This window comes from Quercus robur, chromosome 5 (genome assembly GCF_932294415.1).
Source record: "Quercus robur chromosome 5, dhQueRobu3.1, whole genome shotgun sequence".
Taxonomy (NCBI): Eukaryota; Viridiplantae; Streptophyta; class Magnoliopsida; order Fagales; family Fagaceae; genus Quercus; species Quercus robur.
In genome coordinates, this window is record NC_065538.1 from 63,845,214 (window position 1) to 63,917,302 (window position 72,089).

At 34.3% G+C, this 72,089-nt stretch overlaps 2 protein-coding genes and 1 long non-coding RNA gene across 4 annotated transcripts; 1 reads left to right on the forward strand and 2 right to left on the reverse strand.

Moving 5' to 3' along the window:
* Window positions 1-17,564: 17,564 nt before the first annotated feature.
* Window positions 17,565-19,416, forward strand: LOC126729137 (cationic amino acid transporter 1-like). Its single transcript, XM_050434834.1, has one exon. It carries the CDS (start codon window positions 17,565-17,567, stop codon window positions 19,350-19,352), a length of 1,788 nt encoding a protein of 595 aa, XP_050290791.1. The 3' UTR covers window positions 19,353-19,416.
* A 1,034-nt stretch (window positions 19,417-20,450) lies between these two features.
* On the reverse strand, window positions 20,451-54,381 carry LOC126726643 (187-kDa microtubule-associated protein AIR9). 2 transcript variants are annotated; one of them, XM_050431953.1, is made up of 39 exons: window positions 54,129-54,381; window positions 53,900-53,978; window positions 52,690-53,581; window positions 48,638-48,709; window positions 47,764-47,829; window positions 47,547-47,618; window positions 47,382-47,447; window positions 47,215-47,277; window positions 47,070-47,135; window positions 45,213-45,312; window positions 44,612-44,713; window positions 43,601-43,833; window positions 43,388-43,502; window positions 42,661-42,781; window positions 42,347-42,522; window positions 38,112-38,244; window positions 37,641-37,741; window positions 37,490-37,537; window positions 35,553-35,737; window positions 35,321-35,438; window positions 35,056-35,183; window positions 33,050-33,218; window positions 32,184-32,302; window positions 31,786-31,954; window positions 31,508-31,592; window positions 31,329-31,402; window positions 31,110-31,232; window positions 30,515-30,710; window positions 30,299-30,420; window positions 29,600-29,807; window positions 29,150-29,223; window positions 28,788-28,926; window positions 28,331-28,512; window positions 27,259-27,414; window positions 25,121-25,252; window positions 23,175-23,233; window positions 21,494-21,523; window positions 21,259-21,390; window positions 20,451-20,893 (listed from the first exon to the last, which is right to left on the reverse strand). In XM_050431953.1, the coding sequence occupies exons 3-39, from the start codon at window positions 53,557-53,559 to the stop codon at window positions 20,717-20,719; spliced, it is 5,181 nt and encodes a 1,726-aa protein (XP_050287910.1). In that variant the 5' UTR covers window positions 53,560-53,581; window positions 53,900-53,978; window positions 54,129-54,381; the 3' UTR covers window positions 20,451-20,716. The 2 variants fall into 2 exon arrangements, with proteins under 2 accessions (XP_050287910.1, XP_050287911.1); XM_050431954.1 differs by having other exon boundaries at window positions 31,110-31,229; window positions 54,129-54,380.
* A 16,248-nt stretch (window positions 54,382-70,629) lies between these two features.
* LOC126726644 (uncharacterized) lies at window positions 70,630-71,843 on the reverse strand. Its single transcript, XR_007656020.1, has 2 exons — window positions 71,601-71,843; window positions 70,630-71,078 (listed from the first exon to the last, which is right to left on the reverse strand). It is a non-coding gene; the product is annotated as an uncharacterized LOC126726644 (long non-coding RNA).
* Window positions 71,844-72,089: the final 246 nt, after the last annotated feature.

Here is a 72,089-nt window from a genome sequence, read left to right on the forward strand (position 1 = left end):
AAAATATATAACTACCAAGCAATAGCAATATTATGGAAACAAAAAAAAACAAAAAAAAAACAAAAAAAAAACAAAAAAAAAACAAAAAAAAAAAACAAAAAAAAAAAAACTGCAAGTATCACATAAACACAACCACACAAGAACACCAAATCTTACATGGAAAACCCTCCACTGTAAAGGGAAAAACCACGGGGCAACTCCGAAAAATATCCACTATGAAATAAAGATTACAACTATCAAGTTTATGCTAAACTTGAGTCCACAATAAATTGGATATACAACAAATAAATCTCAATGAGTAAATATAATCTCACCACAAAGATAGTAGCAAAATCTTCCTCTGAATACTCAAACTCTCCATGGTTGTAGTACTCAAAAACTCCATGAGAATTCCGCCAATTTATCTTCCTTGTGTGTAACTTGAGCAAAGAAAAAATGTCTCATTTTTCTTTTTCACTCTCTCACACTCTCACTGTGGTTCTCTCTATCTCTTCACATGGACTACACCTCTCAAGCGGCTGAATATCTTTTTGTGTTTTTGTTCACTCTAGAACTCACACAAAATAGCCGAATATGGCTCTCTGTTTCATCCCTCCACAAGGCCTAATGGCCTTAGCCTTTTTTTTCTTCTTTTCTTTTCCTCCAGGGTGTCCCACATGCCTTGCATCACTTCTCATCAAGAGAAGTCAGACCACTCCCATGCTTTGGTCATTTCTCAATAAATGAAAGGCGTAAATGCACTTTTAGTCCCTACATTTTGGCTTTTCTCCATTTTGGTCCCTAAATTTTAATTTTACCACTTTTTGTCCCTAAACCAATTAACGAGTGTTATTTTCGTCCTTTTCGTCAGTCAACCGACGAAAATAGTTGAGGTGGCAGCCGGAGGAATTAAAATATTGTAAAAAATGCCATATTAGCATCTAATTTTTTTTTAAATAATTTGTCAATTTTAACTAAATAAAAAAAGAAAAAAACAAGATTAAAAACAATAAAATCAAATGCCTATGAACACGAGAACACAAACCCAGAAAATCAAACCCAAGAACACGAATTCAAAATTAGACCCATTGAATCAACTTCCTTTCCTAATTAAAATCAAATCAATAGTACAATAAAATCTAAGAAGAGAACAAAGACCAATGCTGAAAGACCCATGCTGAAAACCCATCAGTTTTTCTCCTTCTTCCCCAAAATCATAGAATCAAAGAAAACCCAGAAATCTCAAACACTTAGAGGCTGTTTGGATTGAGTTTTTTGATAACTCAATTCTCTGTTTCTATAACTTATAACTCAAAAATGGTGGGACCCATAGTAAAAAGGTTGTTTGGCCAAACGATAACTCTGTTTCCATAACTCTGTTTCCATCACTCAATTCTCTAATTTTTGAGTTATGAGTTATGGAAACTGAAAACAACAAAAAATTGTTTTCATTTTCCATAACTCATAACTCAATGGCATTTCCGTAAATAAACACACATGAGGGACCCACAGCCGCAACTTTTGACCACCTTTTGACTTTTTTTTTTCTGGGTTGGCGTTAGCTGTTTGTTTGTTTTTTTTTTTTTTTTTTCTTTTCCTGGGTTGGCCGTTCAATTTTTTTTTTTTCTTTTTTCTTTTTTCTGGGTTGGCGTTGTTCTTTTTTTTTTTTTTCTTTTTCTTTTTCTTTTCCTGGGTTGGCTGTTCAGTTTGGTTTTTTTTTTTTTTTTATATATTAGTTTCGGTGAGTTGGGTACTAAAAAAAAAAGAAACTGTACTGGCTGACAGGTGTGGGACCCATGAATAGTATGAAAAAATTGAGTGATGAAAATAAAAGTGATGTTGCCAAATGAGTGTGAAAAAATGAGTGATGAGTGATAAGTGATGGAAATTGAGTGACGGAAATTGAGTGATAAAAAATCCTTACCCAAACAGGCTCTTAAAAACCCAAAAACTCAAACAAAACCCAGTTTATTTCAAAGATATTATAAAAAGGAAAGTTTAGTATATTATATATTAATCTCATCTCATCTTCCAACGTCAACGTCATTGAACTCACTCTCTCCCTTCAATCTTCATCTATCCCTTTTACAAGGGTCAACGGGGTGTTCACTACTACTTGCGAATTGCGATCCCATCTCAAATGTGGTGGTACAAAGATTATTATGACCCTTGTTCACAATTACAACACAGCAGAAGCAATAGCAGTAGCCGATCCAGACCCAGAAAACCCAAATCTACCCAGAAAACCACCACCACAAACCCACCAACCACACCACCGTCGACCACCACCACATCATTACCCAGCAACCCAAATCAGCCAAAAGTCATGAACCCAGCCAAAACTAGATTCATAGCAGCCCATGACCTGACCCACCAAGCCCACGATAGCCCATCGCCGCTACATGTCCTTAACCCACAGTTCACAACCACCAAACCCAACCCACCACCAACATCAAGAGTAAGGGCCATTGAAGATGAAGCCCAGAATGACTTGAACAATCGCCAGTCCACTCATCGGCGATGGAAGTACCATTAAGGCACTCGATGGAGAGGACCATCGGAGAAAAAGAAATAAGAGAAAGCCAAGAGAGGAGTTTGACCCAAGAGGGAGAGGGAGAGAGAGATCTAGGAAAATGAAAAATGATTTTGGCACTGTGTCTGAGTTTAGTGTTTATTGATGATTTTGTGTTTGGTTGACAAGAAAATTTAAGAAAAATTGAGAAAGTTACTACAAGTTTTTTTTTTTTCTTAATCTTTAAATCTTAATTCCAGTGAATTTTAATTTTTAATTATGTTTTGGTTTTTTTATTTAGTTAAAATTAATTTTTAAAATTTTTATGCTGATTTGTCATGGCTGATGTGGCATTTTTATAATATTTTAATTCCTCCAGTTGCCACCTCAGCTATTTCTGTCGGTTGACTAACGGAAAGGTCGAAAATAACACGTGTTAATTGGTTTAGGGACTAAAGTGGTAAAATTAAAATGTAGGGACCAAAATGGAAAAAAGTCAAAATGTATGGACTAAAAGTGCATTTACACCTAAATGAAAAAGTTGCTTTGAAGACTTTTGGAACAAGCTTGACAAAATGTGTGTGCTAGAATCCAAAGAGTGTCACGTGCACCCAACACCATCCCCAATGTCCTAGTTCTAGGCTATAGAACTAACAAAGGGCTGTGTTTACACCTTGCTCTTCCTTAATGAAATATTCCTTTACCATTTATTCCCGCTAGAACAAAGGAATAGGTAGTACGTAAGTTGATTTTAATTTCCAAGTGAAGCTACAATCTGTTCTGCGGCTAGATCAATATAATTGTTTAAGCTACAATCTGCCTATACCTAATGTTGATATTGTTAAGAGAGCTCTGGTGATGTAATTGAGGAAATCTTCTATTAGATCATTACTTGAGTGTCTATCTAGGAAACATGGACACGGGTATGGATACGGACACAAATACGACATGGTGACACAAGTAATTCTGAAAAATTATAACATAAAATGACCAGTATGACATGGGTACGACATAAATATGACATAGGTACTACACTCTAAATAAAGTGTCCATTCTTCCTAAGTGTCTATTGTGTTGGGTCTTAGTGAAATTAGTTCCATTGTAGAGTTCATTCAGTCTATTTCGTTTGCTTGTAATTCTTTAGACTATCTCTTGTATTTACTATTGCACATAATCCATAAGGTACTCTTTTCTGCAATATATTATATTACTACCCATCTACTTATGATCAATTAGAAATAACCTCATAATAACATGTCAATTAAATGTTATGAGCCGCATTCTTTCTACTTATCTCTCCATTTATATGTTGTTTCTTTTTCTCAACTGCCCATATATTTCTCTTTTCTCCATTACTACCTATCGTTTACTCTCTTTGTCATTGTCTAAAATATCTCTTCCTTTATCTTCCTTTTGTGTCTCGTTTGAATCTTCAAGTTTATTGCATGAGTGATTTCTTTTTGATTCGTTGTTGCAGGGCTGGAGGGGGAGAGAGAATTAAGGAGTGGACAGAATAAGAAAACCAGAAGGGTAAGTTAAAATAATGGCCGTTTAGACCTTCATTAATTCTTCAATATGAATTCAAGCCTTAAAAGAAAATTTTATTTTCTATTGTTTAAATTTCTTACATTCCTTCATTCAGTGTCTAGGAATTTTTTTTAGGATGATCACTAAGAAACTTAAATTATACAAAATTTAATAAAGAGACAATTTGAATATATCAAAGTCACACAAAAAAAAATAAAATAAAATAAAACACACATGCAAATACATGAAATATTACAATTTTTTTGTACCAACAAAGAGAATAAGAAAAAATAGAGAGTAATAAAAGATAAAATGCAAATTGCAAATACTGATATGAGAATAATAAAGTGACCATAACAATTTCATAACAAATCTTATGCAACAAGTTGTAAGCCTATTATTGGTGGGTAAAACATGTTAATATTGAACCCGAATTAGAGTAATTAACAGCTTACCACATAAGATTTATTGTAAAAATGTTGTAGTAGCATTACTCTTATATTTATTGAACTCAAATTCTTATGAGTCTCAAGTAAAAATGTTCAAAATTTTTATTAGGGTGGTCAAAATAGGTTAATTTAGTAAATAATATATATTTTTTAAAGTATATATATACAATTTTTTGAAGTCAAGGTGGTCACAGAACATATTAGTTTAAAATAATTATTTATATAAATTTTTTTTTATGTATAAATATTTTTTTTGACAAGTGAGGGTGGTCACCCTCACATACAAGTAGAACCGCCGGTGCCTTCATCCGCAATGGACTTGGAATTGGATTATTGTAATAGCTTCTCTCACTGCATGGCATTTTGTGTCCACACCAATATGTTCCAGCTTGAATCGTTTCCAAAAGCACAAATAAGTTTACTATTAATTACTTGAAAATTTTCTTGAGTAAATGAGTAAATAAATATATCAGACTAGAAAATTTTATGTACTTATAAGAAAATGAAAAGTAAAATACTCACTCGATTCAGACTTTTTTGCTAGATCCAGAGTCATATATATTCAAATGTTAAAAGACAAAAATATTAATATTAAGTAAGGACCATTGAGGTGAAAATGAACCTTGTTTACTCAATTGCCTATGGAATATGGCAGTAAACATAAACAACAACTTAATTAATAGGCAAAAGGGAGGGAGAGTTCTAAAATTTTGGATCCTTAAGAGATAAGCAAATAGTAAGAAACGTCCAATTATATGTTCCTCTTGTGAGAATACAAGTAGTTCGTCCATACAAGTACAACAGCAGCGTTGCTGAATGAAAAACAAGTCAATATATATGATACATTGATACTGCCTCAAAAAGAAACTAAATACCACATAGACTCCCATATCGTACTATCATCACGGATCAAGCAAAATTCAGAAATTTTAAAACTGTTACTTGAACAGAATTTACATCGATCATACAATCAAGCACTTGATATACTTTTCATCAGAGTGTAATTAGGGTTTTCAATGTAATATAAATAAAAAATAAATAAAAATAAAAAAAAGATTATGAAACATCAAAACAACTTTTAATTCATGATAAAAATGAATTTATGGTGTTATTTCTCAACAATGTTACATTCACCAACAAACACATCCACAATGTTACAAAAAGTTGAGGGAAAAATCTCAATCAACTTCTATCACGGCATTTGCTTGGAAATGTGCAGGCCCTTGTCTAAGATTTTCCTTAAAAACTCTCATATGTGATGCTATATATACACAGAGATAATGACTCACTTGAGAATGCAACAATAATTCACAAATTCACGGCATTTGCTCTGTGAGTGCACACAACAAAAGCTTGCCATTTGATGATGTCGAAAAAATCACCAGTAAGCCACACAGTCCTTGCACGCTCGAAATAACACCTGCACAGCAAAAAGAGAAGACCTAACAGAGAGCACCGGTGTGGTGCCGGCCAAATACCCTCCGAAAGTCAAGTTAGAACTATTCTCACAACTCTAGAGTGCTAGAGAAGGTAAATTATGCGTATCTTGGTTTGCTAGGGTGCTTGGGTTTTTATAGTAGTAGAGGGTTGACCTCTTTTCCTTGGAATAGAAGTCTTTTTCTTATAGGAGTCTTCTTGGGCGTATTTCGTGGGATCCTTTCCATACAAGAATCCCTTTGGGTATCACAAAGCGTGGAGAGCAAGATATTTCCTTATATACGCAATCGTGGATGGCAAGCAATCCCTTACTAAGGTCGTCAGCTTACCCTATGCCTTCAACCTTGATTCCGTCAGCTTCATGATCCCGTCAGCCCTTGGGCATTTCTTGCCGATGCCTCTTTTTGAATATCCCTTTCGTCGATACCTTCGAATGAAGGCTGACGGGTTTGATTGTATCCGTCCGCTTATAACCGTTGGCTTGTCTTATTGTGAGTAATCTCTATTTTTATCCACATCACCATTGAATCCTCGGGGTTGATTGCCAGATCCAAACTGCACCAAGGATTAATCACTTAATGTGAGGGAGAAATCACTTCTATCTTAAGACAGTGAGTTGATTTCCACACCTCGGCTCTCAATCAATCAATAAGTTACCTCTCATCTCTTTACTCTACTGATTTTGTTAATTAGTCTCATATTTCCCTACAAACAGAGACAGTATGTTGAAGAATTGTTCCAAAAGAATCCGATACCAACTGTACTTCTTCTCCCATAGCCAATAATCATCCAAGGGAAGCATTTTCCATCTCCAGTGTGTTCCAGCTGGGACCATGCATATAGGAGGAATTTTGTAGTTGGGTATATTAAGTCTTAAGATAAGCATCCAAAAGAATTCTATTACTTACAAGGTCCAGGACATGCATGCTCGTCTACATACAACATACTTAAGCAGCTGGCGTCAACATGAAACCTTTCTCTAAAACATAAAGGAACACATTTATCGCCAAGTCCGGCCGGTTTCCCTTCTTGGCAGAGAAAACGAATATATATCAACTTCGGACAACGACCTTGCACTCCTCAAGAACAGAAGATATTCCTTTCAACTTGTGGATGAGTACACTTTACAGCTGCTTAAATATGTTTTTTGTTTTTTTTTTTTTTTTTTTTGTACGCAAACGATCATGTTCTGGAGAAATTATTAGGTCTACTTGGAGGTCAACAACTAGGAGGACTACTGACGTGGTCCTCCCTAACCTCTTAACCAATAAAATATTGTTATTTATACAAATGTAACATTAACTTGTAATTTTTATTATTCCTTGGACTAAATAGGAAGCCCACTCACACATTTGCATAGATGGTTTTGTCTCATTGGTTGGGAAGATCACGTCAACAGTCCTCTTAGTGGACCTAATAATTTCTCCATGTCCTAGACCTTGGAAGTCATATGATGTCTTATTATACTTAATGTTGATTTGGTTGGATTACTATTAATCTATACTTTTTTTTTTAAATGCTAAAATTACTGCAAATTTTACTATAAAAAACTTACCCCTGATGTAAAGAAAAAAAAATTTGGTTGGTGGCATTTCAACAACTACAAGATAATAAATAAGTATTTGAATTATTTAGTGTGATTGGTGACACAACAATTTGTAAGGCCTATGTAATAAATTTTGTAGTATTTCTAATATCACTCAATATTTTGGAATTTCTTAAAACTTAAGGAAAAAATTTACAAATCACAATTTTTTTATATTAAAAAAAACCAATGAATTTTTTGGGGGCCTTTCTTTATTTAGGGGGACCCTAGGCCTAGGGTTGGCCTTATATCCTCATAGTAATGGCATCCTTTATGGTGTCTATATTTGTGATTTGAACTCCGACATTATCTACTTATCTCAAAATGAAAGGACAAAGAAAAAAAAAATGTTGTTTTATATGTTAATATATGGTATAGGCAAGGAAGGCCAATTGAGGCCTAACTATAAGGTCTAGTAACTTGAGTCAAAATTTCTCAATTAATTTCTTCACTTTTTCTCATGCTAAACATCAACTCACACATGGTACTCAACAATTATTATAAGGACAAAATTTACCTACAAAATTAGTTATAGCTTAAAACTACAACCTTACTCAATATCTTTTTATTAGAGATGAATTTTGACAAATCCACCTTTAGATTACATCTTCTTCTTATATTCTCCATACTTGCAAAATTTCTAAAAAATTAAAGATTAATAGTTATGTCATCAATAAATTATTTAAATTATAAGTTTTAGTAGTTTAAAATTATACATAAAATATAAACTTATAAATCACATAGTAAATAATATCCGATTGACATAAAATTTGACATGTATATTAAGAGTATAAAGAACACGTAATTCAACAGTTAGATTTTTGAAATATGTAGTAATATTTATTTTATTAAGTAATGTTGTAGCCTTAAGCTACAACTAATTTTGTAGCTAAACTTTGTCCTTATTATAAATCAAACACAATTTGTCAAAGGTTCATTAACTTATTTAGATTTTATTTTTTTGAAGTGTACCTAATTTATATTAGTGAAGTAGAAGAATACAATAAATTTGACAAAAGGATTTTGGAGATTAAAATCTAAATATCTTTTTTGGTTAGATTAAAAATGTCAAGAATTTAGATTTGGTCAAATCCAACAAGAATTTTAAAACTTGAAATCCTTGTATTTGAAATAATCCAACCCCATTAAATTTTAGAAATCCTTAGTCATACTTCAATAGATTTAAAATTTTATAGTTCCAAATCCTTTTATTTATAAAACGGATCCAAACAATGAATTTTAAAATTTATAAATTTCAAATCAAGGAATTTTAAATCCGTTAATTTAAAATTCAAATTCAAATCCAATTCTAAATTCAAGTTCAAGTATTCAAACGCATCATTGGTGCACTTTAATGGTGAGCCTCATTTGAAAAGTGAAAGAAATCCGCAAATGGACTTATAATTCTTCATAAGATAAGGGTCATCATTTGAATGGAGAGAGTTCTTATATTCAATGCTTATAAATAAAGCTAACTAATAGTTCAATTCTTTTTTTTTTGAACCAATTTCATTCATTAACTAAGACCAAGAGAGTCAAAGTACAAAGCTTCTGAAGCTGGCTGTGGACAATCTTCCAGCCAAACAAGTTCATCATCTACTTGACTAGCATGTTTAGCCAATGCATGGGCCACTGAGTTAGCGCTACATTTAACAAAACTAACCACGAAACTTCAAAGCCCTGCCAATATACATTGTATGTCTTCATATATATGACCCAAGCGAGACCTGTTAGGCTTTAGAGAAATGAGAGACTTCATGACTGTCACGTTGTCCCCTTCCAGTATCACCTCCAAGAAGCCAACTTCCACAGCAAACTCCATTGCTCTCCGGCATGCTAGCGCCTCCGCTTCCTCACTATCTTGCACCGGTGGTCCTTTGGTTGACAGAGATGCCATGACTTCTCCCTTATCGTTCCGCACTACCACCCCAACACCTAAAGCGTCTAAGTCTGCAAATACCGCCGCATCGAAATTTACTTTGTAAATTAAGCCCACTGAAGGTTCCCATTTCTGCACCAACCCGATATTGCTATGAATAGCCAATAGCTCCTGTGCTCTTCTATACTCCTCCAACAAGTCTGTTGCTCGATTAACAAGCCGAGATGGTTCTTGAAGAACGCCACCATGTATAACAGAGTTTCTTTGGCTCCATATAACCCAACACTGCACCAGAAAAAGTTCAAGCTCCTCCACCGCTAATTTGTCCATCAGCTCCTCAATCAATTGTACAAAATCAACATGGCCTCCCCCACACTTTTGTATCCATCTGTGACTGTTAGCCCACACATCCCGAGCCACCCCACAACACCACAAAGCGTGCAGCACCATTTCTGTTTCTTGCTTACAAAATTCGCATATCCCATCTTCAATGATTCGTTGGTGAGCCAAGTTTTCTTTCGTAGGCAAAATATCCTAGCAAGCCCTCCATCCAAATACCTTTATTTTACTTGTAAATGGAGCTTCCACAACCTTGGCCATGTCAGTCCTCCATTCCTCACACCCGAGCTCTCCTCCCTTCCATCCATCTCACTAGCTAGCTCCCTTGCAATGAAGTAACCCGACTTTACCGTATACACCCCATCTTTATTAGGCAGCCACATAAGCGAATCTGGTATGTTCCTACAACTCAAGGGAATACAAAGTATAGCCTCTACATCCTCCCTATGGAATTTCACTCCAATCAATCCTCAGTCCCATCCATGTCCATCCCAATCCATCAGCTCACTCACACGCCAATCCTCCTCTACATCCAAAGGCCGATGAAGTACCTGATTAGTATGATAATTTGGGATCCACTTATCTTGTGTGACCCAAATGGAGCGGCCATCTCCTACCCTCCAATAACACCCCTTCCTCAATATATGTTTGGCTACAAGTAGGTCCTTCCACACATAGGAACTCTTGGGAATGTCAGCCGCTTCCAAGAAACAACAATGAGGGAAATACTTAGCCTTGAAACATCCACACAGCAAGGAATCTTTCTCATGTAATAACCTTCATCCCTGTTTGGCTAGCATTGCAAGGTTGAAATTTCTTAAGTCATGAAATCCCATACCACCTTCATTCTTAGATTGAGTTAACACCTTCCAATTCTTCCAATGATCTTCCTTTCATTGCCAATTTGCCCCCACCAAAACCTTGCACACATTGCATTAAGCTCATCACAAAGCTTCACTAGCAACTGGAACACCCCCATAGTATTGCGCCACTGCTTTGATAAGAATTTCCTTCCCTACTCGAGACAATAATTTTCCCTTCCAACCTTGAATTTTCTTCCATACTCTGTCTTTAATAATAATAAAAAGTCCAGTACTTGGCCTAGCCAACCAAAGGGCGTAATCCCAAGTAGGCATCAAACCGCTCCACCTCCCTCACCCCCAAAGTCTCCTTAATTTTCTCCCTAGATTCCGTTGTTGTGTTGCTGATAAAGTAAACTGAGGATTTCTCAAAATTAATACACTGGCCTGACGCGGCTGCATATGTCTGCAAAACATCTGAAATAACCTGCACCTCCTCTTGATTAGCCCCACAGAATAAGAGCGAATCATCTGCAAATAATAAGTGGGATATGCATGGTGCTCTTCTGCATATAACAACCCCATGGACCCTCCCTTCATCTTGTGCTTTGGCTAGCATAGAAGAGAACCCTTCTGCACATAAAAGAAACAGATAAGATAATAGTGGATCTCCTTGACGGAGCCCATGAGAGGGTCGAATATTATCATAAGCCTTTCCATTAATACGAACAGAGAAAGAGGTGGAAGTCACATAGCTCATAACTCTATCAATCTATCTCTCAGGCAAACCCAATTTAGACATAATACCCTTCAAGAAGTTCCATTCAACCCTGTCATAAGCTTTACTAATATCCAACTTCAATGCCAGAGAACCCCTTTTACCAGATCTCCTACTATGCATAGCATGCAAAGTTTCATTTGCAACCAACACATTATCTGTAATCAAACGGCCAGGTACAAAGGCACTTTGTGATGGGGAAATCAGCTTGGGAAGGATCAGTTTTAATCTGTTGGCCAACACCTTTGAGATAATTTTATAGATTACATTGCAAAGACTAATAGGTCTATAATCTAAGATTCTCTCCAGTGACTTAATTTTTGATATAAGGACTATATAAGTATAGTTTATTTCAGGCAACATTATACCGGAATTCAAAAAATCTAGCACAGTAGCAATCACATCATTCCCAACAATATGCCAAAATTTTTTATAAAAAAGAACATTCATATCATCAGGTCCAGGCGCCTTTGTTGGTCCCATTTGAAACAAAGCTGCTTTGATCTATTTCGCACTAAACTCATTGGACAACGTTTCCACCATATCAGCGGTCACTTTGCATGGCACTGTGTCAATACATTCCTCCAACTAGTTGCTGCCACATGAGCTATAAATAGATTCAAAGTATGAAGTTGCCACCCCAGCTATGTCTTTTATCTCCTCCACCCAATTTTGCTGCTGATCTCTTAGACCATGAATAAAGTTTCTCTGTCGTCTCTGTGAGGCCTTGGAATGAAAAAACTTGGTGTTTTTGCCACCATGTTTAAGCCAAGAAATCCAGGAACGTTGATGCCAATAAACTCTTAAGGAGCAAAGCATCTAGTTTCCTGCTTGCTTCCAAAAACTCTGCCTTTGTCTCTTTAGTAGGCTCACATATACTTAAGTTCTCTACTAGCCTTTGTAGTCTTTTAATTTCTTCAGTCTCCGGATTTGTTCTTGCGGAGCCCCACGCAAGGAGTTCTTCCCCACAAGTCAATATCCTCTCCGTAACTCTAGCCATGGCCGAACATGCTTCCTCCCCCTTAGCCTTCCACGCTTCATCAACCCTCTTCTCACAGTCATCACTCAAAAGCCAAGCCTCCTCAAACTTAAATCCACGTACACCTTTGACATGCAAACCACTGTTAGTCTTGGTTTGTAACACAATGGGGCGGTAATCTGATGCATGAGAAAACAAGTGAACTATTGTACTTGCCGGATATTTTTCTCTCCAAGCCGAGTTTGTAACAGCCCTATCAAGTCGTTCCTTTGTGTTGGCCTTCCCTGGACGTTTATTGTTCCATGTGAATGGATAACCACCAACACCCATGTCAATCAGATTACATGAGCTTAAAGCCAAGCCAAACTCTTCCATTTGTTTGTATGATGGTGGGTGCATGCTTTGCTTTTCAGAGGATAGTAATATTGCATTAAAATCCCCTATACAACACCAAGGCCCATCAACCAGACTTGATAAGTGAGACAAGAGAGCCCATGATTTTGGTTTTTGGCTTGCCTCGGCCCACCCATAAAAGCCCGTAAGGTACCACTCAAACCCTTCCTCTTCCACAACTTTAGCCAAAATATGGTGCTCAATATAGTTGACTACATCTAAGTGCACTTCTGGCTTCCAAAGTAGCGCCAATCCCCCTCCTGAATTTGGTTTCTTGACTATTAGTTTATTCTTAAAATGTAGCTTTTTACAATGCTTATCAAACCCTTCCCTGTCCAAACGAGTTTCCATCAAAAAACACACCATGGGAGCTTGATCTCTCACAATTTTGCGAAAGCTTCGAACTATCCAAGGGTTCTCAAGCCCTTGGCAGTTCTAACTCAACATCCTCATTGTGCTCGGCAAGGGTGTTCATGCACCCCCGCCGCTTTGCATTCATGTCCATCCAAGTTACTTTCGATAATAATTCATATGAAGGTAAATTTATGTTGAGAAGATTAAGATCATTTATACATAATATTGTCCTATCATAATATATATTAAAAAAATTACATAATATTGTCTTCTTGATAACTTTTTTTTTTTTTAATATCTCAACTCGCTCTCTTGCTCGAGTCTTGACATAGGCGGGTCAAATCTAAACCTCAATACACTATGGAGGGAACGGGTCATTTAATTTATAAATTGATTAGAATTTTTTTTCTTTTTTAAAAAGAGTTTCAACTTATGGCGTCTGCTCCTAATAATAGCTCTTATCATCAGACCAAGACATCAATCGGTTTTTGGTATAGGCGGGGATTGAACTCCAAATTTCTTATTCAACTATCAAAAACTTTACCAATTGAGTTAACTGGAATCCAAAAAAATTCTAGAGTTATAAGTTAGTTTGTAAATTGTTTTACAAACGGCTATGATTCATATTAAAATATTTTTCTCTCTAAAAATAAAAAATAAATAAACAAGCAAACAAACAAATAAACTGTGAATCACTTGGGCATTCTTTTAGAAGTTAATTAATTCCCTACTTATATGGGGCAAGAAAACCATTTTAGGTCATTGTTTGTTAGCAAAAGATAGTCAAAACTTCACGTCTTTACATGTCATTAATTTGCTTCCAGCAGATGGTCCTGATAAATGACAATTCAGCAATTGTATTTATTTTGCTTGTCTTATTAGTATTACTTCACTGCCAACTGATTACTTCTATTTTTTACTATAAAAATAAAATAAAATAAAAACACTGGTTACTACTAGTTCTGCGATTTTATCTAGCTGTGGACAGTTCAGCAATTTGGTTTAAGCCGTCAAACTTTTTTTTTTTTTAAGGAAAAACAGAATAAATAGAAGGTACTAGGTGCAGTTTAATTATTAGGTGTTATTTCCCAAAAAAAAAATCAATTATAAATAATAAAAAACTTGTTGCATGCAAACCTAGCTCCAGAAGAGTCCTATTAATTATGAAACAGTAGGTATCCTTTACTCCCGGAGAAATTATAGCCTTTTGGTGGATCAGTTACTTGTTCACTATTCAACTAAAAGACTTTTATTTGTTTAAAATTATTGAGTCAATAATCAACTTCTATTTAAAAAAGTTTTTTAATTCAGTAATTTTAAACAAGTAGGAGTCTTTTAGTAGAATGGTACACCACATTACTTGTCCATCAAGAACACCTTATAATAATTTCTCTAGTGCCCAACCTCAAAGCTAGGACCAACACCCCCTCTCTCTCTCTCTCTCTCTCTGCGATATAAGAAATACCTAGAAAGTCTAGTCTTTTCAAAAAGCTTTTATCTGCCTCAACTCACCTCGCTCTTGCTGGTCTCCTTCAAAGGTATGCATGCCTAGCTTTAAATTATTTATTTTTAACTATTTTCATAAATATGCAGTCATTCGTTCATTCATTGTCAATCTTTTTCTTTGTTGGCTTAGAGTGCTTGTACTGCTTTCTTTTCTTGTCTTCACTGTAAGTTATTGGACCCTCTATAATTTCAATGTAAAGTACAAAAATATTCACACTTACAGCTATAATAATATTGTAAAACAACTGGGTATGGTATTAGTATATGTGATATATCTGCCTTTGCAATGCTGCTAAAGGTTTTTTAGTTGACTAATATGAAGGCAGTACTCGAATTTTGAAGAATTGAAGTATTTATATAAGCAGTCAATTCAAACATGTGAATGGCATATGGGTTTCTTTGATTTATATTAGATTGGATTAGACAGATAATGTGCAAAAACTTTAAAAAGAACTGATAACTGCATGTAGCCCTCTGTTTCTATTTCTTTTTCCTTTTCTTTTTTCTTTTTTTGCTAGAAGATAGGAAGCAAATTTCGCCTTTGATCTTCTCCATTAATTTTTTTTTTTTTTTTTTTTAAATGTCAAAGATTAAGGATATTGTAGATATGAAAACTAGGAATAAATATCATTCGGTCACAGCTTTAGTACCCTACTTTATACTTATACTCAACTAACAACTTGTGGGTTCCAGTTAACTCAACTGGTGAAATCTTTGATAGTTGAATAAAAAATCTAAGATTCAATCCCCACCTATACCAAAAACTTATTGGTGTCTTAGTCTGATAATAAAGAGTTATTATCAGAAACGGACGTCATAGGTTGAAACTTCCTAAAAAAAAAAAAAAAAAAACTCGACTAACGGCAATATGATAGGAATCTTTTTTTTTTTTAAGTCCTTTGATTACTTTATTTGAAAATAATAATAATGTGGTTACCCGTTACTTTTTTATTATTTTAAGTATAGAGTAGATCACTCAAAGTTGGACAACACTATACTAGTTTAAAATTCTCTAATCATTATAATAATTTAATTAATGGTTTATATTTTGTCCGGTTTCAGGCTTTAAGAATTTGAAACCAGTATGAAAAGAACCTTATATTTATTACTGCAAAATAAAAATGTGAACTCGAATCTTCAAAATAGAAGATAAAAATAATAAACTCTTAATGTTTGTGGATCTAGCCCAAGATCCATCACCCAACCCAACAAAAAGAATATTATGTTACGGATGTATAAAAAACTATAACCACTCTACTCCCTCCCTAACATAGACTCTAGTGATGGGCAAGATTTAATTAAGTAATTAAACCCCTTTTTACTCTACCTAAGCTTTTAATTCTTTTGGTTGATAATAAAAGTATAATTTTTTTAGCCGAAAAGTAAAAAATTCTTAAGTACTTCTAGAGTATAAAGAAATTATGCTCTCTCTTCTCACATTCATGATGGGCCCCACCATGAATTTAATAAGTAGACCCCATAATGAATATGAAAGGAGTGAGCACCATTTTCCGTGTTCTGTGAGTACCAAAGAATTACTTCCCAAAAGTAGAATTTTTTAGGTGTTATATTTGGGTATTTTTCTTTTTCTTTTTTTTTTTTCTTTTTTTTTTTTTGATAGAGTTTGAAACCTATGATGGATGTATATTGAATATGTATTACAACGGATAAATGCATCAAGGGGTAAGACAATAGGTAAAGTAAAATTATTTCATTCCCTTGATTCGTTTATGTTTTCAAAATAATTTATACTTATACATTATTTATTTAAAAATGAAAATAAAAGGATGAATGACTTTTGGAATTGTAGCTTCCTTTCAACAAAAGAAGCCTAAAATTACTTCAATTACAAAAATATACTATCTGATATAACAATAAATGTGATTAATGTCACTTTAACAACATAATAAATATCAATTTTACTACAAAAATCTACCATCTAATATAACAATAAATGATTAATGTCACTTTAACAACATAATAAATAAAAATCTAGTTACTTATTTAGGATGACTTCAATTCGTAAAGCTTATTTAATAAAATTTATGGGTCATGTTAACGAGTGCTTTTAGGACAATGATTAACAATCTATTTTAGGAAAGTTTTGACACCACTTTTATAGGAAATGAAAAAAACTATCAAAACATTAATTTTTTTTTCTTTTCCCATAAAAACTTTCTTTAAATAAATTGTTAACTATTGTTCTAAGCGCATCCGTTAGCATTTCTTGAAATTTATAGTATCTCAAAAATTAAAAAGAGAAAAATGGGTCATCAAAATATTTTGTAAACAATAAATAAAAATGAAAATGAACCGTTATTTACCATTTTCCAGTCATGAAGTGAAGAGGTAAAAGACCAGAAGATGGAGAAATTATAAGGTCCTCGTGGTGGACAAAATTGTTTAAAATTGCTGAATTAAAAAAAAAATTTTAACAGAAACTAATTACTGACTCAACAATTTTAAACAAGTGGGGGTTATTCTATGAAATAGTGGACAAATGTTTTAAAACTTCCTCTTTTTTCTTTCCTTTCTTCTTTTTTTTTTTTTTTTTTTTTTTTTTTTTTTTTTTTTTTTTTTTTTTTTTTGAATGTAATGCAAAAACCGGTGGAGGAGTCTGATCCTTATCCTGGTTCAACATAATCCCGTCTATTTTGGCATTAGGGATCTGATCTTTACCCTAGAATTTTTCCCATGTTGACTTCCTTTATTGTTTCAAAAGCAGAGAGGATTATGCTAAAAGTTCCATCTGGCTTATCTTAACTTACTCAACCAGTTCCACAGAGTTGTTTGTGCAGAATAATACTTATTGCAATCGGAATGTAAGTGTATTTTTACCATTACCACTGAGCTGACATAGTAAGTTTCTTGTGAGTCAGAGGTCCCAACTCCCATGTTTTAGGCATATTTGAAATATGTTATGCCTTAAATCCAAATTTTTTTAGTTATTTTTTCATAGCTTCTCCATGTTCAATAAAAGCAGTATTTAATACTACAGGTGCATGATTTATCTAATCTTCTTTCTGTAATTCTTTTTAAGAAAAACAATGGCGAGTGGCACAGAAAATGGTATTGGTGCACTTGGCATTGATGGGCTCAAGAAGAGAAGCTCTTTTTGGAAAAAAGAGGATTTCTTGCCAGAGGAGTCATTCCAGAACTGGGGAAACTATGTCAAGGCATTGAGTAGTATAAAAACCAGGCTCAAAGATCGCCTACTGACACGCTCCCAAGACTGCATTGAACTACATGAAATGCGTGCCCAGAGCGAGCATGAGATGAAGAAAAATCTGAATTGGTGGGATCTACTTTGGTTTGGCATTGGAGCTGTCATGGGCGCCGGAATCTTTGTCCTCACTGGTCAGGCTGCCAGAAATAATGCAGGTCCTGCAGTTGTAATTTCATACCTCATAGCAGGTATATCTGCGTTGCTCTCTGTGCTGTGCTACACTGAATTTGCAGTTGAACTCCCTGTGGCAGGAGGATCATTTGCCTATCTTAGAGTGGAGCTTGGTGACTTTATGGCTTACATTGCAGCTGGAAACATTCTTTTCCAGTATATAGTATCTGGTGCTAGTGTGGCACGATCCTGGACTTCATATTTTGCTACCTTGTGCAACCACAAACCTGATGATTTTCGCATAAATGTGTCATCCATAGCTGAAGGCTACAACCATTTAGACCCAATTGCCATTGGTATCTCAATTGCAGTTGCTATTGGTGCATGCCTAAGCATTAAGGGGTCCTCGAGATTCAATTCTATTGCTACCATCCTCCACATTATAGTCATGATTTTCATCGTGGTTGCAGGTCTTACTAAAGCTAACCCTGCTAATTATGAAACCTTTGTGCCTCATGGTATTCCTGGTGTTTTTACAGCTTCTGCAGTGCTCTTCTTCGCTTACGTTGGGTTCGATGGAGTGGCAACCTTGGGTGAAGAGACCAAGAACCCAGGTAGAGACATCCCAATTGGGCTAATTGGTTCCATGGCAATTACCATAGTAACTTATTGCCTTCTAGCAGCAACATTGTGCTTAATGCAGCCATACACACAAATTGATGCTGATGCACCATTCACCATTGCATTCGAAGCAGTGGGGATGAAATGGGCCAAGTACTTTGTTGCATTCGGAGCATTAAAGGGCATGACCACAGTTCTGCTAGCTAATGTTATTGGTCAAGCTCGATATTTCACTCATATTGCACGTACCCACATGGCACCACCACTTCTTGCAGTTATTAATGAGAAAACTGGGACACCAATGAATGCCACAATCATTATGACTGTTGCAAACTCCATTGTAGCATTCTTCACAAGCCTTGATGTGTTGGCAAACCTTCTTTCCATAGCTACCCTATTCATCTTTACCCTTGTTGCAATTGCTCTAATTGTGAGACGATACTACGCTACGGGTGTGACATCAAATGCCGACCGAAACAAGCTGATTGGGTTCTTGGTGTTGATTATTGGATCCTCAATTGCTACAGCTGCATATTGGGCAGCTAGCAAGGATCATTGGATAGGGTACATAGTGACAGTAACAGTTTGGTTTTCGGCCACACTAGGGCTAAATTTCACAGTGAAGCAAGCAAAGAAACCTCAATTGTGGGGAGTGCCATTAGTTCCTTGGTTGCCATCTGCTAGCATTGCTATCAATGTCTTCATCATGGGTTCCATTGATGGACCATCATTTGTTAGATTCAGTGTATGGACATTATTTTTGCTCATCTACTATTTGCTTGTGGCGCTACATGCTTCTTATGATGCAGCTAAGGAGATTGAAAGGAAAGCTGAGGCAACTCAAGCAACAAACATTGAGGCTGGGACTACCAAATAGCAGAAACATAATTAGTAGAAATGCATGAGTTGATATGAATACTAGTTGTTTTGCTTGAATTTTAGTTCATATTTCTTTTCCTTTTATTGGAGTTATTTCATATTCATTATTTGTCATACAAATGCAGTAGTGGAGAAACGTAGTGGTTCAACCTGTTTAAGTGCAATTTTATCCTCTAGTTCGATAAAAGAAAATACAAAGTTACAAACTGTTAGTTAATGCCTTAAATTGGTGCTCATTGGTTGGCATCACATAGGAATATAACCCAATTAATGATGATTTTGTCTCATGCCGCTAGCAAACCTCTTCTTACTAGAGGTTGAGAATTACATCGGGCACAATTGGTTTTAAGGGCTGATATTAAACGTTAAAAATTATACTTTTAATCTTAAACCTTGAATCAAAAAAAAGTTCATAACTAAAAACTTTTTTGATTCAATGACTAAAATTAAAAGTTTAACTTTTTATAAGGACCACTGCCCGAATAATAGTACATATGCCTTTTTTTTTTTTTTTTTTTTTTTTTTATAAACGAATAGTACATACGCTTTGGAATCTAAAGAAAGATGCACGAAGTATACCATAGTGCAATTATATGGATTATAATTTATATGCCATACCCATATAATTTATATTATATCCCATACCCGAATGGTACATGTGCGGCACAATTTTGTTTTGACCTAGCCACCTTAGTTAGGTGGACGAGAAAATTAGAGAACTCAATTAGAGGATATTCTTCCCCTGTATCTAAATATATAAATATATATATATATATATATATATATATAGAGTAGTGTGTTTTATTAATACATGCAACTTTAACTAATCTATTGATGTAACCAACTTTAACTAATCTGTTGATGATCCATAGTGACCCTATAAATTTGGGTTTAAAGCTTCTTGTTGTTGTGTATATTTGATGCAAAGAATTAATAACTTTCTTTTCATTTGTCAGTTATTGTGGTATAAAGTTTAAAGCCAATCCATCAAACTTGCCCAAGCCATATAAATGTGCTGATCCTATTAAGCCTCTACACCCTACCACGTAAAACATGTGCACTGGTGCGCGCACACAACAGAAAAAGTTGAAACATCTAGTACAACTAGCTTGAAAATATTATCATTAATACAATAATATACAATGATTGTGACCTCACCTATAGTTTGACCACTGCACAACATTTCTTACACAAAAAAAAATAATAATAATAATAATAATAAACATTGCAATGAAACCAACACTGATGATGGTGCTAAAAGCACAATGGGAAAAAAATGGAGAGAGGTGATGACAAGCATGCCTCAACACCTATAAGATGATATATTTTAAAATGAATTTACTTTACACTTCTTAAACAGACTTATGTTTCTATTTTGAGGAGAGAATTGAGTGATGTACTATTGAATCGCTGGGCAAGGCCTCGGATCACAAGCACGGTAACGTCACGCAGGTGCCGGGACTGCACCATCAAGTCAACCTCATTCTCGCTGTCCACCACAATTCTAAGCCGATGTTGGTCATTTCGGAAAAGCTCCACCTGTTTCATAGTTTACCCATAGATTTCCCGACTAATTAGATTAATGCTCCAAAACACATTATGCAAAAAGTATTGAGTCCCTACAACTAAAGTCAATTAAGCCTTAATCCCAATTTTAAATTGGGGTTAACATTATGGCTCCTTTCTCAATTAATTGAGGTTTGGCCAAATGCCCCCTTCTTCTTTTTTAATAACTTTTCTACCCTACATAATATCCTATGTCAGACATTTTTTTAATAAAAATATTAGATTTAATGCCTAAAGTAAGGTTATCAAACAAAAAAAGAGAATTAAACAAATGTCTTCCACAATTGACAAACACAGGATGAGAAATTTAAAAACCTAGGGTAAATGCAGAAACTTACATGAAAAGGAGGTGCATAACTTCCTCGAATTTCAGTAGTTGGAAATGAAGTTTTAGAACCCGGCTTTACAACCTTGACTCTTTTTCTATTAACTTCTAGGACTCTTTTTTCAAGACTCCCCATTGAAGGATCCTGCAAAATTACAACAAAATGAGTTGATTTATTTCCTATATCAATCTTCTCAGTATAGTACATTAACAGAAAAGAAATGTACAAACAGAATATCAAAGGTAACCTTTTTAGATCGGTCCTTGTCACATAGTGCCTGTTTCAAATAGGTAACAGTTAGATTACGGAGCACAATGCTGGCAATCTTAATATATAGGAAATACTGCTTCCAAAGACAAACGAGTTTCCACTAGCTATAGACAAAGGTTTCATAGGCATATTAGTTTAAACTGGTAACAACATGAAAAGGCCCAAGAAATTTTGTTTGAATTTCTTTGAACTCTCCTGAAATTCTTTAAACAACTTGCTTTCAGTGAATTTATATAAAAACATGTTCTGTTTCCAGAATTGGAAAAAAAATATTTAATTTTTTTAAAGGACAAGATTGTAAAAATGTTTTCCAAACATATTACCAATACAGGGAAAATGTTTCTTGAAATATTACTAGACAAGAAATCAATGTGCCCCCATGTTTTAATCATAGACTCGTGTCTGCTTTATAACCTAGTTGATTTTAGTACCCAATTTGCATTGGTTTAATTAAAAACAAAGATTACAGAACAAATACGGGGCATGAAATCTCTTTTACTCTTCATTAGATGGATAAACCTTACACCAAAGAAGATAAGGAATGAAATTATTTGTAAGCGTAAGCAGGTGCAAGTGGCACCAAGGATAGAATTTGGGAGTCAATTGAGCTGGCTTAGACATGCAACAGACTCAAAAGGTGAGTTTATTAATGTGGAAGGATCCAAAGGATGAAAGGGAGGCTAATGTTAGAATTATGGTTAAGTGATTCACCATTTTTCCTAATAGCTTAAGCTTTGAAACAATCGGTAATATTATCATGGTATCAAAGTAGAAGATCCTAAGTTCGATCCATGTCTCTACTCTACCTCCCGTTTAAATGTTAAAAATCTCACATGTTGGGCCCCACTTATTAAAGGGAAGTTTGGGCCCACATGAAGAGGGATTAAAATTCACCATTTCCTAATAATTTAAACTTTTGGAACAATCAATAATATTATAATATCATCAGCTAAAATTTACATGGGTCGAAGTAATAAAGAAAAATATGGTTGACTACATGGACCCTTTTACGCCACTCCACTCAACCAATATAGGGCCATGTCTTTGTTTTGTCATTGGATTTTAAAATGAAACAAATGAGAAATCAATTGCAAGCAATATTAATTTTGCACGAGGAAAACAAGGTCACAGGAAAACAAAGATTACTATTAGGCTCTACTTCCAAATCAAAGAGATTATTTTTCTAACTTTTAGTTTATGGTAAATCCATCTACTTCTTTGCCACCAAATGCACCACATTTGACAGAGGAGAACAACATTCCTAATCACTGATGTTACTTGGGTTCTGTCTGTCCCCTTCTTTAGAAAGTCTTCACAAAGTATTTTGAGTATCAACTTCTATTGATAAAGGGGAAAAAAAGAAAAAAGAAATGGAGCAAAATGTTCAAAGATTCATACAAAAACCTCACAAAAAACACCTTCCATCCTCTCTTCTTTTTTAAAGCCGTATTTAAAAAAATAAATAAATAAATAAAACTTTGGGAATGTGTGTTATGTATATCTGCATTCTTTATTATTATTATTATAATAATAAAAGGTAGAAAAAGATCACGTAATGCAACGATATGTATATTCCATAACTGCAACAAACATTTCAGTATATATGAGCAAGTTGATAGGAAAATAACGCCAACAAAAGAGTTGAATTATAGCCACACCTCAAACTTCACAGATCCAAGATCAAGCTTCTGCTTCACTTCTTTATAAACATCAGGCTCTGCAAGAAAATCAATGCTATACAAAATGAAAACACAAATAGGAGGAAGATAAGATCTGATAATTTCCTATAGAATTCTTTATAGAAACCAACAAACATAGATCAAAATTGGTAGAAGAGATCCACCCCCCCAAAAGTTAGACACCAGAGGAATTTATGAAAATAAAAAATAAAAAAAATTTCAAGAACCGGAGAATACAATAAAGATACAATGAGAACCAAAATCAGAACCTTGCAATAATGATCTTTGCTCCAAGAGTAAATGGTTTTAAGCCCTCATGAATTGATTAACCAGCATTTCTGATATTAGTGATTACCATTGCAACAAATATCTTTCTTTTTTTTAAATAAGTAAATATTTCAAAAAAAAAAAAAAAAAAAAACGAAAATGAAATTATTCATTAACCAACAAGTACATGAGTGAAATTTTCATTCGCCATCAGGTACATGAGTAAACTATTTCATTAACCAACAAGAACACACTTTCTAAATGCTTTTCCACCGAAACTTCGTCTGCCCTCCTCAACACGATGTAATAACTCTTCACTAGAAAGTCCCGTTGAGAGAGAGAGAGTTGCAATTCTCAACCTCAGGGCTCAGGCACTCGAAGTTGTACTAAGGTTTCTTTTTTTTCTTTTTTTTCCCTTTAATAATAAGTGACAGATTTACTAATAAGGTACAAAATGGGGCATCCAAGTACAATGAGAATACAGAATGCAGCCCTCAAAAAAAGAAAAAAGAGTAAAAATCAAATCCTGCTTATCATTAATTTTTTAATATCTTTGTGTCATATAATTTTATGTTAAAATGTTAATTTAAAAATAAAAAATCTGTTATAATAGATGAACAGAGGACAAAAGTTATTGCACGTGAATTTTGACAAATCCACCATTAGATTACATTTTCTTCTTATATCCTCCATTAGATTACATTTTCTTCTTATATCCTCCATGTTTACAAAATTTCCAAAAAAATCAAAGATCAATGTTATGGCATCAATCAAATATTTAAATTTCAAGTTTTTGTAGTGTTAAATTACTGATTCTCCCAAAAGCTTAAGCTATTGGGATATGATAAATTTAATCATTTAACTACATACTTCTAACATGTAGTATAAAATAATGAATAAAAAATAAGTCTATGGATCGAATAGTAAACATCCTATTGACACAAAATTGACGCACGTGTTAAAAACATAAAGAATAGGCAATCCAACGGTTAGATTTTCAAAATATGTTGCATAGTTAATTTTTTTTTGTGGGAGTTGTAGGCATTAGCTACAACCAAGTTTGTAACCAAACTTTGTCCATTAACAAATCAAGTGATATATATCCAAATGGATTTTTCTTATTTACAAAACAACACATAGTTCAAGTTCCTTGAACAACGACAAGAACATATAAGTGTATCATTGCGAAACATAAACATATAATCTCACTTGGGTAAAGATACCTTGCAAAGCTTCAGTTGCGAAATTGAATGCTACAAATCAAGGAATGTATAGCAAAAGATGGCAACATTGAATCACGGCAGGTAACAACATTACAAGAAAAAGGTTCAGTTCAATAAACTCTTTCAAAACCTAATAAAGTTCAACTTTTTAAAAGCAATCAGCATGTAACAAGGTAGCTTATAAACTTTTATTGATAAAGGTGAAAAATAAATAAATAAAAAAAGAGCACCATGTTCAAATATTCATACAAAAAGCTCACAAAGTAGGGTACATACTTGCACTACAAGAGGACACCCAAAAAGAAGACAGCTTCAACTAACATCAGTAAATATAAAATGCAAAAAAAAAACTAAAAAAGGAAGAGTGTAATAGCAAAGTTATTTGCAAAATCATTGAACTTGAATAGCCATGAAAGATGGGATTCCAAAAATTACCAACTGCAATCGGATCAGTTGATGCAGAAACAGGCTGCCCCTCAACTCCATCCTCTCTAACAGGAGTATAAATGGCCACTAACCTGTAGCTCACGTCATCAACATTAGCTTCATACATCCTTCCTATTTCTCCTGCAATTAATCTTTAGCAATCAGAATTTGGAAGAAGGGAAACTTAGATTATCTAAAAATGTATCTGGCAAAGCAGAAATGAAAGGGAAGCCAAAACAAAAAACTGCACTGTTTACCATCACATAATAATAATAATAATAATAATAATAATAATAATAAAACAATGCTAGTTTTTAAGATCAATTTAGATCTAGAAAGAGAGATCATTGAGAGCACACAATGATAGGTTTTAACAATCAAAATTTGTTTAGAATTTTTATTAAAAAAAAAAAAAAAAAATCATTTCCAAAACATTTAAGAAACCTCGAGCTCTTAACATTGGAACCTTAGGCATTCCTAAGACATTCTAGTTGTGTACAGATGATTTATGAGAAAAATTCTACATAAAGCAACCACCAGGGCGGCCTGGAGAGGTATGCAGGCTATGCAAAGCAATCTCCTAAGGTTTGGTTTGGTAAATTCAATGAAGCAGTTGTCAAATTTGGGATGTGTCATCGCCACCTGACCACTCTATTTTCAATTATACTTTGATAGAGAGGAAATTCTCTTAATAGTTTACATTGATGACATCATTATTCTTGGTGATCACAAAAAAAGGGCATTGCTAAGTTGAAGCTGTTACTTCAAAACTTGTTACAGACTAAGGATTTGGGAAAGCTATGTTACTTTTTGGGTATTGAGATAGCATGATCCAAGGAGCTCTTCTGTTGCAGAGGAAATATGTGTTGGATATTTTGAATGAAATGGGTCCGGTTTGTTAGGTTCAAAACCTATAACGACCCCTATAAAACCCAATGACAAACTTTATACAAATGAAGGGGAATCATTATTAAATCCTGAAAGATACTTGTCTCTTGGTTGGTAAGTTGAATTACTTCACCATTACTTCCCCAAATGTATATTTCACAGTTAGTGTTGTGAGCCCTGGTTGGTAAGTTGAATTACTTCACCATTACTCCCCCAAATGTATATTTTGCAATTAGTGTTGTGTGCCCATACATGGCAACACAATTTATCTACATAAATGGATTGTCATCGTGTCCAAGAAAGAGGAAAGTAGTGTAATTGCTACCCATATTTCTCAACAGAAGTCCAAGTTGTTGATATGTTCACATACCACTGGACAAGGCTCATTGGGATCTGTCATAACAATCTGGTGTTAAATGATACAGATGCTCCAGCGAGTGTTACGAGTAAAATAGTATGAGTGAATTGATGAGTAATTCAGTGTATTTCTGTGCTTAACTTAAAAATATTCCGTGTATTATGGTTAATTAATTTAGGTAAAAACACTTTTCAATTTATCTTATTTACAGATGCCATAAAATAATCAACACAGATTACAAAAAAAAAAAAAAAAAAACCAAAATTGAAGTTATTAATTTTGGATGTCAAACGATTAAACTGTCTAGCCAGTACAGCAAAAAGCACATCTCTCTCTAGCCGGATGAAATAATAATAATAACAATAACAAAATTCAATAATTAATAAAAAATTTCAAATTTATGACTGACTTGCATTTATCGTGACCAAAGGAACAACTGCTCATGGATTTAAGCTCAACACAGGTGGCCAAATATCAGGTTTTTAGACAGGCTATTTACTTTTAAAATATTCCTATCTAACAATGAGCTGCAATGACAAAGACTTGTACAGAGATCCAAATGAATTACAATCAATCCAATGATGATTTTTCTCATGTTATTCCTCAACCAAACATTTCCTTGTCTCCTCTCTTACCTATTGCTAATGTGACTCAAGAAGGGATAAATAGTCAAGAAAATCCAATGCATGCAATTGAGAAATTCACATGGAGTCCCCTAATTTATATAAAACACAAGCTTTTCACACATTTTCAACTAAAAGTTGTTTTCAGCTTTTCCACTCATTATCCCTTTTTTTCTTTTCAAAAAGATAAAAGTATAAATAAATAAACAAACAACACACATTATCTCAAAAGACACGAGATCTGAACTTCTTAATTGTAACTTAAAATTTTAGCATACCTGGAATAGAGATGAGATCAGGACTTCCAACCATTGATCTAAGCCATTGAATTCTACTTTTGCCTTCCTTTCCTCCGCTATAAATGCCACGAACAGCATATAAGTTGGTGTGGAAACCTCTCCCCTCAATCTCCAGCTTATCTATTTTAGGCATCCCTACGGATAAACAAATAATTTTGAGGGGAAAGAAAGAAGATGAAGGACAAGAGGAAAGATGCTTCCTAATACACAAAATTAACAATAATATTGACACTGATTATTAATAAAAGCAATTTAGTTGGAAGCAGTCAAATCAAATCAATACAAAACGTTCACACTCCCACATTAATTCAGCAGAAGTTGGTTCAAATACTTCCAACACAACATCCAATTTATATGTTTTATACCTATGCCCCTCCTAAAGACTATGTAGACACCAATATTTCAGGAAAAAAATTGTAAAATGGTGATCAATCTTCCTAAAAGAGCTAATGTACTCCACAAAGAAAGAAATATTCCCATGTTTTAAATATCCAGATATCTTCAAACAAGAACATATCATAATAAAAAACAACGAGCAGGGAATTGACCATGTCACCATTTTCAAAGTTAATGAAAATTTTAAAATTAATTCTTGAAGCACCCAGATACGGTCCAAAGCAATACAATAATAGTATATAAACAGAGAAAAACTGAAATCATTACAAGATATTAGAAGCAAGAAATGAAGTGGCAGCATTGTTATAGAATGTTTAAGGAAGAAAGTGTTCAAAAAAATTTCCCCAAAGGAGTTCTATCAGGAACAACCAAGGCAATAAGCCACACTTCAATTAAATAACGTTAAGATTACTACTGCAAATGAGCTGAGCTAAAACCTTCTTAAATCATCATTGACCTTAGCTCAAGAAGCTCAAAAGCTCAGCTTTTTCCAGCCCTACTGTATTTAACTCGTAAATCATATTACTAAGTACTAACCTCACCACCTTACAATATTTTTCTAAAAAGGGTGAAAGAGAGAAAAATGACCATATGCCACTAATTGAGTAAGAAAGAAGTTCATGAGTCAATTTACAGCCCCCGTATAGAAAAAAACCTGGCAATATAGGTGCAGTCTCAGCATATACTGGCTCAGTTGATCTTCCAAACACATCAGTCACAATGCACTCACATCTCAGACATCGACCAATGTCCTCAAGCCGCACCTTGTAGGAGCAAGACCGTTGTGTAGGTAATGGTTCATAGGACTTTCTATCTTCCATTTCTGATGAACAGAACCTGCAGTATCCCTTGTGTCATATATGGAGAACACAATGCTATTTCAAAAGTTAATAAACCAGTGTAAAAGACAACTTTCTAAAGAATATATTTAAATAAATCGGGAAAATGAAAACAACAAAATGCAATCCAGATAATGTGATTCCAGTGTCTCATTTCCCTTCAATAAAATGCAATTTCTTATTGCTACTGAAAGGCAAACAATTTAGTGAATGCCTAAGAGACCTACAACTACAATTTAATATGCTTTGTGGTAGTCGAAAGTAGCACTATACCATTGGTATCTGACATCTTTCTTGTACTTGCTCCAAACACGTTGTTGAGTCTCACTCTTTGGAATCACTTCAATGGCAGTGAGTACATCACCTTCAACTGCCTTTCCAGTGAGAGCAAGCATCTCCACTTTTGGAAGCTCTGTAGGGAAATGCAACACCCACATTTGAATTAAATAGTTCAAGTTCACTATATATACAAAAGGTTAAACTAAATAGTCTTCTTATTCTATTAAATACATATACCAGCTAAGGATTGCACTGATGCAAGTCCAACATCATGAATGACAAATTTTCATGTTATTTATGAAATAATTGCCATATCAAAGGGCCCAAGCTTCATTATAACAAAATGTAAATTTTACCTGGGAGAATAATATCAGTCGGCTCAGACAATCTGAGTTCTCCCACAACTGAATCTGAACGGACTGGAGTATAGCTGTAAAATGCATTAAAAAAAGTTCATTACAACAGGCTTCCCAAATAGGAAAAAAAAAATTTTATATATATATATATATATATTATCCAATTAAAGATGCATATTCATTAGATCACATGATAGGTTTCACTGTTTCAGATATGAATTATTCTGAATGGACTGGAGTATAGCTGCTTTTGAGATGCATTAAAAAAAGTTCATTACAACAGGCTTTCCAAATAGAGAAAAAAAAATCTTTTATCCAATTAAAGATGCATATGCTAATCTCATTGCATCACATGATAGGCTTCAGATATGAATTATTCTGGAATTTTGAAAGCAAATTTCTTCTTGCCAACAAATGACAGCAAAAAAGACTAAAAGGTAGAACAGTTACCCAAACAACAAACGGCAAGTGTAATCTGAATCAGTAACCTCATAAGTACTTGAGCTAGCATCATTGATAAGAATAATAGTTCCCTCATTAGTTTCTCTGTACCAGCTGAAAAGGCTTGATCCCTCATATCCACCAAAATATTCACCTTCTCCAGAATAAACACCCGAAGACAACTCCTTCACACGAACATTAGAAACTACTGGAAGAGCTGCCAAATTATTTATTTAATGTATTAAATAACAAGACTAAAAAGAAATAACATATTGAATGCCTTAGTATGACAAAGGCCAAAAGTCAACTACAGATAGAAGACAGAGCACATGACTTACATAGGATCTACCATTTACGGGCTCATGAAAAGGAGGTAATTGCTTGGGGAAAAAAACTAGTTAGAATGAACGACAACAACCCCTTAAGCCTATCACTTGCTTAGATTTATAACAGAATCTGTGTGTACTGTTAGAATTAGGGTAAAATGATTAAATTTACCATTTCCAAAAAGCTTAAGCTTTTGGGACAATTAGTAATTTATCACATTCCACAGAATTAATTTATGGAAGAGAGTTCCAATCACTGAATCAAAATTATATTGATATTATACCTAGACAAGGGAATCTCAGTGGTAGGTCATCAAGTTATCCACTAAAATAAGAAACAGATTCCCAATTCCAAGCTAAAGACTAAGAACTAGAGTTGTACCTGGGTCAACTGGAGAGTTGGATATTGCAACCAATGGCTTCCCGCATTTGCCATCAGCACGAGTGGGCAGCCAATATAAGGCCAAATAAGACCCCACATCTTCAAGTGATGGAGTGTAAGTTCTGCCACAGTTGCACGCAATTTACTTAACATTCTTTTTAGAGATGGCAACATGCATTCCTAAATCTCAGAATAATAACAATACTCAGAACTTACAGTGTTTTACCACATATAACAACATCTTCACAAGCATTAGATATATCCATTAATGCAGATCCATGCAGCTTATTTTTTGTTCTGTACCACATATATTGCCCAGCACCTTCTTGTCCACCAAAATACGTTTTTTGCAGGATTACCTCCTCATCCTCAAAGCAATCAGGAATTTCTAGGTCCACTCCTATGGGATCCGCTGTTTAAAAGAAAAATTACACAGAATAGGTCATTTGCATGAGTACAACAAGTATTATAGAATGATTTGGAAACAAAATAGACTTATGCAAACAGTGAAATAGGATATAACTGCACTGAACTGTACAAAAGAAAATGAAACAACAAATTCAATGGTCATAATATCCCAATGAAAACATCCTGGCAGTGGCAGAACTCAACACCATCATCTTTGCTATTTAGGTAGTCAAAACTTTTTTACACAAGCATGCACCACATTGAAGTTTTTAGACTAAACAAAACCTACACCATCTGTTTCATTTATTTCTATCATAATTTTACATGAACTTCGCAGTCAATAGACAATAGTTTCTTTGCACTGCCCAAACAGACAAACAAAAGACAGAAATGTCCAACTAACCCGGAGCAATTATGTCAGATGATATGCTACTAGGACTCCCCTTCATTCCATCTTGGCGCACAGGAGTGTAAACAAGTTCAATGCATCTTCCAACGTCCTCAAGAGTCAAATCCAGAAAATCTGCTATAGAAAAGTTTTAAACCATTATTATTGCAAATCCAAAAGTATCAGCAAAAAGATCTCAACCCATAATTCAACAAAAAAAAAAAAAACACTCACCAAAAGTACTTAGTTTCTCTCGTGCGCCATTACTTTTCACTCTAAACCATTCATGGAAGCAGCTACCTCTCTCCCTGAATCATAAACAATTACTTCAATTTCAGGGTAAATGTCAAAACATTAAGACTAGGAATTACAGCCCTTATCAAATATAAAAGGTGTCAAATCAAATGTCTCACCCTCCGCTATAAGATGCAATAAAGCTCACACGTTGCCCTTCTATCATTGATCCAAGAAACTCCAAAGACTGGCAAGTGGGGGGACCTGCATTGCAAGATAAATTCAAAATGATTATCATATCTATTAAGTTTCATGCTCCTGCAGAGATAAATTTATTTATCATCATTGTCATGCATGTACAGAACTTTAAATAACTAGATTCCTGCTCAATAACCCATTAAGCAAAATGAAAATAAAGTAGATTGAAAATATAGATTAGAAGAAATTAATTTTCTACCAGGTATTATAGGTCCAATTTGTTCAGAAAGAACAATTGGACCACGAGCCCAGTCACTTCTCACAGGCTCACAAGAAACCGAAACAAAGAAGCCAATGTCCTCAACTGAAAGCATATATGATGCAGTAGTTGCACCCCAAATTTCGCTTTGCATGCCATCAGAACTGGTCTGCATATACATTCCATTGGTTAATCAAACCTACCACTAGTTAACAAACTGCTATAACAGCAAGAGGAAGGGTGAAAAAAAGGACATCAATTAATTGACAACACACATTGCAGCAATGAGTACAGTTCCTGTACCAGGAGCAATCTCCTAAAGTTGTTCTCAATCCAGTAATAGCTTGCAAGATGAGGATACAAGAAAATTACTAATACACAATGTTAAGTGGAAATACCCGGAACCAGCGGAACACCGAATCTCCCTCTTCACCTCCCCAATATTTTTTGTCAACACTTAGCGTGGCTCCTTCAATATCATTTCCAACTATTTGTAGAGACAGCAACCTTGGGCTTCCTAATCATCAAGAAGCAATAAGCATATGAAGCGAATTTCTAGCAACAACTATACACAAAAATCACAACTGAGGATTTATACATGATGACTAGTTCAAATATGTCCACCAAATATGCACATTGCACTCACATGATGAACATATACACGTGCCATACACATAAATTTACCCCAAATCCATATCCCCCTCCACAAAAACAAAATCACAATCACTGAGTGCAAATCTAGGTAACAGAAACTTCCACATAGAATCTACCAACCAATAACTCTAAAATTCATTAGTGCTCACATGAGATAAAACAGCACAGTTATGAGATATGCACCTGACACAATGCTCTAAAATGCACGCTGCTCAGGAAGTCCAGTTAAGAGTAAGAGGTAAAGATTTTCAACAAACCGCAAGCTCGTTGAATTAGATTAAACTAATACTTAAGTAACATGCATACTTATACATCAATAGCATACCTCTGTTTTAGCAAGAAATGCTTAATTGAAAATCAAGAAATAATATAAGAGTAAATTTCTGCTGATTAAGAAAAAATTCTCAACTCACAAGTTTCTGATAGCTATATATGGAACATTTTTACTACACTTTTCCCTAACCATAATAAAATTCCAACCACTGACATTACATATCTTTAAAAAATAAAAATTTTAAATCCTTCCATGCATCACTCTTATGTAAGAACCTAATTATTAATATATTTTGAAACGCAAATAAAATTTCAAAACCAAATAGAATGTATTTACCAGGGCGAAAACGTTCCTGCGCCATGCAAATTCTTGGCTCACCCACAATCCCATCATCACGTATTGGAGTACATTGGAAGGAAATGAATTTACCAATTGCATCCTTGGTAACTCGATACTGAAGAAGTCCTGAAACCTCGGGTATAAGTGAACCAGAATCAGTTTCAACCTGCAGATTCCCAAGAAAGTGCAAGTTAATATAAGTTTAACAATCTGTTGAATGTTGTGTGTGTGTGCACGCAAGCAGTATGTTTAATCAGAAATAATGGAATTTTGCACAGCACCATGCATAGAAGAAAACCACCACCCCAAATTTTATGCTTGGTGTTGATGCCTAAATTCTATCTATTTTCCAGTTTTCATTGCTTAATGAGATTTTAAGCAACCATAAGCATCAATTCTTAGGTCCTATCCCTTTGCTTTGTGCTTCTTTAGTTTCCCAAAACACAGGTTCCCCTCTTAGATTTTTTCATCCTGCATTGAATTTGGTAACAGAGCAAACCCTGTCAATATTTTCCTACAAAGCCACCAAAACCTACCACCCTCTACACTGCCCAAACTTGTCAGTTCAACAACCCCAACGATCATAATGAACCAAAACCCCATGTACCCCACAACCACCAGCTGTCTAAAAAAAAAAAAAAACAAATTCAGCCAAAAACCAAACTGTCATTGGGCCCAAACCACCCAAAGCCATAGATCACTACCCAATAAACAAAACACACACAAGCACAAAACCCAAAATTTCTCCAGCCCATCACCAAAGCAAACTCATCAAAGTCTCAGACCACCAACACCATTGCTTACAAAGCCCAGCCACAATGCAAGGTCTTGTTACTTCATTGATGCTATTAGATAGATTTGATTGTTATTTGAATTTTATATACATACATTATGTAATCCTATTACTACCTTATTTTCTTTTTATGTTTTGTGTTATTTAAGGACTCTATTTAAAGAGCCAAAAGTTAACTATTGTTTTGTAAGTAGTTGATTATAGATTTATAAAATTCAGAGTGGAGGTTTTTTTCTTGAACAAAGTTTCTCTCCAAACTAATTTGTAGAGAAACTCTTCCAACTCCTTGTATATCTTTATATTGAGTGTGAATTTTGAAAATCTAACCGCTGGATTGTATGTTCTTATTATATCCTTCATATTTGCAAAATTTCAAAAAGTTCAAAGATCAATTGCTATATCATCAAACAAATGTTAAAATTTCAAATTTTTGTGATTTAAAATTGCGTATAAAAAATAAGTTTATTGATCGAATAGTAAATAACATCCAATTTGAAAGAAATTTAATGTGTATATTAAGAACATAAGGAACATGAAATTTAATGGTTAGATTTTCAAAATTCACACCCAAAAAAGAGATATATGAGAAGTTTGAAGAGTTTCTCTCCAAACTAGTTTGGAGAGAAACTTTGTTCTTTCTTCCTAGGCTTGGTGCTAACTCCAAACAAGCTCCTATCAAGCTTGATGCTGATTCAAAGCATCTCTAGGTTCTAATGTTTAGAATCATCTATTTTCCTGTTTTCATCACTTGATATTGATTTCATGCAAACCTCAGGTGTCGATTCCTCAGTCCTTTCCCTTGTATTTGTTCTTCTTTTGTTCCCTCCCCACTCTTAGAATTTTTCTACCAGCATCAAGAACCAATGTATATCAAGTCCCTTATATCTGCATTATTTACTAGGAGTCTAGGATCTAGTGCAAATGTTTGAAGTTGTAAAATGAATCCTACCAATGTTAGGGTGGTGAGATGGCATTTCTAATGATTTGCAATGCAATGTGATTACTATTGATGAGCCACACAGTTTATAGTTATGGTCCAACAAAGAAGCTCTTATTCTTTTTTTAGTAGATAAAATAGTTTAGAACCGTTTAACATTTACATATCATGGAAACCAGTAAACCTAAACTGTACATAGAGCATTGGTTATTGGAAAAGGAAAGTGCACATAAAGCATTACAGTGATTACAACATCTTGCTAAAAGTGTATACCTCGTGAAGATACCAATTGTAGATACTTTTACCCTCATGGCCACCTATGTAGCCATATGATGCTGTCAATATCCCATCTTCAGTGTAATCACCAGTAATAGATAAGAAATTCAAGCTAGGGGGAAGAGCTGCAAGAATGTAAAATATGAATTAGTAACAAATATTACAATAACATTAAGGTTTCAGACATGACTCTGCAGCAAATCAAGAGGCTTGTTAATTGATTAGACAATGTGTTGATAGAAGAAGAAAGAGATTTTCTTACTCTCAACTGCTTTATCTGATATAGCATATGCTGGTTCACCAGATTCACCATCTTGAGTAGTAGGAGTAAATTTGGCAACAATGCGATAGCCAACAGCTCCTAAGGGTACGCGGAATGCCTAAACAAAGAGCAAACTCCACTAAGAATTCCCATCAAAATACTAAAGCAAAAAGATTATGCCCAACAGTTGGACAACTACACACACATGCTAAAAACAATTAACGTCACCTACCTTTGCAATCTTGGAAGTGCTCAATGCTTCAAGATCTTTCTCACCATCCAATATGGATGATCTTGTTTTAAACCACTGTACTCTGCTAGAGCCCTCAGTTCCTCCAGTAACAATACCAGTTACAGTGATCTTGCTGTTCTCCCTCAATTCACCAATTATCTTTACATTTTTTACCTTTGGTGGTGCTGGAATTTGGCAAAGACAAGCATCACAAAAACAGGAAGTCAATAATGATTTTTTTTTTTTTGGGATAAGTAATGAAATTTTATTGAACAAAAAGGAAACACCCATGTACACCGAAGGTGTACTCCGGGAGCAGTACAATCAATCTTTCAAATTACAGTGCTCAAGCATATCTAGTATGTTAGAGCAAGGAAGAGATTTAAAGGCTACTCTCCAAACCAATTAACCAACAAAGTATGAAAAAAGAGAGATTTGATCTCAAGCATAGACCATTCACATCCCTCAAAGCATCCCTCATTTTGTTCCCACCAAAGACACCACATGATGCAATTTAGCACTGCGCTCCAAAAAGCTACAATACGGTGCTTGCCAAAGGTACCTTGCCAAGCTGCTAACAGATCAAGAACCCTCTGTGGCATAACCCAACAAAGACCAAACAAATTCCACACCATTGTCCATAGGTCATATGCTCCAGGACGGTGAAGAAGGAGATGGTCCACTGACTCCCCACTCTGTTTACACTTTTAGCACCAATCTACAATGATAATAGCTCTCTTCCTTAAATTATCAAAGGACAAAATCCTCCCTAAGGCTGCAATCCATGAGAAGAAGCTACCCTAGGAGGAACCTTCAATCGCTACACCAACTTCCAAGGAAAAGACGTGCCGGTACTCAAGTAAAGGGAAAGATAGTCCATGCACTTCAAAACCTCGGCTCTTAGCTGGCTTCCAACCGAGTGTATCAAGGCCCTCACCTTTAACTGAGGAGGAATATATCAAATCCATAAAAGCCATTAAAGGCTCCAACTCCCAATCTTGGACTGATCTCAAGAACAGAACGACCCAACAAAGTCTCCCATTTGGGAATTTCATTGGGACGTCTAGATCTCAAGATCATATTTGATATGGAACATGACAAGAAGACAAGTAGGATGGCAACAAGAAAATTAGTATGTTACAGAGGAAATATGTGTTGGATATTTTGGAAGAAATCTCTCTTACCAAACACCCACAAAAACCATTTTCACTCCACCCTTTTCCATCCCCGCTAAAATCACCCCAACCAAACAGACCATAAAGCATTAATTCCTGAGGTCCTTGTATGAGTGGATGTCTGCCACCAAACAGTTTACTTCGGAAATTTTATTGAATTTATAGACCTGTAGAATTTTTATTTACATTTGTTGGTGTATCTCCAGTATACTTCTAATGTACATGGGTTGCACCCTAAACTCTTTCAATAAATTGCTAACTATCAAATCAAAAAGAATTGTCAATGACATTGACCATCCACTGGCAAATCTGGATATACATAAACTAAAATTTTTCAAAGGAATGAATTGATCCACCTAAATAAATTGCCAAAGAAGTGCCTGCTGAAATTAGACCACACTAATTTCTTTTTTTAATTGTAGTTACATGCATAACTAGTGGATCTAGAGCCCACAATCACACCCTCCATCTTGCTCATGGGTGGGTCTTATAAGACCACACTGCATTACCATATTTGAAACACCAAACTTATCTTAAAGAACAAATTGTATCTAGGTGGAACAAGATAAAATTGTGAAGTCTACCAGTGTGGCTGGCTCCTCTGTATATTATTACTTGTAACTCAATTTGCACCTCTTGGTGTTTCCAACAGAGATGTCCAACGTTCAAATCCACCCTCCCCCAACTATTAAATTATCAAAAACTCTCTACACACATATAGAGCAACTATAAGCTAAAAATTTATTTGACATCAAGAAGTACCTTGCTTCACTACATCAGTCACTATTGATACAGATTCGCCTTCCTGCCCTGAAAGATACACCATTTATTATTTTAAATAATGATCTCTAAGAAATCTATGCAGTAAGAATATATAGAAAAGATCCACGACACAGAAGGGCAATGGACAAACCCTCAAAATTGGTAGGAATATATACAAAAGCCAAGCGTCGCCCAACATCTTCTTTGGTCAAGGTAAACTCGGAAGTACCAGTTGACACTAGTAAAAAGTCTCTGCCAGAAAAAGCCATAAAAACTCAGGTGGAGATAGCTGAATTGTAAAACAGAACAACCTAAGGGAAAACCTATCTCTCTCATGGAAATAAAAGGTCTATCTCAGTGTTTTAAAAATGCTCTTGACAATGGTTTTAAATTTTAGAACTGAAAGCATACAAAGTAGTCTATCCCTACAACAATAAGACAAAATAAAACAGATTTAATGAGGATATTACAAAACAAAAAAAGCCCAAATTAAAAATGATCAAGGCCAAAAAAAAAAAATTAAGAAACTAAATAAATAAATGAAACTTCACTCCTCAATCATGAAGCAAGAAAACCACAGCATGAGGAAAATTTTGGCAAGACAAAATATGTGTATACTAACCCTGTATCCTTCTCACGTAACCATTCAAACTTGCTGGGACCCTCTCTTCCTCCAAGGTAATCACCAACTCCTTTGATTGTACATCCTTCAACAGCATCTCCAATAATTCGGACATTACTGACTGATGGATGAGCTGCCATCATGAGACAAGAACCAACGGTATTTGTTACCATGCACTTTGGGGCTTAAAAAAGGAATAAAAGAAGAAAGGACAACAGCTATAGAAGGTAAACAAACAAAGAATAAGTTTAGACTTTAGACAGCATGTGCTCTATGAAATCTAATTAAAGTTTAGGACTATGCTAACGTGGAAGTACAAAGTTCTCTAAGACAATTCCAAAGCATGCTGGCAAGAATTTTCTGGATAAAACCACAGCCACAGAAAATGAGTTCTAGCTCAAATGGAACCTCCCCCTCCCTAAGAATGGAATGGAGAATGTGGTCATAGGTTCAAGATCAACCAGGATGCTTAACTCACCCAAGAAAAGGCCAGACTACCAGTTCCATCACCATTTCTAAATATAGGACAAAAAAACACAAACCCCTTTATTCAATTCCATAACAATATTTTTAGTATTAGATAGAAGAAATCATTCCTTTTTCATGCTGGTCACCCTTTTTTTTAAGGTTGAGCAGTGAAGAGCGGAAAATGTGATGCTGTGGGGAGGTAGCTCAAGAATGGGCCCTCAATTAGCTCATCTTTTGCAGATCGTAGAGCATAAATGCGAGGCCTCCTCAACAAAGGCAACCTAAAATTCTTCAGAACACTCTAAAGTTGCACACTTGCACCCTTTTTGCATAAATAGAGCTCAAACTAAATCTTCGGCAGATCATGTAATCAGACGGTACATTTCAGTTTCACAATAGTGCAGTCTGCCAGTATCTACACTCTACAGAATTAATGAGAATTTACATTCCCATTTTATAACATCTTTCAGGCACTGCCGAAGTTTAAAACAAAGTAATTTTCTGAACTACAGATAAGAATAAACCAATAAGAACGGTAACCTTCAGATCATCATTTCTCAAGATTCCTCCCTCTGCTCACTTTAATTCTGTAATTTCCATTGCTTGTTTAGGTTCTGTCAATTAGCATTCTTATTGTAATATCCCATACCTATAAGTCTAAAAACTATTTATATTATTTGTCATTTATTTATGGTGATACTAATGTCATCCTTGTCACAATTGTTAATCTATGTACTTGGTTAGCTGTAATTGTATCTTTCTTTTATCATTAGAGAGACATTAACACAACCTGACTCTTAAAAAGACCATACAAACTTGTAGGAACTTTTGGAATATCTGAAAGGTAAATAGGCATAGTTGAAAATTGTTGGTTGGTCCTATAGAAATAAAGAAGTAACGAGTACTTGGGTAATTTTACTCAGAAATATGAGTCAGTAGTCACCCTTTTTTCCTTTTTGATTGAAACCTTTCTCCCCTTACACACACCTCCACTTCTTATCGCCAGCCATTCTTTCATCTTTTTGCATATCTCCTATAGTCATTCTTTTTCTCTTTCTCTCTTTGTCAAGTTTATATTACACAATCCATAGAATTTGAAAAGGTAACGCAAAAATCTGAAAAGTTTGCATGGTTTCTTTGTGGTTCAGCTTAATGTTTTGGGCTGGATGTTTGTGTGTGGAATTTTTTAGGCAAAGCAAATTATGAAATTTTGTTTCTCTTGTTTAAGGGATTGTAGTGGTTGAAGGTATTTTCTCCAACCCATTAAAGAAGACTGCTTGGATGAATTTTATCATGGCTTGACTGTAATGTTTAGTATCTAAAAGGAAGACCTAAGCCTTGCTATTATTGTTTTTCATATTTCTTGATTCCATAAATGATTTACGTTTTTTTTTTATTAAATGCAAGCTCTTTGAAGCTGTGCATTGACATGTTTGATGTATGTAAGTTACATTTTGGGAACCTCTTACTTATCAATATATATATATATATATATATATTTTGGGAACCTCTTTAAGGTAGGATTAGGCTTTCCTTAATTATATGAGTTAGGTTGCTAGGAAGCACAGACACCTCATTTGGATGGGCTGCCGTGGCCATATCTGTGTCTGTGTCCGTGTCCGACAACTCTGGGACACTGGACACCTCTGGGACATGGCTGCAGACAGGGTCCCGGCCCTTTGTTTAAAAATATGACAGGACACATCCAAGGTGTACTTTGGTTTTTGGATTTTGTTATAGTATCACCTGTTATTGCTCTTAAATTGATACATGTTTAACATTATATAAAATAAATAAATGTTTAACAATATATAAAAAATATAAATAAAGGTATATTTAATAAAATTGTTATATCGCTGTGTCGTACCATGTTCGTGCTTCTTAGTACAGGTTGTGAGATTTATGTGCAACTTTCTGGTAAAATAGAATTTTTAGTGATAAGACTTGAGTTCCTACAAGCCTTAGCTCTCAATTCTACTATCAAGTAACGGACTTGTGATGTAAAATTTTGGTAAGTCATGATATTTATTAGAAAAGCTTATTATGCATTCAAATGTTTTGATAAGAAATGTTGCATAAAATCATGTTTCAAACAAATGTATATTCTTGATTTTTTGAAATCCAAGGTTTCTTATGCTATGTTATTTATTAAATGGGATGGAGAAGTATGGATTGAGAAATATGGGGTGATTTCTGGTTAAGTCCTATAGTATCTTCTAAACTTGGCCAGTACAAATTAAATTAATGGTTTTCCATGAATAATGACATTTTTGGCCGCCAAATTAGTGAGATGAATCTTGTACCCAAACTTTGTTGGGAAAGGTCAACTTGTGGTAGATGCCAACCACCCCAATAGTTGATGATGCTCACGTCCTATAAAGTTGTGTTATGCTAATACACGCAACACCCAAGAATAACTGGCGATGGTGAATGCTAAATGCCTGGCCATAGAGCTAGGCTAAACAAAAATATTATACCATCAGTGTATTTTTTTTTTTTTTTTAAGTAATGAAAATTTTATTGAAAATGCAAAATAACTTATGTTCACAATGATGAACACAAAGTATATCAAAATTACAAGAATAACAAATGGAAGATCTAAAAGAATTCTGGAACTCTAAAAAGGGTGAGTGTATCGTTATTATAAGCATGAGAAAATTATTCTGAAAATAAATAAGCAAGGATGTAATGATAATACTGCTAATGTGTAACATTCTCATCAAATTACTATGTTGTTCTCAAGAACTAGATCACATGCTTCCACTGTTAAACATTCTTACCAAATTCCCATGTCACTTAACCCTTATTGGCCCTTGCAGCACTGTCATCATTTATTATTGTAAGCAAGTTCTTTTCTTGGAAGCAACAAATGTGTTAAAGGTGACAAGAGGAGCTGTAGTTTCTTTTTGGCGTGTCTATTAGACTGGTGAGTTTTTTTGTGTAACAAGGAAGCAAGATGTATTTGATCCCTTTTTGAGCATAGATGCATTTTGGATAACTCTAGTTTGTTAGAGCTTGTTAAATCCCTGGCTTTGTTTTGCTGTCATTTTATGGGTGAGTATGTATAAAGAGGTTGGAAAGTTGATATTGTTTTCATGTGATGATTTTGGGTATCCTTGAGTTAGAATCCTGTTGCTAAATGTTTAGGTTTTGAAGGAAAATTTTCTGGTTACATGAGATAATTATAGGCTAGATGCATATGGCATTATGGCACATAATGCTTTTCTATCAAGTAAAAAATGTAAAATTTTAGATGCTCTTTTCATTTATTTTTTTATCAAGAAAGGTTGTATTCCTTGTCTTCAAGTTTGTTTTGGTTTGTGTTAGAATCAAGTTGGACTTGTTATTAACATGCAGGTCATACTCACAAATCCAGAGTACTGGTTTCGGTCTCTTCCTGCTGTTTTCCTAGGCTTCTAGCAAAACTTTCTGTCAGTGGCTTTATTAATAAGAAAAATATACGTGTCCCCAACGGCCCAACACAACCCTGGAATAAGCATCCACTGATGTACAGGCAGCACTTGAACTAATAAGTTGATCTGGTATATCTCATGTTTCAAACCATAGCATAGGCATTATGTGATCTTCAACTCTGACAAGCATATACAACTAGTAATAGAAGGACTAAACGCAGATTAGAAACAGTTGCAATCACAAGCAAGCATATTTGCAAAGGAAAGTTGAAACATCCACATAAAGAAAGATGCTGAATAAGGTAAACTTTAATGAAAAGGAAATGAGAAGATTTACGTTCCCCCAAAACACACCTGCTCTAATAAAATCTGTATATTTATATTGAGGTTCTCCTTTGGCACCTTCTTCTGTTACTGGTGTGTACATAAAAACCAGACTTGAATCAATGTCATCTATAGCCAACCGGTACTCCTCATCTTCTGCACCAGCAATAACCACAGGGCTGCTGTTCCATTTTCTCCTCAACCAACTGAAAAATGTGAATTGCAAAGTTAGATTTTATCATTCTATTGCAACAATTTATACGTATGTATACATACATGATTCATGCACGAATATAAATAAGAAACAAAAACATATGTCGTTGTGTATTAAAAATGCAACTCACCTAGCAACACCTTTCCCTGGAGTCCCACCACACCATGCAACCTCAGCATAACCCCTGATGACATTTCCCTCTACCAGTTCCCCTTGGATTTCAAGGTTCACAACCTTTGGAATTCCACTTCCTTTGCAATGACAATAAAGAAAGTTAAAAGGAAAAATTCAATAATGGCATGATACAAGCTGTGCATATGGAAATTATTTCAATAACAATGGCATGAATCTACAAGATAAAACTTGGACTGATAGTTCCTTCCAAAAAAGGTGAAACTCAAAGACAACTGTCTCAAATAATACGGGCTTTGCATGCGCAGCACAAATGAACTAATAAAAAGAGATTACATAGAATTGAACGAAGGACATCAGAGACAACTAAGCTTTGATTCTATGCTAGAGACCATCAGCCCAAAGGAATTTTAAAACTTTTAGAACATATGAAGGAATTTTAGTTTAGAGATTACAGTTCCTCCTATTATTAAATATTAAGTATATTACAGATGAAAGGCATGAAAAATGAAATAAAATTAAGTGCATGAGGGAGACTTTACAACTATTTCATATTATGAACATTCTATTCTAGCAAGAAATGCATTGATGTAGAGCTACAACTGCAAGTTTCACATTAACCCCAGCTAACATACATGAGAAATTTTCAAGTTCATGCTGAATTTACTAAAAGGAACATCTAAAATCAACTTTTCAATCCCAAAGAAAATAAGAAAAATGTATACCTCGTGAAACTGGTGAGGATATGACAAAAATGGAAGGATAATTGGTTTCTCCTAGTAGAGGAGTACATTCCACTTTCAAGATTTTACCAATGTCTTCATGCTTTGGCCAGTAAACCTGACCATTACATCATCAAGCAGCATGACATAAACAAAGAAGCATTAATAGCGACTCAAAACTTCAAATACACAGATAAGAATGCAAAATTCCAGCACCTCTCCAGTAGCATCAGGAATAGCAGCAAAATTTGAAAGCATTCTCTCTCCCATAAACCATTGATAGTTTAATACTAATGGCGGATCAGTGCTCAATGTGCCGTCTTGGACGAAAGTAAAGTGGCATCGACAAGCATCTTCTTCAGAAGGCTGATCCACTGAGGCTTCCTTGAGCAGGTACCCAGAAGGCAATTTATCTTTCCATTGCTCAACAAGAAAACGAAAAGTTGACTCTGTACATGACACCACACATATATAATAGTGTCTCAGATTGAATTTAAAAATAATTATAACTACCATCATGCACAGCTATCCTTGCTTGCGTTAGTTCCAGTTGCATAGAGCATTACCAAACTCAAACCCTATGCTAGATTTAAAGCTAAAAATTTACTCCAAAAAAGACAGTGGAACAATTGAAACTTTCAAAATAGACCCACAGGAATAATACCACAAATACATCAGTTGATTAAGTATTGAGTAATCAAATTTCATCTCCAGCCTCTTGTTGTCAGAAAAACTCCAGTAAATGTCAACAAAATGTATACGTAAATTTTGCAGGTACCACTCATCATGAATGTAAAACCAAATAATTTATCAAAAATAGAAGCAAGATAAAAACTGCCTCACATCCTCACCAGATTAACATTTGGAGAAAGCGTTGCTGCTGTTATATAGAAGCAATGCTAAATTTTTCAATTGAATTGATGATGACAGGAGTTGTTTGTTAAAAACTATAACAATAAAACTGTGGATATACACACATACGTAGACTCACTAACATCCAACCAACTATGAATATTTAATATTTAATATTTTTTTTTTAAACTCACAAAAACATATTACCTTCATCTTACTATTTATGGCAATCTATGAGTTCATCAATGGCATGACCATACCATCCATCATTCATCATACATATACATATTCACTAAGATGCAAAGAACAATACAGACCTATATGATAATAGAAATCAGCTACTACCTAAAAAAAAAGGATATTCAGATTATGCACCTGCTGCATGATCTGGACGGCAAAATTCCCAACCATCTCTAATGCACAAAGCCGTTTGTGCAGGATAACGCTTTGCTATCGCCAACTCCTCCCGAGAAAGATCTTTCCAGATATAGTATAAAAGAAAGAAAGAAAAAAAAAAAAAAAAAAAAAAAAAAAAAAAAAAAACAAAAACAAAACAAAACAAAAAAACGAAAGGAAATTAAACCATAAGACCAATTGTAAGTTGTAAAGATATTTTGAAGTAAGAAGCACAACAAAGTGAGGGGGAAAAGGCACAATATACTGAGCAGCAACTCATTAAAAATACTTTTTAACATTGTTAGAACAATGGTCAAATGATTAAATTCACCATTTCCTAATAACTTAGGTTTTCAAGAGAATGTTCAAACCCTTCTTTACTATATCTCCCATTAAAAGTTTAACAACCCACCTGTTGTGCTCCACTTATTAAGGGGAAGTGGACCCATACATGAGGGGGAACGTTAGAACAATAGTTAAATAATTAAATTCACCATTTCCTAATAATTTAAAATTTTGGAAGAATTGGTAATTTATCAAAAATAAAAATAAATGGGAAGTGAAATATATTACAAGATACCTCTATCATTGAACTTTTTCAAAGTAGGACCAACAAGCAAAATGGAAGCTGCTTCTAAATGAGGCATCTTAAGAATAGGATTCTCCTCCACTCTTAAATGCTGCAGCACAACATAATAATCACAAAATTACAAGCATATATAAGTATGTACTTTTATATTATGTAGGTAGATAATTTAGTAACATATCTGCAAATCATTAATTCCTCACATTTTATCCATATTTTTTACACCAAGTAAGGTCCATATAAAGTGAAATATGTTACAAATTGAGTGCATAAATTAATCTGAAAAGTTTGTAGCACTAGAGTTTGTAGAAGGGCTCAGGGTTGTGGTTTATGGCGAAGTATTAGTGAAGGATGGCAAAGTTTTTCTAAGCATTTGTCCTTTGTGGTGGGGGATGGTTCTCATATTCTTTTTTGGCATGATAAGTGGACTGGGGAAAATTCTCTTAAAACTCTTTATCCACAGTTATTTGTTTGTTCAGCCAATAAAGAAGCTTGTATTTATGAAGTGTTAAGTCCTCCAGTTGGTGATAATGATAGAGTTTGGTGTATGATTGGGAATTCTACTCCCTTCTTCACTTCATTCAAACTCGGATTCCCAGGGGTGGAGGTAGTGATAGACTTTGTTGGCGACTCAATGGAAGTGGGAAGTTTGATGTTCGGTCTTTCTATCATAAGATTTTAAATGTAACTCTTTCTACTTTCCCTTGGAAGGGCATTTGGAAAGTAAAGGTTCCAAAGGGTGGCATTCTTTATGCGGACAGCAGCTCATGGCCAGATTCTAACTATGGATAATCTTATGCTCCGTGTTCACACTTTGGCTAATCGTTGTTGTATGTGTTGTTGTAATGAGGAATCTGTGGATCACCTGCTGATTTCCTGTCCGGTAACTCATTCTTTGTGGATGTATATGCTTCAGTTGTTTGGGATTGATTGGGTCATGCCAAGTTCAGTTGCAGACTTATTTTTTTGTTGGTATCATTGGCTTAGGAAACATAATTCTAACATTTGGAATTTGGTTCGGGTTGCTTAATGTGGACTATTTGGACTGAACGGAATCGGCATTCTTTTGAGGATACTGGAAAATCTTTGGCTCAGTTGTTAGATTTATGTCATTGGACCATTTTTGATTGGTCTTGGTGTTGGGGTCTCTCAGATTGTTCTACACTTATGGATTTTCTTTTGTCTCTTAGAATAGTTTAGTGTTAGTTCATTTGTTTCTACTTCTTTTTCCTCTTTGCTCACTATCGTGAACCTTATGTATTTTTTATGCTTTTCCAGCTTCAATAATATTTTTTCTTACCTATCAAAAAATAAATTAATTAATCTGAAAAGTCAAGCTTGAAAAAAAGTAAACTGAATCCGATAGTTACTGGCTTTCTTGTTACAAGTCAAAGCATCAGAATTTTAATACAATTTGTATTCATAACGCTATAAAGATCCCCTTGCACATAGTAATTATTAAAAAATTGATTTAATTTCAAAAGATTTGATGGCTTTATGTCAAACTCTACATTGTAGAAAGTTGGGCAATCAAGAAACTTCAGATCATCTAACTTTCATTCACCAACCCAACTAAGCTCTATCCCAAAATCATGATCAGTTACTTAAATCTGTAACTATATTTCTGCAAATTGCAAATTGAACAATTCAAATTTCTTGACTATATTATTCGTCATGTTGTAAATAAGGCAAACTAAATGACAATGATTTTAACCTTCAAAATTAGTACAGTAAGTTCATACCAAATTAAATCCGCTATGTGATGAACAATAGTCATAATGAATCACATGAGACTACTTGAGAAACTATTTAGCATGCAGTGAGTCTAACAAACAGAATTAAATTACTAACCTCAAGAACTGGTAAATATGGGAAGCCCTTTAGAGTGGAAATTTTGTTTTTGCTGGCAGCTAATACCTACATGAAGTTTAGGGGGAAATTAAGAAATTTATGCATTTGTGATGAAGAAATATGCTGCATAAAAGTAACAACATACCTGCAGTCGAGGTTGACTTGCCATCGAAAGAGACTTCAGCTTATTCTGAGCAACAGAAAGAAACTGCAAAAGAGGAGGGGGTTATGGAGGAGAATACATTTTAAGCACCTGAAACGTGAATCTTCATTGATAATCAGCAAAGCTGACACTGCTTTTCAAAGCTGTACCTCTAAATTAGGAAGCTGTGGAAGGCTTGCAAGCGATGTGATTTGATTTCCAGCAAGATAAAGTTGCTACACAAGTAATAAAAATTTCAGGGCCCTATTGCATTGATAACTCCAACATGTGCCGAGTCATTGCAATTCAGCAATCAATACACATGAGACACATACCTGTAGAGCTTTGCAATTCTCAAGAGGTTCAAATCCAGGCCCTTTAAAGTCATTGAAGCTCAAATCAAGAACCTAGCAAGAAACAGTACAACCAGTATATCAGCAAGCTATTCTTTTGCAGATCTACAAATAACCTTACACGTCAATTAATCTAGCTTCCAGAAGAATTAACATTGAAGTGAATGAAGAATGAAATTGGTATGATGAAACAACAAACCTTCACCCGCTTCAGTATCTCAACTCCTTCCAATGTAGACAAGAGGTTGTCTCTGAGATAAACAAACTGACAAAGAGGATCATCAGTTCCTTAATTTTCAAATATTGCTTTTAAAACTTACAATCGCAAGCTAGAGAACCATGATCCAGAAGTTATCGACAATCAGTTTAGTTCAGAGAGTTCTGAGTTTTGAATTTTGAAATAGTTTCAGGTTTTTTTCATATAACACCGAAAACAAAATATGAGAGCACTTAATGCAGATTAAGCATGGGTTCCAGGAAACAATTATCAAATGCTCAATTTCTGAAATTAACAAAAGAGCCATCATCTGATATACTTCTACAGATTAGTGAAGAATTTCCATTATAAAAAATGAAGATTCTAGACATGTTTTTGAAAGTTATGAACGACGCTTTCTCCACTCTATATGCATCCCATTTCCCTATCTATATCTTAAAATCAGACTTTCCAGTCAACAAAGAAATAATAACAATCAGCTTCAAAGGAACCTTATCTTGATGGTAAAGCTCCTACTCCATCACAAGAAACCAGCTAACATTAACGCTAATGGTTGATTGAAACCAAAACATACCACTGGACATCATGAATACCCTATCAAATTTAAACTTCTATTTTGCATAAGTTTATTATCAATTGGAAAGCTACATCATTCATCAAACCTTCAGGATATAGAAGTTCGTCCACAAGAACTTAACAAGGAATTTACTTATCAAAAAAAAAAAGAACTTAACAAGGAATTTAAAGATAATGATATTAACATGGAATCTAATTAAAAACAGAAGGGTAAAATGTTTCTCCAATAAAAAGTTGACCATATATAACTAATGATGCATCAGACATAACATCAGTTTACCTCTAAATTTGCTGACAAGTTCAAGCCACTAGCATTGAGACTGCGAACTCTGTGACCCCGAAGATCCAACCTCTAACAACAAAAAATTTATAAAATAAATAAATAAATGAAGCACTAATAAGTAATAAATTAAAAGCTCATTGCCTCCAATATAATAATTTTTAAGGAGTGATTCATTTCAACAGTATGAGAAAGAACCACATATACTGAAGTAGGAGCAATATAACATGAATATTCTATTGTTTTTCTTATTAATTGAAAAGAATTTATATACATATTCTTATTTGCTCCATAAAGCACATGCAAGAAAAATTGCATTGGCACATCCCCATAGGAGACTGGTGATTGAAGGAAATTTGTCAGTTGCTCTGATTGATGATAAACCAAACCATTATTTCCCTTCAACATCAGCACCTCTATTATATTCACTAATATCAGATCCCAAATTCTTATTTCCTGCAGCTAAACTGAAGCTATCCGTCTTTTATGGTTAGTGAACTTTTCTTAAAAGAAACAACTAATGATGATAATAATAATAATAATATATAACAACAATAACAACAATAATAAAGGAAGACTTGTTTATAAGAAAGCATCTGGGTGCTGGATGTGATTGAGGCCTGAGGAGAATAATCCCTTTTTTAAATGCTGAAAAGGCGCAATGAGAATAGGCAACTGCGGAACTTGAGAAGATAATTCTCACAGAGAAAATTAGTTGGAGGCAAAAATCTTGAGCACTTTGGCCTAAGGGAGGGGAAAAGAACACAAAGTTCTTTCATCACCTTGCAAACCCATATCATAGAAGTAACACCATAGGTCATTTATCTATGGAAGGGGAGGTGTTCACTGGTGACTGACCAGGTGGACATTGGTGCAAAATAGTTTTGTACTTTATTTTTCAATTGGAATTTATATGCCAAAGGACTAAGATGACCTTTGTTGGATGGACTACACTTCTCAGCCATTGATGATGAGAAGGCATGCTAGGGGGAAGATACTTACCTGTGATATCCTTATCAAACGAGGTTTCACTCTAGTTATTGATGTTGCATGTGCCAGTGCAATGGGAAAATGGTTAATCACTTGTTGATGCATTGTGAGGTCGCATATGATTTATGCAATTGAGTATTTCAATTGTTTGGGATTCAATGAGTGTTACCAAGGAATTGCAAAATTTTTTTTTTTTTTTTTGATAGGTAATCAAAAATCTTATATTAAAGAAGGAAAAAAATAAAAGAGAAGTACAAGATATTCATGATGATGAACAACAACACAACACAACACAACACAACAGCGAGAGAGAAGTCAGGAAACTAAGCTAAGGGAAGGCATAAACTCAGAGAGAGAAGAACACGCAGTAAAACCCCAACAACGAGACCACTCCAATAGACTGCGTTGGCATAAAATCTTTAACTCCTCCAACTTTTTCTCTTTATCTTCAAAAGATCGACGATTTCGCTCCAACCACACAATCCACATTAGGTACCCTGGAACCAAATTCCAAATTTCCGAATTATGCTTCCCAAGCCACTAATGCCAACTAGATAACAAACCCGCCAACAAACCCGGCATAACCCAATGAATACCAAAAGCCTGAAGCATGAAAGCCCATAGGGAATGAGTAACAAGACAATGAAGAAGAAGGTGGTCTACCAACTCTCCATCACAGCAACACATACAACACCAATTAGCCAAAGGGCGACTCTTAAGCATTAGATTATCCAAAGTGAGGATCCGACCATGTGCAGCAGTCCACAAAAAGAACGCCACACGTTTGTGAATTTTTGGTTTCCAAACACCCTTCCAAGGAAATAAAGAATTTCAGGCACCCCAAATCTCATGGTAGTAAGACCGGGTGTCGAACTTTCCATCCCCTTTTAGCCGCCAGCAAAGAGTATCTCTCCTATCACCCCAAGTAATACGAGATTGGATAAGCTGAAATAGAGAATAAGATGCAGTCAACTCCCAATCTTCAAACGCTCTATAAAACCTTAAATTCCACACTCTAATAGTACCCCTTCTGGAGCCCATAATACCTCAGAGATGCAAGCATCCTTGACCGCTGAACATACATAAAGCTCAAGATAGCGATCTTTTAGAGAATTCTCACCAATCCACCTATCATGCCAAAAGCGTATACGAGTTCCATCTCCCACCCTTGCAAATATTTTGTTTGGGTGGAGGAATTGTTTTGGGGATCATTCAACGATAAATGTTTGATGTGGCTATTGTGGATTGAGTAAAATCATTGGATTTTTGAAGATGTGAAAAGATCAAGGGCCCAATTGAAATTATTGCTAAGTAGAACCTTGTTTGAATGGGCTAGTGTGAGGGGTCTTACCAATTGTCACTCTTTTTAAAATTCGTTTAGATTATGAGTATTCTCATAAAGTTCCCAATACTGATAGCCTTCGAAAGTAGAGAATAGTTGCACTTGATTGGTGCTGTGCGTACAAGAGGGATGGATCTCATGGTTTGTGGTGTATTGGGTTATGCCAATAGAGATAAACTTCAGAAGTAGAGAATAGTTGCACTTGATTGGTGCTACGCGTGCAAGAGGGATGGGGAAACTATTGACCATCTACTTCTCCATTGCACGGTAGCTAGAGAGCTTTGGGCCATGGATTTCTCATGGTTTGTGGTGTATTGGGTTGTGCCAAAAGGTGTTGTGGAGCTTTTAGCTAGCTAGAGAGGCAAGTTGAGCACATGTTGCAATGCAAAGATTTGGACCATGATTCCCCATTGCCTTAGGTGGGGTCTTTGGCAGGAGAGGAATGCTTGGACTTTTGAGGGTTGTGAGAAATCTATTCATGACCTAAAGCTATTATTTCTTAACACTCTGTTTGAGTGAATAAATGGTTTTGGACTGTTTCCGTTTACTGTTTTGCCTGATTTGATTGATCAACGTACTTTTAGCATTTAATTTTGGCGTACCATGGTACACTTTCTGTGTACATGGGTGGCACCCTTCTAGCCTTTTATTTAATGAAATTTCACTTATAAAAAAATAAATGAATAAATATTTATCGAAATTCATCTGCTAGGCACGTCTTTGAAGTTAAATTTTTTACGAAATGTTGCACCCAACAACTTCCTCGTGTTTTCCTTGGAAGAGTTTATGGAAGTCTAAAATCCCATCTAAGGTGGCTTTCTTTATTTGCACAGTAATTTCAGGTAAAATCCTAACTGTTGATCAGGAAATGGAAGTTAATCATGATAATTTGGTGTTGTATGTGTAAAATGGCTGGGGAAACTTTAGATCACCTATTTCTCTCCTACATTGCTGCTCAAGAGCCTAGGTGCATCATATTTTCTCTTTTAAGGGTTTACTGGGTCATGCCAAAGGTGTCCTGGAGCTGTAAGAGAGTTGGCAAGACATATATGGAAGGAGTTGTAACAGTGAAAACTGGATAAGTGCTTTGAAGAGGGAAGAATGGTAGAACTTTTGAAGGGGGTGAGAAGTATTACTGACTTATTCAAAAAAGAAAGTGTTACTGACCTAAAACTTTCTTTCTTCAAATTTCTATTTGAGTTGATACATGCTTCTAGTCTATGATGACTTGCCAATTCTCTTGATATGCATGATAGTTGTACTTTTACTTGGTGTCCAAGTACCAGTTGTAAACATCTAGTGTTTTTTTTTTTTTTTTTGATAGGTAAGTTGCATACATCTAGTGTACACTCCTTTGCATTATTACTTGTAAAAATAATGATAGGCAATAACTAAACACTTTGGCAACAGACACACACCCTCGTTAGGTACCTAACTCAAACTCATTTCCATAGAAATTCAGAAGCTTTGTGATTATCATCAAGAGGAAAACGTCTAAAGGCATATATCTTCAATGGTGTTCATTGATAGGCACAATAAAAAGGAGAACATAGCAATGTCACTAAACCACAGCAAACTAATGGCAACCACCTTTACTTGCTTCAACGAATATATTTTAAAGCCCTTCAAAGCCAACTAGATTTCTAAATAACAAAAACAAAAATTAAAGTATCCTTGTACCATCATGAACAATTAAAAGGTTTGCAGAGACAGTGCTTACCACATCATCGCCAGCTTTAATCTCCACCTGTGGAAGAACAATGAACCTAGAGTCCCGGCTTTCAGGAGTCCGAGTCCCCACTTTTCTCCGTCCAGACAAATTAGCACTCCTGTCCAGAGACATCGACAAAGACCCACCTCTCAATCCACTCGAAACTGTAGGCGACCGAGATGATGATGGGGAGGATAGCTTCGAAACCGACCTCCTAATCCCACTGCTGCCGCTACTGTCCAATGAAGTAGAAGTAATCCTCCTATAAGCAGAAGAAGTGGAGGAGGCGGACAGTGCCGGCTTAACCAAAGACCTCCTCACACTCTCCTGCTTACTCACATTGGACCCAGTTGGTGTTGTTTTCGAAACCCGGCTCACTGGCGACACTGGAATCGACTTTCTAGTCTCCGGAACACTACTCCGAGTCGAAGAAGCCTTGTTAACAACCGAAGGCAAAGAACTCCTTCTAGGTTCCGGTACAGGCTGCCGCACTGGTTCCGAACCCGACACACTGCTAGTCTTTCTGCCTGCAACCGAACCGGCATTGCTCTGCCGCTTCTCCGGCAACCCTCCCGTGCTGTTTCGCCTCGCGGCCGCCGGCACAGCATTTGCAGTTTTCAACGACGCGCTCAAAGTTGGCTTCATCACACTCGAAGTAGAGCTCAAGCCCGAACCAGAACCCGGACCCAGACCCGGACCCGTTTTTAAGTCCAATCTCTTCCTAACAGAACCAGTTGCTGCAGCAGGTTTCACAGTTTTCACAACCTTTTTCACAGCTTCTGATGAAGTAGCAGTAGTAGAAGTAGTAGTAGTTTTTTTTGTTGGAATTTGGGGCTTTTGTACTGGATCTTCGTCAGGTTGTGCTAATGGCTCCTCCATTGTGAAATGGAAATCAAACAATCTGATAACAACGACAGCCAAACAAATAAACAGACAAACAAAAAGAGTTAGGAAAATGAAGTGAATTTGTCACCGACGCTCTGTTTGGCTTGCTGGAAAATACAGGAAAGCTAAAAAGAAAAAGACTAAAGCTTGTAAAGTAAAATAATTTAGTTAGCCGAGCTGTCGTTATCATTTGTTGGGTACCAAAAAGCATAAAATTCCAATATCTATTTCTCCACTGAAAGAAACCGCATTTCAGCTTAAACTACATTTTCAAAAAAATAATACTTAAAAAAAAAAATTGTTTTTTTGAGAAAATAAAGTTAGAGATACTTACAAAGCAGAAAATTTGGAAGATGTAGAAAAGCTTCGAGAACCGAGACGTCCGTACTTGGAAGTGCAAATTACAGTAGGATCTGCCAAAAAAAAATGCAGGTTGTTAAGCTAAATTTCAAGCTTCTTCTTAGTCGATCTAATTGAGAGAAAGAAGCACAACAATGTGAGAGCAAATTTGAAGAACTGTGAGAGAGAGAGAAGAGAAGAGAAGAGAAGAGAAGAGAGAGTACCTGAATAGAGAGAGAGTTTCAGATCTGGTGAGGGAAGAAGAAGTTAGGGCTTTGACGGAGAAATCATTGGAAATTTCGCAGCGTGAAACCAAAAGAAAAAAAGCAAAAGTGAGAGAGAGAGAGAGAGAGAGAAAAAAAGAGAGTGAAGAGTGAGTGAGTGAGAGTGAGAGTGTGTTGGGGAAGCAAGCAATATTGTTGATGAGAGATAGGAAAAGAAAAGACGAGAAAAGTAGCAAAAGTCCAATGGGGAATGGGGATTATTATTAAAATTTTGAAATACAGTGGAATCTTGATAAATAAATAAAAAGAAATAATTAAAATAGTGTTGAATAATTTGACGACAAGGGAAATTGGCGGAAACAGAGGCTGGTCCGCAGGGAGTTTAAAAGTGGTGGAGAGTGGAGAGAGAGAGAGAGAGAGAGTGTGTGTAGGATAAGTTTGAAATTTGAGCCCGCAAAGGAAAGGAAAGGAACTCCAATGCAAACGTCACATCAGTTGTAAACAAACCTGGGTTTGGCTTGGAGTTAGGACTTAGGACTTGACATAAACCCTTATATTTAGGAAAGTTTTGAAAAATGTGTAAATAAAATAAATAAATAATTGCAAATGATTATTGAAGGGTGGGAAAAAAAGAGTAGAAAGACTGAAAAAGTTGGATAAATGAGAATGTCGATTTTTTTTTTTTTTAATCATGTTTGTTTTTAGAATAAGCCTATAAGGTTAAAAAGTTAATCATAAAAATTTAAAAATATATATATAAATGTAACTTTACTTTATGGGTCAGTAAACATGCACTCTTATGAAAAACATGCACCTTATGAAAGTTTTAATACTATTTTTATAAAAATAAAAATAAAAAATTATTTTAAAAGTTAGTTGCTTTATTTTTTTTGTTATAAAAAATTAAAAAATATATTTTAAACTAATATTCTTAAAACATCTGTTAATTATTTTTTTATTTTATTTATTATTGATTAAAAAAAATAAAGGGGCAAATCTTTACCTCAAATAAGAGATTTAGACTTTTTTTTTTTATTGAAATGATAGAAAAGTAGGATAATAAAAAAAATAAAAATATATATATGGTTTTCCTTAGTGTGTGTTTGATATAGATTTTTTTTTTTTTTAATCTTCAATATTATTCAAATTGGAAAGCAAGAACTACAGTCAACCTCACAAGCAGTTCTTAAGATTTCTATCATACTTAGTTTATTAAAAAAAGAAGTGTTATATCCATAATATTTTCATAATACATTCACAACAAACCATAGATGGTAAATTGTTATTAGTTCTAATTTGAACTCACTACTGAAATTACTTTTTTGTTCACTCAATAACAACCAATAACAAATTATCACCTATGATTTGTTGTAAAAATATTATTGACATAGCATTTCTCTTTGTTAAAATATAAAATCTTAACCAAATTAAAGGAGAATTTAGTGGTGGCACGAGTAACCGAAGTACATTCTCTATTAACCCAATAGGAAAAAAAGTTAAAGAAAATATCTTCTAGACATAGAGTGTTGCAAGTTAAATTGGCAATAGTCTAGGGACAGTATTAAGAGCATTTGATATGGATGATCAAGAAGTGAAATGGTGAAGATTAATTTTGTAATCTTATTCTCAATGTCATTTTCTTCCCAATTTGAAAGGAAAAAAAAAGTGACTGCGGAAGTAAACCTCCAACCATCTTATCTCATGGTGGTGATTTAGTTTTTTTTCTAACCATGACACATGCATGGTGGTGATTGGGGGTTGGTTAATGTACTTCTTTATTATTTTTTGGGGGTAAAAAAATGCTAATTTTTTTTTTTTTTTATACAAGATAGAAAATTTATACTCTAACCTAATCTAAGTGTATTTATGTGTGAAACTCCCTCCTGAATACTTGAACCTTGACCCTTGCCCCTCACACCCCATAAACATTTATACTTGTGGAATGATTATCGTACCAAGGGTGCGCGGTGGTGCTAAATGTTAAAGACTCAAAAGTAGACTTTCTTTTATTTAGAAATTAATGTGGACTAATGGTCTGTTGGGATTAAAGAGGGGGGAGATGAAATAGAGTAGAATAGAGTAAATTTGGCCCAAAATTAGCCTATTTTTAGCCAACTCTACTCTACTCTTCCTCTTTCCCCTTTCAATCCAAATGGCCCCTAAGATTTGTGATTTGGAGTTTTTGCCATCAACCACTTCGAATTTGCCGCTTATACTAATATTTTTATTCACTAGATGGAGAATTTATGTAAGCAAAACTCAAAATGCTTAATAAATCAATATGTTAAATGTTATATTTTATTTGATTTGCAATTTTGCATATGTATAGTTTAGATATGTTTTATCCTATAATATCCACCACCATAATCAACATGTATTTTAAGTTTTAACACGTTCCATGCATCTTCTCACATGTAAGATTAGGTAGAATATATTTGATGAATAGATTAGGTCGTACATAGTGTATCTTTATAATATTTTATTGTAGTGATAGTACTTATCAACTATATATATATATATATATATATATATATCTTCACGTGACATAACATTGCTCATACTTTTTTTAAAAAAATTTCCAACATGTTCATTTAGTACTTTTGTTTTTTTAGAAGAAGTTCATTTAGTACTTAGTTGCATGATAACTAAAATGAAAACGAAAGATTATTAGGGTAAAATATTATTTTAATTCTTAAACTTTACAAATATTTTTTTTTCATTCTTAAACTTTAAAAAGTTCATTTTTCATCCCTAAATTATTGAAAATGATTTATTTATGTACTTAAACTTAAAAGTTTGTTTTTCATTCTGAAATTATTGAAAATTTTATTTTTTTCGTCATTATTTTTCTAAACCATTGAAAAAAAGTTTTTACAAAGTTTAGGAATGAAAAAAAAAAAATTTTTTTTTTTAAGTTTAAGGACGAAAAACAAACTTTCATTATAGTTTAGAAACCAAAATAATATTTTACCCTTATTATTATTGTGTGTGTGTGCACGCGCAATCAGGGGTGGAGGGAAGGGGAGTCTAGATACTGTATTTTGTTTAACCCTGATTCACGTGTCAAAGCAACGACCAAAATTTTTTTGCAAAATCATGAATTTCAAAGCCAAAAAGGGTAAAAATAAATACAATATGATTGGGCGTTTGATCAAAAAGTTACAACATTTGAAAAAGTCATTTTACAACAATTAAGGCTAAAACCCAAACTAGGTATGGTCAAAACTTTGACTTTTTTATCCGACCATTGGATTGTGTTGAATTTTGGACCGCCTCATAGGGCATATTTTTCCCTTTGAAATGATAGTTTACGAACTAAAATCGGAGTTAAAACAGATGAGATATCACCAAAATACCGAAAACCCTAATAAAATTTTCACTTTTTTTAGGAAAAACAAGTAGGTTTTTACCTAACTTCGCACAAAAACTATACCGATTGGGTGAGAACTAGAATAAACAGGCTATACCATCTTGAAAAACAAGGTCTTAGTTCATTTTTACCAAAAAGGCTCAACGATATTTGCTTTGGATCAAAAAGATATGAATTTTTCATGAAAAAAACATTCAGAATTTTTCAGCTTTACGTTACCTTCCTTGCAAGTGCGATATCTTGATGATCGTAACTCCAAATCAAACGAGGACAGAACTGTTGGAGGCTAGCATTAGTGTATCAGGCCAGTCGCTAGTATATACAAATATACTAGTTGCTAGTATATACATACGATATATACATAAGTAACATGTGTATAGTATATTTGTATGCTTATTCATGTGTTACTTATGTATACATCTTACATGTTTTAATTGTATATGTTATTGAAGTTAATATTCACATGCTAGCTATACGTAAATATTTACTCACATGTATACGCGTGCGCGCACATGCACACACATATATATATGTATGTATATTGTTTGCAAAAACCTTTTTAAAACACATAACCAAACTTTCGAGTTCAAGATCTTTGATTCAAAAACTTTTGGTTTACCTTAATTAATGAACCTTTGAAATTTGGTTTAGTTAATTAGATAACTTAAAATAAATTAAACATCTACGTGATTAATCACACCTAATACAAAACCAATGATTGGTGACAACTTCTAAAATAAAAATAAGAAAAAGGGACTCATACACATACACCCCACTCTAGATACATAAGCACACAAGAGTCACCTTTTCAAGAACCTAATGTGCTACAAATCCCCAAAAAAAAAAAAATTTCCAAATCTTTTTAAGGACGTCCACAGGGAGGGGTGGGCTAAGGCCCCTTGGCTTTTCCAAAAATGTCCTTCCCACTCTATTTTATTGTTAAAAATTTAAAAATACTAATAAATTATAGGTAATAGCCCCTTTTTATTATATCTATGTTACTATTTAAGGGGTTTCCCTTGTTTTGATCGGATTTTTTTTGTCCAAAATACCCTTATTTCCCTAAATTTAAGTAGAGGCAAAACTAAAGGACAACAAAATAAAAATACATCTTTAACTCCCACTAAAACATTGTTTACAAAATAAGGATTACTCTCCCACTAATCCACTTATTCAGAAACAAACTTCACGTTTAAACTTTTCTCTTTCTTTATTTTTTTAATTGGCCGAAAATATTTCTTTTTTTTAAACCCAAGTTTTTTTTTTTTTTTTTAAATTTTAGAAAGCCACGTTAAAAAGTTACTATTTTTTTGGGTAAAATTTAATAATTTGCATCAATTATAATTTTAATATTTGGTACAAACACATAACACTCATTGCACCTCTAGGTTTTTTTGTGATTGGAAAATGTAGTAATCCCAAATTATAATTGATGCAAATTATTAAATTTTCCCTAAAAAATAAAAGAGCCTCTGAGTATACGCGTGAGCGTGTGCTTAAAGGCTAGTGCGTGTGTGTATATATTTATCCTTTAATTTTTTGTTTCCTTTATTTTCCTTTTAGTATTGACATTTTCTTTAATTTTAGGAGCATTTAAAGCATAAGTTTATAAAAATATTAGTATTATTCCCATATCATGCATGACTTGATGAAGATTCATATGTAAGCTGATTTTTTTAAAAACAATTAAAACAAAATTGTTAAATAAATAGTAATAATAAATTATAAAATTAGTAAATAATTTTAATTAAAAAACTGTTTTAAGTTTTGATTGTTTAGAGTTTGGACTTTAACTTAAATAGGTGTTCATTTTTTTGCTTCTTTATAATAAACTTCATTTGGTATAATATCCTACACGCAAATTCAGAGGCAAAGAATAGCAAGTAAGATGAATTTATTAGATTAAAACATAAGCTTTAGTTGCATCTTGGGAAAAAAAAAAATACAACATCGTGGGGTGCATCATGTGAGATTTATTAATTATAGAATAAATTCAATGAGGACATGGTGTAAACCAATAAGGACATGTCACATTAGCCTTTTACTTAAAAATCATTGTAAAATTAATACATCCTATTACATCCGGTAACATCTCAAAAAATACCATATTTCACGTTTTCAAACCAGATTTGAAAAAAAGTCCCTAAAATCTCATCTCCTTCCTCAACTCTTTCATTTCCCGCCACAAACCTCGCCGGACCTCTGTCCTCCACCACATCAACTTGCCAAAGTCATTGCTAAAACCTTGATATGATGTTGTTTTGTGACTTCAAGTTTTGTTTACTAGGTGATTTGTTCTTTTTTCTCAATTTGGATTTCGAAATATTAATGGGTTTTGCTCTATTTTGATTGATTTGGTATATGCTTCGCTATATTTTGACATCTTGATGGGTATGGTTTTACTTTTTTGAACTATTGATAGATATGGATTATCCTGAACATTGAATTTTGTTTTTTTGTTGCTATAACATAGAAACGAATCTGAATTTGGGTTGTTGTTATCATAGAATCTTGTTTATACACACACACATATATATATATATATATATATTTATTTATTTATTTATTTTATTTAATGGGTATTTTTGTTATTGGCCTCTTTAACATAAAAAGTATCTGATGCAGTAACAAATGCATCAGCAACAATTTTAAGTGTCCAGCAACATCAATATGAAGTTCCAATGTGTAATTGAATAGGCTTAATGATGTAATTCAATTAGTATCAGTTTGTGCCAAGAAATAAGATTCAGTTACAGCTATGTACTGATCAAAAAAAAAAAAAGTTACAGCTATGTAAAATAACAATGCATTAGCAACAATAATTGTCCAACAGCATTAATCAGTTTGTAAGGGTAAGTCAGTCCTGATATGTGCATTGAGTTTAGAGCTTTATGCTTTATTCCAAGAGTAAGACTCTTGTAGGGTTGTAATCTTTTGTTGTTGACTAAGCCATTTATTTCCAGATTCCCTTTCTTCTTTTGTTCGTTTTGCACAGTTACTCCATTAGGATCAGACTTTTAAAAAATTAAAAAAATAAATTCATTTTTTTTTTAATTTTGACTACGAGGTGTTGCTGACATTAACCCCCAGTGGGATTTTGCAAAGCAAAAGATAAAGAACAATAACAATGAGAGTAAGAGTGCCTCCTATATGGTTTATGTGTTTCCATTTGTGTCTCTTATGTTATTGAGCTTTATCCCTTAATTATTAGAGCAAGTGTTCTATAGTATATCAAGTAAATTACTTTTCTTTTTTTCTTTGATAATTTTATTATAAGCCTAAAAGTTTCCAATTAGATTTTGGTGTAATAAAACTAGTTTGTGAAATTGGGGAAGTTTATTATGTTTTAGATTTTGGTTTTGTAATTGAACAAATCTTGAAATTAAATATTTACTCGAATTGCAAGTATGAATGTGAACAATGAAGAACCTAAAATAATCTCTCTTTGTGATGATTTGGTAGAAGACTTAGTATATGATGAGCCGGAAATAGTAGAAGATCAAAACGATGTAGACTTACGTAAGAATGATTTGAATCAATCTTTTGCTTCTATATCGTCTTTGGAACCATGTCCTGATATGGCATTCGACAACTCAAAAAATGCTAGGTCATGCATGTTATAATGCATATGTAAGGAAAAAGGTTTCATCGTTCAAATAAATCATAAATGGTTATCCAAAGAAGATAAACCATTGGTTAGAGTGGAATATGTTTGTTGGAGGGAAGGGTTTCGTCATAAAAGTTGTAAAGATAAAGAAAGAAAAGGTCCACAACCTACAAAAACTAGAGTGTGATGCAAAGTGATGAGGGCTAAAATCTAGGGCCTTCCATTGTCTAGACAACCATACTTATTCAAGACGACCATACGACATTGATTACACAATAATAAATGATTTCGTAACCAACAAGCCACAACAGTCAGAAAGAGCAATTATGAGCCAATTAAGTCTCCATTTAAGCTCAAATATACATTACTCAAAACAGCCAAGAGAGCCATAACGAGGCTCCCAACAGCTACACTCATAATGGGGCTCTTAACAGGGCTATAAATAAGCCATCAAGCACCAGGAGAAAGGTATTTACATTCAAACACACAGAATTACATTCTGATTCTCTAAGAGATATTGAGAATTCTACTAAATTAGTCATTAGAGAACTATGCCACTCTAGTAGGGGTGGCAAAATCTGACACGACCCACGAACCCGACACGACTAACCCGTTTACAAACAGGTCATGGGTTGAGGCTAAATGAGTTCGAATCATATTCGGGTCGACACGGCTGACCCGTTTAATAAACAGGTCGTGTTCATGTTCAACATGTGAACCCATCTGACCCTTTTAGATAATAAATGTATTAAATTTTGTTATTATTGCTTAATTTTTTGTTGTAATTATATGTATATTACTATATTTATGACTGTAATTGTATTTTAATTTTAGATATATGGAAATTGATAATAGGTTATTTAGGTCATGTATGACCTATTAATCAAATAGGTTATTAAATGGGTAATTTGTATTGACTTTTACATGACTTATCAATTAAATGGGTTAAACGTGTCGTGTCAGGTCGACTTGTTTAATAAACGGGTCGAGTTAAGGTTGATAATTCTTGATACGTTTACTAAACAGGTTGGGTTCGGGTTAACCCATATAGCAGAGTACTCATGGCTCGACACAACACAAACTTGACTTGCAAACCCAAATTGCCATCCCTACACTCTGGTGCCTTTCTCCCTCATCTTTGTAGGGCCTTGACTAACGAACATTTTTGGCTTCATCACAAAATAATGATGAGTCTACAAAAAAAAAAAAAAAAAAAACATGGATTGTATTTAAGTTTATGGACAATCATAATCATGAGCTTCTTACTCCTAAGAGTACAAGCATGGTTTTAAATACCAGACCAAATCGGCTGGTTCAACCGAGTACCAATCCGGTCCAACCAAAACCGCCCAAAACTAGCTAAAACCGAGAACCAAGTGCAAAAATGGTTCATTGACCACCTCGGTTTTTAAAACCATGAGTACAAGTTTTTGTGAAAAAAAATCTCTTGTGGGCTTCTTCCTACGCATTATATTTTGAAAAGAATGGACAATCAAGGCCAAGAATCATATTATATACTGCATATCTGGTTATGTCACACGGGTGAAGTCACAAATTTCTTCCATTTTGATGAGAAAATAGTTTAATGCTTCATTTTTTGGAAGTTGTAGAGGTAGGGTCACAGTTAGTGAAGAATTATGAACATCTTGACCTAGCTCTGTAGAAGGTTCATGTGGAGCTTCTAGTCATACGTGATGTTGATGATTTAGCAAGTTCTAATAATATTATGTACTTAACAACCAAGTATTATCAAATCTTCTAGGTGCTTTACAAGACCCTTTGTATGCTCCTTCTAAGAGAAGACTCAAATCTTTAAGACTAAAGAATCCAAAAGAAAACAAACCAACAAAGAAAAGAAAATGCAGCATTTGTAAGGAAACAGACCATGTAAGAAGCACTTGTCCATCCACAAGTTTTGTACAAGTACTAGATGTATTTAATTTTTTACATTATAATTAATATATATTTTTTCAACTAGATAGTTATAATCAATATTTATTCATTCCTTTTTTTGTTAATTATTCTTTCTCCTTAGAGCATCAGTACCCCGTCTTGCATAAGGTATATGTTACTATATTTTACCATCAATAAAGCACAAAAAAGCCCATTACCCGGTCTTCCAATTCTAAAAAAGTTTACAATCTTACTACAATACCGTCTTACATATATGATGTTACTGTAGCAAGCTTGTATAATTTTTTATTATATTTTATTCTCTCTCTCTCTCTTGCTATAATATCGTCTATATTTATTACTTTTCTCTCTCTTTCTTTCATTTCTCTCTGTCTTCCTTCTCTTCTTCTCTCCCTTGCTCTTGTTCTGCCCTCTCCTCTCCTCAAACTCGAAACTTCCTTTTCTCAAACCTGAAACCTCATGCAGTGGTAGTAGCAGTAGAGTTAGGCATGGTATAGGAGTTTTATTGATGTGGCGGTGGTGGTGAGTGGGTCTGGGTCGGTGGTTTTGGGGTGGTTTGCCTCTCTTCTTTGTCCCTATCTCTCTCTAGTTGCCACCATGAGTGGGTTTCTTGACATGGGTCGGTTTTGGTCTTGGGTTGGTGGATTTTAGTATTGGGTTTACTGCCATGGGTAATGGGTTTGCTGATCAGTGTGGTGGCATGGTGAGGTGGAGATCGATGTGGAAGGTTTCTAGAATTGGTAGGATCAGTAGTGGTAGGTTTTTGGGTTTCGGCATTGTGGTTGTTGTCGGCGAGAACAACAATTTCTTTGTGTTTTTTTTTTTTCCTCTCGATGATTCTTGTGGTAGCTATTTCTTGTGGTTGTGGTTGTTGTTGGTGGTTTTTGTCAGTTTCTTTGTGTTTTGTTTTTCTCTGTGGCGGTTATTTCTTATGGTTATGATTGTTGGTGGCTTGTGTTTTTTTTTTTAGTGGTTCTTGTGGTGGTAGTTTCTTGTGCTTGTTGTTGCTGGTGGTGGGTTTGGTGGTCTATGAGTAATGGGTTTGCTTGGATGTGAGTGGCAGTGATGGTGACTGGGTTTTTAAAAATATTTATTTATGGTGGTGGTGATATTTTAGACACATAAATGAAGAGGAAAAGAGACTAAGAGAGAAAAGAGAGAAAGAGGAAAGGAAGAGAGAGAAAGAGGTGATGAAATTAATATTTTAATGAATAAATGGTATAAATAAAAAATAGGATGTTGGGTGTATTGTAAAATGGTATGATATAATAGATAAAGTAACTTTTGAGATGGTAAAATGAGATAATTTGTAGAAACTGGATGCTAATGCTCTTAGGACTCTTTGCCATCCATTTGGTATCCTCCTATGACGTCATCTTCTATGCCTCAAGATCCCCACTCTTCATCTTATACAACGTCAATTTTTATGCCTCAAGGTCCCCACTTTTCATATTTTACATTATAGATTGTCTTCTTCTTCTTCTTTTTCTTTTTTAATTGTGTTCATTCTAATATGTTTTTACAATTTGGTTATACATTCTTTTACACAGAATTGTTAGATGTCACTCACCAACAATTCCAAGAAAAGTGAACTACCAACAAAATTTGTTTAGAGAAATGGATTACCTACCAACATTTTTTTGTTATATAATATTTTAATTGTGTTGGAAAGAATCATCTTCCTGTATTTTGAATTGTGATTGGTTTTATTTTACATGAATGCATTTTAGATTAGAAACTTTTAGAAAAAAACGTGGCAGGTTTTATATTAAATGGAAGACATGTATTAAAAGCTTTTTGAGTTGTGTTGAAAATTCCAAAGTTACAATGTATTGAATTGTGACAGGTTTCATATTACATCTTCTTGTAAACTAAATTGTTACGAGTTAAAATGGTCTTTTTAGTTTAGAGTTGTAACAAGTGTGAACAAGAAAAACAACCTCGAATTTATTAGGGTTCCTTGAATTCACAAGGAAAAAGGTTCTGGAATGCACTAGAAAAACAATAGACAAAAATCTATATTTTTATTAAAATCAATAATACTAAAAAACGTTTATAGACTTAGAAGCTTATTTAAGGGCTCCATAAATCTTGACAGATAAGAAAATTTACTCTAAAATAAATACTAATTAATACCTAACTATAATAGGAAGCAAATTTGACTTAAAAAGCATTAAAAACACCTAAAAATAAGGAAATAATAACCCTGAACCTAAAATTCCGAAAATTAGAAATTAAATACCAAAATTAATTTTTGACCAATGAGTGTGGGTTTGCTAGGTTGAGAGGATTGTGGCTTGCTGGTTGTTCTTACTTCAGAGAAGAGAAAGAGATGGAGAGGAACATATAGAAAGAGATAGAGAGGAAATTAGAGAAAGAGGGTGAAATTAATATAAAAAAATAGGTAAATAGAGAGTTAAATTAATTAAAAATGAATAGATGGGGAAAAAAAAGAGATGGGATGTGTAGGGTGTATTGTTAAATAAAATTGATTTTTGAAGTGCTAAAAGTTAAAGTTTGTAGCATTATTGATGTGAATGCTCTAAGTATTTTCTATTAAGACACGCCACATGTATAATGAAATGCTTCACAAGATTACTAAAGAAAATGAAACAATATATCCAATTTAAAAACAAAATCAAATCTGAAGTGTGAAAATGAAATTTTGGAGAGGAAAAAAAATGAGAAATTACACTATTGATCCATAAAATTTACTCTGAAAGCATTCTAAAAAAAAAATTACTCTAAAAGCGCAATTTGTCCTTAAGGGCATGTTTGGTAGACTGTAATAGATATTGTAATGTAATAATTATTCTTATGATTTAGCTATTCTTTAATTTGACTATGTTTTTATTATAGGGAATAGTCATTTCTTATGAATAACTATTCTTCAAAATGAGGAATAATTATTCATCTCTAAAAGGGTTGTAATAGCTATTTCTTAGTAGGTGCAACAATTTCTAAAATTAATATATTTCCAAATAAACAAACTTTACATATACACATAACAACTGTAAAAATAAAAAATCATAAAAATTACCCATCTCTCTCTCAAATTAAAAATATATATATATATATATATTATTTTTAAGGAAATATAATTGTATTAGTAAGATATTTCTTAAAATAAATCTTAAGTTTTATTCTAATGTTACAACTCACAACCAAACTTATTAATATGTTTAGTTATTCCATTACAACACATTTCATTCTCAGTAATAAAGATTACAATTCCTATTGTAATCCGTACCAAACGTACCCTAAGTTTTTAAAATGAACAATTTTAGTCTTTTTGTTAACATTATTAGTGGTGTTGCTTAAGTAGTTAACAAAATATTGACTAGACATTTTTTTAATGATGTGACATTTTAAAATAAAAAATTACAAAAAATATTTTACACATCAAAAACCCATTAACCTAGTTCCAAAATTAAATCTTAATCCTAACCGATTCCGAATCAAATTCCCATTTGGCTATTCCTTATCTATGAATTTATGATGATGCACAAAATCGTTAATAAGCCAATTGTTTGAACCCGTGACATCAAAAAACTTGAAGAGTGAAATACCTACATAGTGCACCAATATGGTGTTAGCCGAGGACCCTCTGAAAGTTAAATTAGAAACTCACAATGATCTCCAAGAACTCCAATACTAGAAGAGTTAGAAAATTGTGTTTTCATCTACCTTGAAATTGTGATGTCTTGATGTTTATATAGAGGTCTAGAGTAACCAAGTTCTCTGGAATGTAGACACAACATAATGGAGATCGTAGCTTAGTGGCACCAAGATCAACGAGTTTAGTATCCCTATACTTAGTGGAGCGGATACAGGTTTGCAGAAAGGCCTTTTGGTGTAGCGTGTTTATACATATGAGTAGGAGTAGCACTTTTGTTCAAGGGGCTAAGTGTCTTTATTCATTCACTGGTGTGTGGGGCCAACCTTCTATGAGAAAGATGTTGCTTATGCAAGTTGCAGAACAACATCACACTATCACAGCAAGTTGTTCTCCATGCAATTTGCAGAACAACGTCACAACAAAACTCCAATGGTAGCTAAGACACAATGTAATACCCCAATTTTGTCTTTATGATTATCACCATACATTGTCATTATTATTATAGAGTTGGGGTACAATATGTGTGTGCACAGTAAGATGGAAGTAGACAATTTTGTGGTGCTACAAAATAGGTGAGAAAATTAAAATTTTAGTGCATACAATTTAGTGCAGTAATTAAAATAATAAATAAATAAATAAAAGAGGAAGATGTTTTATAGGCTTCTTGGAGACTAAAGAGATAAGTTTTAGTGGGTTTTAAACTCCAGCCCACTACCCTACTAAGTCCATATTTCTGATGCGTTAAATATAGGGTAGAGGAAGAGATAAATTAGGGTTTTCATAAGAAGGGTTTCTTTAGTAAGGAGGCTAGGAGGTGTATTTTTCACTTGGAGTTTAGAATACATACAATTGAAGAGGCAACCAAATTGTGCAATGTATGATTTCTCACTGTTAGAAACAAAGAATTAAAGGTTTAGAATTTTATCATGGAAAACTTTAGTGATGTGTAGATTGTTGAATTGGTAGTTTCTTAGATTACGATTTACACTATTTCAATAATTCTTGAATCCTAGGTTGCCACTGTTTGGATTTTAAAACAAAAGCCGAAATTATTAAATCCATGAATAAGGCTTATATCATTTTCATAGGACTATAAGAGCTTTTGGGCTACTAGGGACGGAACCAAGATTCAAACTTAGGGGGGTCGAAATTCTTTGTTCAAAAAATTTTTTAAAAATTGAAATATCAATACTAGAGGTTGACAACAATGCATTATTAGCATTAATTTTTTAGGGATAATTACAACTTTCCCACATGTGGTTTAGCCCGAATTTAACTTACCCACCTGTGGTTTCATTTTTTACACTTTACCCACCTGAGGTTACTTCTGTTTAATCTCTGTTACCTACCTCTGTTAAAAAAGAGGGGTAAATAAGTCTTTTTACATCCATTTTATGTCTCTCTCCTCCCAAAACAATTAAAAAAAAAAACAAAAAAAAAAAAAACAAAAGAGAAACAAGATTAAAATATGGTATTGGTTTCTCACAATTCACAAACATGAAGAACATACACAAACATGAAGAATATACACCTAGAAAACTAATACAAATCAAATCAAGCAAAACCACGAGAGAGAGAGTAGTGGCATAGTTAAAGATTTTAGTTTGAAATCCTGGTTAACTGCTAACCATACTTGCCAGTTAAAAATCTCTCACCCAACAGAACTCAAATACTAGCCACTAAAATATCTTCTCTCAAAGGCTTCTGTTCTTCGTTTTCTTCCTTGTACTTATTTTTTGTGCCTGAACTAAGAAATTTATTAAAATCAAAGCATAACATAGTTTACAACATGACAATAGGGAGGATCAACAATTTCCAGCACTTAATTTCTAAAGTTTTGATTTTCAACATCCAAGGTCTCACTCACACAAAGCCACCGGATATACATTGGCAGCACCCAAAGGGAGGATCAGCAAAGCTTGACCAAGGGAATAGAGATATGAGAAAGGAAGGTTTCAAAGCCAAACAACAAACCCACAAGAAAAAATCACAACATTGTGAACAATAGAATAAAAATTACTTGATTTGCTAGGTATAATAGAAGCAAAGTAAAACTTTCAAAACTAAACAACAACTTAGAACCCACGGAATCACCAAATCCACCACAATGCAACCCACCAAAAGCGAGATCTCGGACCTTCAGTAACCAAACTCCAAATCACATGCCGATCAGTTTGACAAACTCGTAATCTGCAACTTCATTGACATGGCCACCATTTCAATATCAAACCAAGTTGATCCAACCACAGGCCCCATTTCCGAAAAGGTTCTCCATTTTTGTTTTTGTGAAAATGGTGTGAAAGTTGAGGAAATATAAGATCTCTTTTTTAAAGGAATAGATTCGATTTCGGATGGAGTCTCAAATGGCCAATGATTCGATCATGGAGCAGATTGATCGTGACACTTTCGGAGCCGCCATTCTCGTCCACTAATCTCCATGGCCAACGATTTCTCTCTTAAACCCTCTCTGCTTTCTCTGATTTACATTGAGCCCCTGACCTCAAGCTTCACCCCCTTTCCCCCTCACTCTTCATTCTAAACCAAATCCATACCCATGGTGGAACATTTGTTTTGCGTTTATTGTAATTTGTGAGCTTTCTCTCTCTCCAAGATTAAAATGCTGAAAATTTGTACACGTAGATGGGAGTGTGTTTTGGGAGAGAGAGGAGTGTTTGATCTGTTTTGGATTCTGTTTTTGATAAAAAATGTGTTAAGAGTAATGTTTGAAAGGAAGGTGGGTAACAGAGTAGTAACGAAGGGAAGCACAGGTGAGTAAAGTGTAAAAAATGAAACCACGGGTAGGTAAGTTAAATTCGGGCTAAACCACAAGTGGGTAATCTATAATTATCCCAATTTTTTAATTATTTGTATTTTTTATTTTGAAAAAAAAAATCACAAATGACAATTTATAATCAAGAGTTTTGTAAATTGTGATTTACAACTTTTTTTTTTGGCTTTAATTTTGTGTCAAATTTGATTATAATTATGTTCAATCATTTTCCTGTATTTTTGTGGGATTTAATGTAAGGGTTGTGTGTGAAAGTTTGGTGAAGATTTTGTGAAAATGAGGATTTCCTGACTAGCTAACGAGTGCCAACTCACGAAAAAGGCCACGCTAGAAGTACATGCTCGAATTTGAAGAGTCTTTGACAAGCTGGATTTCACGAGTCATTTGCGACTCAGACCAAGTCGCGAGTGAAATATTCAAACATTGTAGCGTACCATTCATGAAAATCAAAATCACGTAGTTCAATATTCAAATATTGTAATTTCATTTCTTTATTAATGAAAATGATGGGGATGTTTCTTTGATCAAGAAAGAAGAAAATAGCAATTAGAGGAAAGTTGATCAAGAAGTAAATAGCTAGAATAAAAAAGTAAGTCAACGGAATTGTACCGTACCATGAGCAATAAGGCTTATAAGTCTTAACCCAACGTAGCAGTAAGTTAATAACAAAGAAAAAGTCTTTTGCTAGGAAACTTGGGAGGCTAGCTTGTCACGCCCCAAACCCCAAAGGGTCCAAAGCATGAGAAAGACATCTCAAGTACTTGTAAATTTTTCCTTTTTGACAATTCAATCCACATAAATCCTATCAAGTACCAACATTAAGAATTATCATAATAATCCCATAGAATATACTCTCAGAATAAGTCAGAGCTCTAAGCATTAATTACAAGAACCATTGGCTACAAAAGAATAAAGGTCTGAATAAACAATTACATATCAACAACTTGTCCCATCAGTGGGAATACAGTCATAACCACTATAATATACAAAAGAATGAGTCAAGCCTAGTCTAAGATGTACACTATCTAATATATCCATTACAAAAGTTCAACCTCCATCAGTAGTTAGTCTAACTACTATTAGCCACCAAAAAACTGTCTCAAAAGGTTGTTGCCTACTCTGAAAAGTTTATAAAATAATGGGATGAAACAGAGCCCAGCAAGTAGCATATTTAATGGGGGTGGGGGAAACGCAAGTTTCATCTTCAATAATAATAATAATAATAATATAACAAGAATGATTTAATAATGAAACACAAAGTTTCTCAAAGTAAATACCTTGAAACTATATACTATAATCTGTGAGCACTAACCATATAATTTCCAAAGCCATAAAATCTAACATACGGTAATTTATCATAAATATACCATACTACCACATAAACCGGTTAGGGGATCCACCCATTCACAACTGGCATGATATTGTCCTCTCTAGTATGCAGACTCTTGGCCCCATGGACAGCAACCTCACCTATACCTTCAAAGTTTTTCTCTCCCCCCATGGGCAGCAGAGAGAGCGCGTCAAATAGGACCTCTGTTGCATGTGGTCTCTTGGCCCCATGGACAGTAGCCTCACCCATACACAATCAAGGAACCTCTTTCCCCCATGGACAGCAGGGAAGAACGCGTCATCCAAAGTGAAAGGGCACTGACCTAGATTTGATTCCATTGTCACAAAGATTACGGAAACCAAATCGGGTGATCACCGGAAAATCACACATGGCATGGTGTTAAAACAACTCACAAGTTACATTACTTTGAAACACATAGTTCATATCTAGGTAGTTTCAAAAAACCTTAAATAATCTCACTTCTACAAAGTTTGGAAGGTTTCAACTTTATTCTTGTCAAACAAATTTTCTATCAATTTCCCAAGTACTAAGACAAGATAAAAATCTTTAAATTTTCTAATATACCATAACATCCAAGATTTTCTTATCAAAGATTAAATTAAAGATGCTCATTTTTCCATATCAACAATTCATGCATTTCCCCAAATGCAATACCAAATATGATGCATTTCCATATATATATATATATATATATATATTAAGGTTACGACACAATAGTTTTTAGGAAAATATAATTTCCATAGGTAGTATCCAAAAGCGTGTCTAACCCAAAAACATTTATATAACATGGTTATTTTTCAAAATCCCATTAAAAGCTACTTACCTCGCAATCGCAAAATCCTAATTCTCCAAGCTCCAAGGAGATTAGCTAGAACCTCAAATAAAATGATGAAGATGCTGTGAGGTTCCTAAGTATTTTTCCGGTGATCTTGCCGGAAAAATGATGGTGAGATGGTGTGGTTTGGAGTGGAGGCCGGCGGGTGAGTGTGGAAGTGAGTGTGTGTGTGTGTGTGTGTTTAAGTAAAGAGAAAAGAAAGAAAATGAAAGAAAGAAAAGAGAGAGCTGACCAAAAGAGAGAAGAGAGGTGGGAGAAAATGAGTGGTGGGAAGTGGGGTTAGGTGGGGGCACATGGGAACTAAAAATCTGACTTGACACCCCCCCCCCCTTTTTTTTTTGACAGGGATGTTACATAGCTAGCCACAAAATTATTTGGTTGCAATTTACTATTCACAGTCAAATGACACGAAGTTATGACTATGCGAGAGGCTCATGTGTGATAAAAGAACTATTTTTCTACCAAATATTAAAAGTA

Coding starts and splice junctions, on each gene's coding strand:
- LOC126729137 (XM_050434834.1), top strand. CDS start 17,565: ATGGCGAGTGGCACAGAAAATGGTATTGGTGCACTTGGCATTGATGGG.
- LOC126726643 (XM_050431953.1), bottom strand. CDS start 53,559: ATGGAGGAGCCATTAGCACAACCTGACGAAGATCCAGTACAAAAGCCC. Junction 47,619..47,763: donor AGATACTGAAGCGGGTGAAG/GTTTGTTGTTTC, acceptor GTTTCTTGCTAG/GTTCTTGATTTGAGCTTCAA. Junction 47,136..47,214: donor CAAGTCAACCTCGACTGCAG/GTATGTTGTTAC, acceptor AACTTCATGTAG/GTATTAGCTGCCAGCAAAAA.